The 59028-nt window shown below is 38.0% G+C and overlaps 1 protein-coding gene across 2 annotated transcripts; it reads left to right on the top strand.

Annotated features, from left to right (window-relative positions):
- The first annotated feature begins 5755 nt into the window (after positions 1-5755).
- Positions 5756-58335, top strand: LOC137393041 (dihydropyrimidine dehydrogenase [NADP(+)]-like). Of its 2 annotated transcripts, none has more exons than XM_068079428.1 (23): positions 5756-5855; positions 6393-6470; positions 9010-9120; positions 16045-16127; positions 17040-17127; positions 17316-17477; positions 19236-19429; positions 19613-19694; positions 36413-36608; positions 42200-42372; positions 43001-43211; positions 43454-43638; positions 43800-44015; positions 46136-46300; positions 46657-46809; positions 48626-48746; positions 51915-52079; positions 52746-52843; positions 52929-53102; positions 53497-53637; positions 54544-54627; positions 55651-55762; positions 56974-58335. In XM_068079428.1, exons 2-23 carry the CDS (start codon positions 6429-6431, stop codon positions 56988-56990), a joined length of 2973 nt encoding a protein of 990 aa, XP_067935529.1. In that variant the 5' UTR covers positions 5756-5855; positions 6393-6428; the 3' UTR covers positions 56991-58335. The 2 variants fall into 2 exon arrangements, with proteins under 2 accessions (XP_067935529.1, XP_067935528.1); XM_068079427.1 differs by having other exon boundaries at positions 56698-58335.
- Positions 58336-59028: the final 693 nt, after the last annotated feature.

The raw sequence follows: 59028 nt of genomic DNA, 5'->3' as shown, positions 1-59028 counted from the left end.
TGAAGTATTACTGTATACAAGTTTTACATATTTTCAATAAAATATGCAGTCTCAGATTCACAAACTATGGAAAAATTGAGCAGTTTTTAGTGCTAAGTCAATAGGAGTTAATAGATCAGCTGATTCGCTTTGCACATCACCATGACGTTGCGTCATGCTAATTATAGGCCTCACTTGTTTTGATTATTTGCATATCTAGGGTTTACTATATCTATGGCTTTCTCAGTCACAAAAATCAGCTTAACTTGAAAAACCTTTTGGCGTGCAAGATTTGTACATGAACAGGCATTATGAAAGTTTTATGTAAGGACATTTAAGGCTTGTTGGTGATGCCGCCTGCAGTCGAAAGCATTTTATGTGTTCGTTTTCAATTTTTTAGGTTCTGTGCGGTGTGTCATTATGCCCTGGACATGTTATGCAGTTGTGTCACTATAAAATGAAAAATGAGATGAGTCCAATTCTATTAAAATATAGTCTACCCTGAGAGTTGCAAATATTATAGTGTTCACTTTTCTTCTAATTTATTTCCATATGAAATCCTTGGATTAGGATATTCACAACCATTTAGTGCAAACGCGACACTAACTCTAACAAGACCTGCCGACATAGCACAATCGCCCGCAGATAAAACCAGACTAAAAAAACTAATCCTGCATGATTCCAAAGCTGTTCAACTGCAAAAAAGAGTTGTCTTTTCTTATAGTATTGTGCAGACAACTCTTGTTTTCTTTTTTGGTGTTTTTTGGTCTTTTTGGTTCTCTGTTTTCTTTTCAGAATTGCATTGTCATTATCAATATATTATCCTTGATGCTTCTCCAATATTTCCTAAATTGACTAAAAACTATGTTTTTCTAGATTTGAATAATTAAGGAAGTTGTCAGATCAATTTTCTTCTCATTTTACCGCTGTCATGTTTTAATTACCGCTACGGCTATTCTCTAGTGTGAAATTTGATTGTTTTTGCAAAATTCAAACAAGTTAAAAGCAATGCAGCTATAGAGATTTGTACAATACTCAGGTATCAAAAGTTACTTTGGATTCTAGAAATAGGTGCCTATCTAAACATTATACATTATTATCAATTATTAGTAGCACAGGTCAATAATAAACAATTTCCGATCTTTCTAATAATTTCGTAAAATTGTAAAATTTTGTAAAATTTTAGTCTAGTTTGACCCTGTCTATGTCATGCATCTTTTAGGTCATGAGACAGTCAACTCTAAAATTTAACATTGCATCAGCTACTTTTCCATATAAAAACATTACATGTATTAGAAACCAGTGTTAAACATGATTTTGGATGTGTTTTTCAAAACCTGAAAAGGTTGTGGACAAGAAGAACACAAGTACAGAGAAGAATGCTATCATTCATTGCATTGCAGCGTTGAGTGATTCTACATGAACTAACATAATCGAAGACCAAACTAAATACTATTTTATGGATGATAATCAAACTGATGTTTTTTCTGAGTGACATATAGTACAATCATATGGAAATGACAATTCGTTTAGTACTTTCATACCAGACCTAACCTGCTCTTAAAGGTTGACTTGCAACAAAATTCACATTACAGTTATTTGGTATCAAAAGATTCACCATGTCTTACTCTGTTGTGTTGTAGGTGCTAAATATGTGGAAATGTGATTACAAGCTCTTAAAAGCTCAAAAACAAAAAGCCGCCGTAAACTAGAAACTGTTTATTTCTCTGACGTAGTCATTACAGTTTGGTTATTGTCTTGTCACGTGATGTTCTCATGTGAATTGAAAGGCCAATAAAAAGCTCGATATGTAACTTATCGTAGCACTAGTTTATGACAAACACTTCGGGTTTTACTGAAGACCCCATATCAAATATAGATGCTCGCTACTTAACAATTTTGTTTCAGCTTGATCTAATCGTCAAGTCGTAATCTGATCATGTGACCCAATACTTCGCAAATAATTTTTGCAGCACTTTTCGATTATCACAAGTGACCAACAGGCTCGTCATGATTATCAGACAATGATATGTACTCCTTCGAGGTAAGGTTAAAAAATTAAACAAATTTTTACGGTAAGTTATAAGATATCAGTGCTAAAAGTGACAGCATTACAATGACAATAAAACAGACGCGTAAGAACAATAGACATGGTTTTATCGAATGCATGAAGTATATTTGTGAAAATATTTCGATGAATAAGGTTGCATGAAAGTGTAAACAGAAACCATCTCCCACAACTACGTCACATTTGAGCCGTTTTGGAAAGAGAATCCAAACTACGGGGTTCTCATGTGGCTGCGATTAACTGTTCGTTTTTTAGCTTTTAAGAGCTTGTAATCACATTCCCACATATTTTGCACCTACAACACAACAGAGTAAGACATGGTGAATCTTTTGATATCAATTAACTGTAATGTGAATTTTGTTGCAAGTCAACCTTTAACAGTGTTAATTAGTGTTATTTACTGATACAGATACTTTTTGAAAACATAGTTTGTACTTAGCTGTCAGCTACTGTCAGTTTCAATATATATCTATAGAAATATATATATATATATATATACATTTCTCAAAGTATGTCTGTGGATATGTGTGTCATTCAGGCTATAGATCTTAAAATTAAAGTTTCGCGTATCGATGAATTTGAACTCACGACGAGTGCATCGGCAAGATTCTTATCCGGACGCTCTACCACTGAGTTAGAATGCCATAGAATGCCATCATGTTTTCATATAACAGATACACCATGCGCGTGCTAATTATTTTAGCCTTGCGTCTACGAGTTACGATGCTCCTGTTAAGAATTATTTTGGGACCTAAGTATATGCAACGCGATGCTTATTCGTCTGTTTTGGTTAGGGCTAATTTATTCGCTAATTATTAAATTATTTGTGTACTGATTATATACAAGAGAACTTCGGTTCTCGAACGCTTCATTTTTTGACCAACTCGGTTTTCGATCAAAGATTCTGAGATTTGTTCATTAAATCTGAATTAGAACAGCTTCAGAAACAGCATGGAAACATTCATTAACAAACGGAGAAGTATTTTATGCTTCATAAATTCTATACAAAAACGGAGGAATCATCTGGAACGCCGTCTCCTCCACCAAAGAAATTTGTTAGGGAGATAACCCCTACAGTCGAGTTACACTAAATTGTTTTGGAGTAAGGTTCTTCTTTAAAAGCCAAACATGCGAAATGTTTACTTGTGTTTTTTTTCCCTCATCATAAATAGAAAACCTTTTAATAAAATTAAACACGATCTATATCTACACGGATTTATTTATAGTATGCGGTATACAGTATAGTTTATAGTGTAAAATGTTGAAAAACTATTTTTCCAAAGTTGTTTTTTGCCTTGGAACGGATTAAAATTTACATAAATTTATTTTAATGGGAAAAATTGTTTCAGATCTCGAACAACTCGGTTTTCAAACTTCCTTCTGGAACGGATTATGTTCGAGAACTGAGGTTCCACTGTACGTTAAAAAAAGATGTACCGTATGTCGCTGACAGTTTTAAAATTTTAAATATACAGTGGTTTGAAAACTTTTAGTTGTTTTATTTATTTTTAATTCCTGCTCAAAACTTTTTCCTCATGATATAAAGTTTGAAAAGTTACATATAAGAAGTTCTCTCATGATATGTAGTTTGAAAGTTAAAATTGCAAATGTTGTTATATGTTAAATACAAATAAATTTTCTGTCCAAAGACATTTTTATTACCCGGGCAATGCCGGGTAGCACAGCTAGTATATATATACATATGTGTACATATATATATACACTAGCTGTGTTACCCGGTGTTGCCCGAGTAATAAAAAAGTTTTTGGTAACAAAATTGATTTATGTTCAACATATAACAACATTTGCCATTCTAACTTTCAAACTGCATAAAATGAGAAAAGTTTTGATGGATAGCTTCTGATGGAACAGTAATTTTTTTATACACACACACACTTTTATGTAAGAATTGTTATTATTAGTTCAACGTATTCAGGATTTTTATTTTGTTTTCTCAGTTCGTATTAATTGTATCATTACCAAATGATCTTTTATTGTAATCATAACAAAACCAACTTAATTTAGCTATTACTTGCTAATTACTTCACATTTATATCTATACCCTTTTATAATTGTTTTATTTTTTTAAAATTTATTTGACCTGCTCAAAACATTTTTCTCATGATATGAAGTTTGAAAGTTAGAATGGCACATGTTGTTATATGTTAAATACAAATCAAATTTCTGTGCAAAGACCTTTTTATTACCAGTATCGTCGTGTTTAAAGTTTTGACAGACAGCTTCTGGTGGAACAGTAACCTTTTTATACACACACACTTCTATGCAAGAATTGTTATTATTAGTTAAACATATTTAGGATTTTTCTATTTAGTTTTCTCAGTTCGTATTAATTGTATCATTACTGAATCATATTTTACTGTAATCATAGCAAAACAGACTTAATTTAGCTATTACTTGCTAATTATTTCACATTTACATCTAAACCCTTTTTATGGCTATTTAATTTTTTTTAACTTAATTGATCTGCACAAAACATTTTCTTCATCATATGAAGTTTGAAAGTTACAGTTGTTTGACCAAGTTTGAACACCTTCACAGTTGTTTTTATTTTTTTCTCAATTTATTTCAACTACACAAAACGCTACAAAAACAACTACACAATCGGTACTGGTGCAAATGTAAAAATGATATATCAAAAATACTGTCTTTGTCTGACCGAACGGAGAGAGAGAATGTCGAAGCTCTTCTTATAAATGTCCTTGTGAGAAGAATTGGATCTGACCCCATATTTAGTAATTGAACCTTACGAAAAGAATTTCATAACAGGGACATCGTAACGTGTGGGCGCTTTGCTAAAATAATTAGCGTGTGGTTACGGTATATCAAACATGATAACACCTTAGATCGAAATTTCCTAACCGGGGCTTCGTAACGTGTAGGCGTAGTGCTACAATAATAGCTATAGCTGGACAATCAAAACGACGAATAAACGAATATCTATACGACCAATTTTGAGAAAAATAGATATATATAATAAAGATTGCAATATATATATATATATCATATATATATGATATATATATATATCATATATATATGATATATATATATATCATATATATATGATATATATATATATGATATATATATATATATATATATATATGATATATATATATATATATATATATATCATATATATATATATGTATATATATATCATATATATATATATATCATATATATTTACTTTATCAACAATTTGAAAATGCTCTATTAACTGGGGTAAGGGTGTTATAGCTTCAGTTGAGCTGTAAATTTAGTATTACACAAATGGGTTGCCAAGCAGATATACGCGTACATATTGGTGACACTTAATTTTATCAACAAACTTCAAAGTTTCGCATATTTGAGCTGATAGATCTACTTTCATCATTTAATTAAAATCTATCACAAACCTGCCAAACTCGAGTTTAGGAATATAGTTTAATTATTTAACGACTAGAAGGCATTCATCATGCATCATATAAACACTGGTGTTTTGTAGGCATTTTCATACAATCTTTGACTTTGGAAAGTTAGAATTGTCTTCTTTTTCAGTACATGCTCTTATATGATTGGACAATCATACACTAAATGGGTTGTTTTGACGAATAATAGCATAGCAGTTAAACTCCGCCCCTCATAAGCAGTCCAAGATGCATTTCATAAGTAGTTTGTAGTAAGTAAGTTCCCATCTCACGTCTTCAAGTAGCAGTTTTCTTTACTTTCCTTTGGTTTACTACATTCATATAATCATAACACACGACTCATCAATCATTTCTCACACAGGCATATATAGAGAGAGGTAATTAGAGTAGAATGTGTACTTGAGAGGTTTACTTGTTCATAGAAAGCTCTATATAGCTTTGAATATTGTCAAATGACATTAATGTAAACATGTGATTTTTATGACATCTTTAAATTATTTTCAAAATAGTTCTAGCGAAAATATAGCTTATTTTGGATTACGCTTATGTTATAAAATCTTTGGCTGTGAAGCCATGGATTTGATAACAGAATAGTTTGGTAACTCCAACTTATGTGGAGCAGTGACCACCTGAATATAGCTTCATTGTGTTGTGTGCCTCTTTTAGTGCAAATGATGTGCTTTGACCAATAGGGTAATTAACATAGAAACTGACAGGGCTTAACAGCTTAGCATGCCCGATATGTAGTCCTAGTTATGTCAGTAGAGTGTAGAAGTAGAGTAAATGTAGTGACATGTAGTGACAGGTAGCGGTGGTTGTGTAAAAGTCGGTAACAAGTAGATTTGCCCGCAACTGTACTACAGCTTTACACCCACCTACATGTATGTTCCTAACAGCTCAGTTTTGTATTGCAGAGCCAATGAGCTGTTTCCCTACACAGTGAAGCTGACATGCCTTCTGACTATATAAGCAAAGATGTGGAGGACATCGAGGTGAGTTTTAGGTTCCTTGCTAGCTCTACATGCTAGCAGTGCTGTAGTGCAAGAATGGTTGAGTGGATATGAAGCTTGGCACTTTTCTTTAGGCACTAATTGTTGAACAATGACAAGTGATTAATTAGAAAGAAATGAGGTAAAACACGGTAGTACAAACCTTTGTACACAAGTAGCATTGTGTGTCATTGTACAAATAGAATAAATAACATTAAGGGAATTTCCTGTGTGGCAGACTGAAAGGCAACAGGTCACTAGATTGGTGCCGAGGAGATGTCTTCGAGAGCTGCTCAGCTGCCTTCAGTCTCAGTAACTGCCCTGCACACGTCTCCGTGATGCGTGCAGGGCAGTTGCTTAGCCCAAATTCTCTCAATGAAGTTGACATTGTACAGCCTCACGCAGTCATGCATAGCCTCTAGGCTCCTATGGAATTGATAAGTTTATAACGCTATTGCACCGTGCCTGCTTTGTGTGTATGTGTACCAGCTGATCTGATGTTATGAACTGCCCTGTTCTACTGAATAGTAGCATATCAGACAACTGTTATTTGTTTAGGTTTAATACAACCTCAGGGTTTCTACACGACATCATCACCTATTAGGATAATCATCGGGTCACAAAATACTACAATGCTCATTCTATAAAAACTGATAAAGTGTGCACATCAGACAATGATGAAAGGGATCATAGCCTGTATTATTTTGGTGTGGTCTATTTAAACCATAACTGCCTCGTACAACTTTTATCATTATTTCTAGGTAAATCAGACACACTGATTCCGATTTTGTACTCAAATAAAGATTAGGCCACTAACCTTCAAAGTCATTTAGGCTTTTTTAAAGCGTTCCAATACCCGTCTCGAAAACAACACGATCGGCAGAAAAAGCTCCGCCCATAAATATGTGACGTATGCTAGCTTTTTAGGAACGGAAGTTGGGGATGTTTAGTCCGATTTAGAATGATAAAGATGGGTGTCTTAAAACCTGTTACTATCTAAATTCAGCCTGCAAAATAATCTCAGTCTTTTATGAAAGGTAAATAAATTATTTAAAATTGCTCATAGCTTGTTACAGGATGTTTAATAGGCTGAACACCGAGAAAGATGAGTTCAAAAAAAGCACGATTTTATCACAAGCTGGCGTTGTTATAGCGGTTTTTTTGAGCTCATTTTTAAATATGCAATGTTAAATAGCTTATCTACCTTTCAGAAAAGACTGAGATTATTTTGACAGGCTGAATTTAGGTAATGATGGGTTTTAAGACACCCATCTCTATTATTCTAAATCGGAATAAACATCCCCCATTTCCGTTCCTAAAAAGCTAGGCTATGTGACATATTTATGAGTGGAGGTTGTTGTGCCGATCATTTTGTTTTCAAGACCGATATTAAAACGCTGTAAAAGAGTCTTTATTACTCTGAAAGTTAGTGGACCAATCCTTATTTTGAGTACAAAATTGGAATCGGCGTGTCTGATTTACCTAGACAAAATGATAAAAGTTGTACATGGCAGTTATGGTTTAATGTGGGTGGAATGCCAGTCAATCAGGTCCCATCCATAGGAATGGTTGTGTACTTGCTGTTGAAGCCATGATATCAAATCTTGAATTTAAGTGATTCCATCAAAGGAAATCAATTAAACTCTCACACAATGTGAAAGCTTTTTAGTAATCAGGACTCATTTCTTTATGGAGCCATCTATGATGAGTTAAATAAATATAATTATTTATTCTAATTCATAATAAGTCATATGAGCGGTAGAGCAGGTGAAGGAGAACAGCTAATCTTTGTCATTATAGTTGGTATATGCTAAGCTAGCTAAAAATGTTACACTACGGACAATCGATTATTACCATATCACCTTTGTGTCCTATGAACTTGGCTCAGGCTAGCCTAGTATTTGTCTCAAAAAATCTTATTACGTGTCCACAAAAGTTTAGGGTGCATTGTTATGCCAGCAAATGTTTTTAAGAATGTTTTGCTAAGGAATTTATGTCTATTACTGCAGTTCATCAATGGGACAGTGCTGCCATATACTGAGAGTCTGCAAGCTCTAATATTGCCTTAATTTTTGTTTTGTTTTTATTAAACTGGTTACAATAATACAACAGCTACAGAAATACAAAATATCCCATATTTATCTGCTCTAAAGAAGTCATAACAGTCAATGTTTAAATTTTTTGCTACGCATGCCTATAGGAAGGATTGGATAAGGGAGCAGTTAAAACCGAGATAGGCAAGTGAGAAATCTGTTTTAAAATACGTTAAAGCATGAACCAGTCAGCTTGTGAGATTCTCATCTCACACCTCCTAGAATATTTCATTGTGATATTACTAGCAGAATCAACTTGTTTCATTGTCCTTCATCATCTATTTACTTGCAAACTACGTGTTTGTTCTGGTTTGCTGTACATAACAGTTGTTTCTATTTTCTAAGTGTATCTGCAGTTCCTCGTTGTATCAGAGTTGGTATTTCTGTAAGATATTACCATCAGCGCTTCAGTCTGTAGTCAATTATACCTGGTACGCTATTCCTTGCAGAACTTATTAGCTCTCAACCCTAAGGTCTTGAGTCATGCCACTCTTAAGCCCACTTCTGCCACCAAGATTTCTCGCAGGTACTGGAAAAGAAACCAAGATAAGTCATGCAGCGTAAGTCACTATGTAGTTTTAAAAAGTATTTTTTGTCAGCTCAAGATAATATACTAACAGATGCAGCCAAAGTTGTCAGACTTCCCAAAACCTCCAACCTCCGATGTAAAAAATCCTGAAGTGAGTTCAGGTTTACGGAGCTGAGGATAGATTGCTCCACCAACTTGGATGTGAACTTCTTGCAAATAATCAATTATATGACATAATTCTTGGATTTGTTTTTGTAGGTCTTTGAATGTTAGGTATTCATTAGCTTCTTACAATGCTTACAAATATAAATTGGGAGTAGATAATAAATACATTGAGCCATTAACTTATTGACTAAAGTGCTATTGATAGTTTAGATAGGTATTAGAGTTCTGTGAGGAAGCAATTCAATATTGAGGGGACTTGGGCTGCCTGCTGTTCTGATCCTATTAGCCCTGGAGAAGTGTCATGGATCCTTTGTCTCATAATTACTAGCGGATCAAACAAATGAGTTATACATGAATGTATCTAGGTGTAAAACCTGTATTTGAACTCCACCTTTATCTGAACGTCACCTCTATTTGAGTGCCACTATGGGACAAGTGTTGAAAAATAGAGCGCTACCCTTTAATTGAATGTCACGTCTATTAGAACGCTAATTCTATTTGAACGCCACCTCTATCTGACTGCCACTATTTGACATTCTTAATCTTTACAAACCCATAATAGCAATTGATCAGGAAAAAATGTCCTCAAAATTCGCTGAGAATAACTCGATTACATCAATAACAATTAATTCGTTCATTGTTTTTGTTTGCATCGAAGTCCATTTTCCAACTCCAAGTCTTGAGGTTTTTTCGTTCAAAACTTGGATTGCAACACCATAAAAATAATTAGTAACTGTATTAGGTTAATAACAGTAATGTTTAATGCAGTCTTAATACTTTGGCGTACGGGAAAAACGGTTTAGTAATTACAATGCTTTAGACGACTTGTGCTATGCGAGCATCCGGCGAAGAGTTTATCATTAATTTGCAATAGGTTTTTCAGATAGCAAAGCATAAAAGTTTTGCTCTGCTAAAAAATTGTTTGGACGCTAATATCGACTAGTTCAGCGGTGCAGATGAAAAGTTCAGGTCATCAAGTACTGTGGAAAGTATTGAACAGCAAGAAGATGATGAAATGGTTCCATACAAAAGCAACAATCAGAACACAATCTACTGAGCAAATGATGCAACTATTTTTGTTTCAAAAATGTTAATTTTTGTTTCTGCATGTATTATAATTACAGTTTGTTTATGTCACTTGTTCTTGAATATATATTTGTAGCATTGGATAGATTATTATTATTATTATAAAACTCATAAATTTGCAGATTTATTGCATACTAGCGAAATGCCTGGCGTTGCACAGGTATTAAAAATCAGCTTATAAACAGTGACAGGTAATGTAGTTACCTGTCACTTGCCATTAGCGCGGCACATTGCCACACATTGCCAATGGCTAATTTGTGCAAGCTAGTAGTTTAAATTTACTAATAAGAGCCGTGAGAGCAAGCATTAGTGATGTTGTGCTATAAAATAATGCTATACGTGTTTAACCTAAATAATCACTCATGTCTCCAAAAGGAACCATCAATCTTGCGTAGCTAAGTTGATAAGATATATGCTTGGCTTGTGGATTCTGCATTCCAATATTTTAATAGCTATAACTGGACAAACCGAAGTACACACAAACTTTGAGATTTATATACATATATTATTTGATAGCGTGATTGTGGTAATCTGAGCTCATTTTACAATAGATCGACACTTCTGTTCTAGTTTCGTTTTGGCTTCTGTTCTGCTCCCAGTTTTGGCTGCAAACATATCGATGAATAAAATAGCTTTTATACAACCTTGTTAATTATAGTAATTAAATAAAAATATGCCTTCAAATTTAAAATGAAATAAACACTTCAAAGCTTCAACAAATTGCAATGCAGGCTATAAGATCATCGTAGATTAATGGCAAGCAATAGATATCAACTGGTAAAGACATGTATCAGCTTCCTCATGCTTCCTCTTCCTCATCCTTCCTCCTTATTTAGAGATTTACGACAAGTTGGAGGTAAGTTAGCGAATTTCTTGCATCCAAAAGAGTTAATGTCGCACCGCCCGAATTACAGTTCAAAATATGAAGGACATTCAGAAGGCCTCTAGAAGGGTTAAATTTACCTTGAAAAATTTGTGTTTTAAAAGGTGTCTGAAAAATACAACGTCATTCTCTATTTGAACATCACCTCTGATAAAGGGCCACTCTAAGGGATGCGTTGAATTATAGAGCACTATAATTTGTTCAAATAAAGGTTTTACTGTATATATATAGTAAAGGAAACTGCCAGTTCCCTTTACTCTCCACAGGAATGCAAGAATGAACCCAATGAATGCAACCCTGACTTCGAACAAACAGATAGAAAGCACTCTTTTTTATAGTAACTAGAAATTCCCCTGTCATACAGCCCACGACCTGATAATGGAATAAGTGATAATGGAAAAAAGAAATGGCAGTGCTGGTTGTTGAAAAAGTAGTTGTCAAAAAGTATGTTTTACAACAATAAATCACACCTAATCACACAATCTATCTCCAACCTATGCTTTACAACAATAAAATAAATATTAATTAAAGCTGTAGGCCTAATCTACTGTAATGTATGTAATTTAACAACAACAACAATAAGAAATATGTTTATTATAACTCTGAAATGCAAGATTAGAAGTAAAATGGCAAGCTACTGTGTACTATACACAGTTTGAAAGTTGGTTGTGTTGAATGTAGAATGGTTTTGATAGCGATCTTTAACAGAAAGCAAGTATGAGCGTTCACGCATCTGGAAGTTTTCTGCAAAGTGGAGCAAAATAAAAAAATGTTCTCATTATAAAGGGGCATTGTAGTTCGGCCCTAGCTTGTGCATAAGTTGTAAAGAATTTCGGCTAACGTTTTAAATAATTTAATGAAGCCTTCAGTAATTGGACAAAAAGACATAGGCTGATAAACTGTGTACCACAATTTCGTACCTGTAAATCGGTTTACGGCTCAAACGGTCTACGTTTATTACAGAAACCTTCGGATAAATTCGATTAATTATTCTTATAATTATTATAATTAAATCTAACAAAAATATTAGAAACCTTAGCAAGTAAACAATGCCATAGACTGGTGAAATGAGCACGTTTTTCTCGTGAAATGCGCACTGCTAAATAGTTCTACTATCTGTCGCACGGCTTTATTGGCGTAACGTAGGCCGGTCTTAACTATTATTAAACCAAGCTTTTCAAGCATTTTGTGGCAATTTTTGGCCGAATTAATCTGTCTATTTATGTATAATCCGATCAGATGGGTAAGTTTTAAGATACTGTCGACACTTTTCAAAGACTTGGTAATATATTTTAATAGGTTTATATGTGTTTTGTATCGTTATTATACTTGAACGACTTTACAAAAAAATGGTTAAATTTGTTGATGAGAGTTTGATACAAGGGTTTGCGACGTTGTTGATGAATAATTTTCGTGAGTTGTGTGTACATGCATTTATCATAACAACTCTCAAACATTCGCTTCGCTCGTTTGGTCGTGGGATAATTTTTTTTGTATTTTATTTGAGACATGTACAAAATAATTTTCTTTTTCTTTACAGCATAGAACTTGGCCTAGCAAAAATTAAAACAATTGATGCAAATTGACAGTGAAGGTGTGCGCTATCCTTAGCTTGATGTAAAATTACTGTAATCATGGACCCTAAACCAAACGTAAATGTTAAGAAAAAGAAAGGTTGTAAATGCAAACCAATACTTGTAATACCACAGTTACTGTACAGTCATCAATTTAAAAAGGTAAGTTTAGTTTGTCTGTTATTTTGAAAGGTACAGGGATGAGTTTGAGAAGATCTTGAAGTGGATTAGGCTATTTACACGTATTTTACACTTTATATAACATCAAATCCCTAAAATTTAAATGTTCTCAGACAAGATTATTTATGTTGTAGGAGCGTCTACTGTATCCAGACTAAATGCAAATGAAAAATTCATTTGATTTCATACAGTAGTTTCCACATATTACATTTTATTGCACTGTTTATTATACAGTGATGGTATTGCCTTAAAGATTGACTTGCAACAAAGTTCACATTACAATTATTTGGTATCAATAAGATTCACCATGTCTTACTCTGTTGTGTTGTAGGTGCAAAATATGTGGAAAGGTGATTACAAGCTCTTAAAAGCTCAAAAACGAACAGTTAATCGCCGCCATCACAAAACCGCCGTATATTGGAATCAATTTATTTCTCTGACGTAGTCAAACGATTTGGTTATTGTTTTGACACGTGATGTTTTCACGTGAATTGAAAGGTCAATAAAAAGCTTAATATAAAATGTCTCATAGCACCACTTTATTAAAAACACTTCGGGTTTTACCGAAGAGCCATTACCAAATATAGATGCTTGCTAGTTTGCAGTTTTGTTTCGGCTTGATCTAATCGTCTAGTCGTTATCTGATCATGTGACCCTTACTTCCAGCCAAACAGCGCGAATAATTTCTGCAGCATTTTTCGACTATCACAGGTAACCAACAGGCTTGTCATGTTTATCAGAGGATGATATGCACTCCTTCGAGCTAAGGTTAAAAAATTAAACAAATTTTTACGGTAGGTTTGAAGATATCAGTGCTCAAAGTAACAGGATTACAATGAGGATGAAATAGACGCGTAATGACAATAGACATGGTTTTATTGAATGCGTGAAGTATATTTGTGAAAATATTTCGACGAATGAGGTTGCATGAACGTGTAAACAGAAGCCATCTTGTTCAGCTACGTCTCATTTGAGCCGTTTTGGAAAGGGATTCTAATCTAGGGCAGCTTCGTGATGGCGGCGATTATTTGTTCGTTTTTAAGCTTTTAAGAGCATTAAGCTTTGTAATCACATTTCCACATATTTTGCACCTACAACACAGCAGGGATTACGTGTTTGTCACAATTTCAATTTCCATAACATTTCCATAATTCATTTCCTTATTATTTCCATTTCCATAACATTTCCATAATTTATTTCCATATTATTTCCCTAACATTTCCATAATTTATTTCCATATTATTTCCATTTCCATAACATTTCCATTATTCATTTCCATAGTTTTTTCCATTTCCATAACATTTCCATAATTTATTTCCATATTATTTCCATTTCCATAAAATTTCCATAATTTATTTCCATATTGTTTCCATTTCCATAATATTTCCATAATTCATTTCCATATTATTTCCATTTCCATAACATTTCCATAATTCATTTCCATGTTTTTTCCATTTCCATAACATTTCCATAATTCATTTCCATATTATTTCCATTTCCATAACATTTCCATATTTCTAAAATAAAATTTCCATTTCCATAAAATTATGGAAATATTTATGTTTATGGAAATGGATATGGAAAAGTAAACATTTCCATAATATGTTTAGCGATCCCTGGTGTGTACATACGTGTGCGCGCTTGCGTGTCAAATGAGCATGTGTGCAATCGTCAACTCTTCCCGAACGTGTGATTAATTTATACATAAAATGAATATGATATTTGCTTGCTAATATACTTTATTTAGGGTCCAGGCAACATCAAAGCTGTATGCTACCATTGCCTATAACTAAGCCAGAGACGAATTGAGATAGTTTCTTTCAGACTCCCTTAATAGTTTCTGTAATACCACTGATGTTAGCTGTTTGTGTATTACCATTGTCTATTCATATAGCCTAGTCTATACAATATAACTCCCCTCTGTTTATATCTTGGATTACGTGTATGTTACAATTTCCATAATTCATTTCTATATTATTTCCATTTCCATAAAATTTCCATAATTCATTTCCATTTCCATAATTTCCATATTATTTCCATTTCCATACCCTTTCCATAATTTATTTCCATATTATTTCCATTTTCATAATTAATTTCCATATTATTTCCATTTCCATAATATTTCCATAATTCATTTCCATATTATTTCCATTTCCATAACATTTCCATAATTCATTTCCATATTTTTTCCATTTCCATAATATTTCCATAATTCATTTCTATATTATTTCCATTTCCATAACATTTCCATAATTCATTTCCATATTTTTTCCATTTCCATAATTCATTTCCATATTATTTCCATTTCCATAACATTTTCATATTTCTAAAATAAAATTTCCATATCCTTTTCCATAAAATTATGGAAATATTTATGTTTATGGAAATGGATATGGAAAAGTAAACATTTCCATAATATGTTTAGCGATCCCTGCAACACAGCAGAGTAAAACATGGTGAATCTTTTGATACCGAATAACTGTAATGTGAATTTTGTTGCAAATCAACCTTTAACTATTAATACAAGCCTTTAACCATTAATACAACCTTTAAGTATTAATACAATCATCTTCATAAAGTTCTAAGATTCATGCTAGGATGCTTGAAAGGTGAAGATGCTTAAAAACTGATCTACCTGCCTGTACCAGCTGTGTACATGCTATACCTGCTTGTACCAGCTGTGTACATGCTGTACCTACCTGCACCAGCTGTGTACATGATATACCTACCTGTACCAGCTGTGTACATGTTGTACCTGCCTGTACTAGCTGTGTACATGCTATACCTGCCTGTATGGGCTGTTTACATGATATACCTACCTGTACCAGCTGTGTACATGCTATACCTGCCTGTACCAGCTGTGTACATGCTGTACCTACCTGCACCAGCTGTGTACATTATATACCTACCTGTACCAGCTGTGTACATGTTGTACCTGCCTGTACTAGCTGTGTACATGCTATACCTGCCTGTACGGGCTGTTTACATGTTGTATCTAGTTGTACCAGCTACCATCTCTTTACACAGACCAACATAATAATGCCTCTCATTACCTTTCTTCCTGTAGACTTGCTCCCCAAAGAAGAATGACTTTGATGACATAAAGCACACAACTCTAAGCGAGCGAGGAGCACTTGCCGAAGCTATGAGGTATGACACAACTCTCAATACTCAGTTTTCTTATTTTTCCTCTTTAAAAATTGGGAGTAAAATAAACTTGATTAGCGGACCAGAGTATGAATGTTGCTTTGCCGTTTGAACACAAATAGAAATTGCATCAATAGGCCTACATTACTGCATAGCGAGATGATAAGCTCAGCCAAACATTTCTGTTTATGTCATGTTTTTTATAAGTGAACATTTATCAGAGATGGCAATTTGTTAATGAGCATATGTGACTAAGCAGCAGGGATCGCTAAACATTTTATGGAAATGTTTACTTTTCCATATCCATTTCCATAAACATAAATATTTCCATAATTTTATGGAAATGGATATGGAAATTTTATTTTAGAAATATGGAAATGTTATGGAAATGGAAATGAATTATGGAAATATTATGGAAATATTATGGAAATGGAAATTGTGACAAACACGTAATCCCTGCTAAGCAGTCATATGTATGCATATGAAGGAACAAGATTCATTGTGGTACATGTAAATGTTTAATAGAATACGAAGGTTACATAGATGTACCATCTACGAAGCTCAGCCTTGTATTTACAGATACATACACTATGTTTCTATAACTCGAATACTGCACATTTTCGGCCGTGGGCAAGTTGAGTTATTTTGCTATTTTTTTCTCATGAACATCGCGTGGATGCATGTTTAACGCCAGCGCTTTACCTAATTTTTAAAGTAATAGCCTAATTAATGACTGTAAATAGCTACGCAGTCTTGTCACACTAAGCTGTCTTGTTCCGCTAAGCTTAGCAGCAATCAAGCTTGGAGATTTATGCCGTTTCCAAGAAGTGGTTGAATTGTGGATTGGCTTAAATTTGCGCATCATTCGTGTCATGGAAACATAGTGACAGTTATGTTAACTGCTGACACTTGCAGGTGTTTGAAATGCGCTGATGCTCCCTGCCAGAAGAGCTGTCCGACCCAGTTAGATATTAAATCATTTATATCCAGCATAGCCAATCAGGTGAGAGATCAGATTTTTAACCCTTATAGATTCATGGTGATAGACAGTGTTGCAAGCAGAATAAAATACAGACTGTGCATTTAGTTAGAGCTAATCAAAAATGAGAAATTTTGATAACTACTATATGAACACTAAAGGTGTTCCAATGTGAAAACTAAAGGTACACATTGTCTTCCATTTCTTTGCAGAACTACTATGGCTCAGCAAAAGCAATATTCTCTGACAACCCGCTTGGCCTGACCTGTGGAATGGTATGTCCCACTAGTGACTTGTGTGTTGGAGGATGCAACTTGTATGCCTCTGAGGAAGGCCCAATCAACATAGGTGGTCTTCAACAGTTCTCTACTGAGGTTAGTGCTTATATGGCATGGTAGTCTTCGCGAGTCTCTTCGGATCTTAATGGTCATATGATATGGTGGTGTTCAGTAGTTCTCTACTGAGGTTAGTGCTTACATAACATGGTGGTCTTCAACAGATCTTTACTGTGGTTAGTGCTTATTTGACATGGTGGTCTTCAGTAGTTCTATAGTGTGGTTAGTGCTTATATAACATGGTGGTCTTAAACAGTTCTCTACTGAAGTTAGTGCTTATATAGCATGGTGGTCTTCAACAGATCTTTACTGTTGTTAGTGCTTACATGACAAGGTGGTCTTAAGTAGTTCTCTACTGAAGTTAGTGCTTATATAACAAGGTGGTCTTAAGTAGTTCTCTACTGAAGTTAGTGCTTATATAACATGGTGGTCTTAAGTAGTTCTCTACTGAGGTTAGTGCTTATATAATATGGTGGTCTTCAACAGTTCTCTACTGAAGTTAGTGCTTATATAGCATGGTGGTCTTCAACAGATTTCTACTGAAGTTAGTGCTTACATGACAAGGTGGTATTAAGCAGTTCTCTACTGAGGTTAGTGCTTATATAACATGGTGGTCTTAAGTAGTTCTCTACTGAAGTTAGTGCTTATATGACATGGTGGTCTTCAACAGTTCTCTACTGAGGTTAATGCTTACATGACATGGTGGTATTAAGCAGTTCTCTACTGAGGTTAGTGCTTATATAACATGGTGGTCTTCAACAGTTCTCTGCTGAGGTTAGTGCTTAAATAACACGGTGGTCTTCAGCAGTTCTCTACTGAGGTTAGTGCTTACATGACATGGTGGTCTTCAAAGTTCTCTACTGTGGTTAGTGCTTACATGACATGGTGGTCTTCAACAGTTTTCTACTGAAGTTAGTGCTTATATAATATAGTAGTCTTCAACAGATTTCTACTGAAGTTAGTGCATATATAACATGGTGGTCTTCCACAGTTCTCTACTGAGGTTAGTGCTTATATGACATGGTAGTCTTCAACAGTTCTCTACTGAGGTTAGTGCTTATATGACATGGTGGTCTTCAACAGTTTTCTACTGAAGTTAGTGCTTATATAATATAGTAGTCTTCAACAGATTTCTACTGAAGTTAGTGCTTATATAACATGGTGGTCTTCCACAGTTCTCTACTGAGGTTAGTGCTTATATAACATGGTGGTCTTCAGCAGTTCTCTACTGAGGTTAGTGCTTACATGACATGGTAGTCTTCGGCGGTTCTTTACTGAGGTTAGTGCTCACATAACATGGTGGTCTTCAACAGTTCTCTACTGAAGTTAGTGCTTACATGACATGGTGGTCTTTAACAGTTCTCTACTGTGTTTAGTGTTTATATAACATGGTGGTCTTCAACAGTTCTCTACTGAAGTTAGTGCTTATATAACATGGTGGTCTTCAACAGTTCTCTACTGAAGTTAGTGCTTATATAACATGGTGGTTTTCAGCAGTTCTCTACTAAGGTTAGTGCTTATATAACATGGTGGTCTTCAACAGTTTTTACAAAAGCTGGTGACTACCCAATTTTGTGATTATCGATAAACACGGTGTAAGTGGCTAGTTTTTTTTCAAAACACCTATAGGTCTTTTCAATATAAACCATTTCTCTCAAAATTTTTCCGAATTTGAAAGGAAATTAAAACACAACAACCTCATAGTTACACACTCACTTCTACCGTTCTGATTGCAACCAAGTTGCTGTATATTATTTCTTGATATCACATCTAATGACATACTATCTACTAATGCAGGTGTTTAAGAAGTTTGGCCTAAAGCAGATCCATGATCCTTCCTTAGACCTGAGCTCTTTACCTACTAGCTATCAGTCTAGTATTGCTTTGATTGGCTGCGGACCAGCTAGCATTAGCTGCGCCACCTTTCTCGCTCGACTTGGCTACTCTGATATTACAGTATTTGAGAAGGAAGAGCATGTTGGTGGACTGAGGTACATGAATTACGCTTTAATTGACAAAAATCCAGTATATAATATTGATAAGAAGCTAACATTATGTTAAATAGATATTGCAGTTCATATGGTTAGATATAAAAAATCCTTGAATAAAAGATTGTCATCCGCATGGCTGGGACAACATTAACAGGTGTTTTCAACTTTCACTTGTTTTTGCAGCACATCAGAAATACCGCAGTACAGAGTGCCCTATGATGCCGTCAGCTATGAGGTGGAACTTATGAAGGACCTTGGTGTGAAGGTAGCTGACAGCTAGTAGTTAGTTTAGTTACTTAATGCTAAGAATTAGTGTTGGGCACCAGTACTTTTTGGCCAATGAGTTTAGACTCGTCCCCTTCCGTTCGAGTTTTTCGAGTATCGGGTAGATGGTAATACTCGGCACGAGTACTTCTTGGCCAACGGGTTTTTTAGGTATCGGGTTTCTTGATAGAAGTTTTATGTCTAAAATTTCCAAACATTAGACATATTTTAAAATTTACAATGCAATTATAACTCTATTCAATTTATTTTTATTTTGTACTATTTTCTTATGACCGATATTTGCGCTCGCAGCCTTAACCCTTTGAAGTTTGAACCCGAACTGTCAGTTTTCAGGCATGGTGTAGGCCGTAGGGTGTGTCAGAATCTCTATTGGCCGGAATTCCGGCATTCACATAGTTTTATTTACAAAAGCCGTTTCTAAGTAACAGCGTAAATCAAACAAATTAATTTTTGCACAAGATATTAGACCAGAAATTTCACTTCCATTTGTAACAGTTTTCAAATATCTTTACCCACTTCCTTTATTTTAATAACAAATTTTATTTGAACGATATCGCGAAAAAATTTACACGACTCGTTTGTTGGTAGGTCATGAATGATTGTGATGCAAAAACAAAATTTTATAATACTTATTACAATTTTCCAGCATATTTTGAGTCATAAAATAATGATGAACATGTGCTCAATAGATGATGATATTGTAAATGTTTTTACGAGTTTTTTAAAATCGTACAAAATTTTATAGTTTTAGCCCGAATAATGGTAAAGTACTGTTTTTTTTCTGTTTGATAACATTTGCTGTGGGTTGGCCGACTTTTTTACTAGTGTTTTACCAAATATCGTTGTGCTATGAGCAGATTCTGATATATATAATAAAAGTTTAAAAACTTCGGATCGTTGGACAGATCGCCTAGGGTTACTGACACGCAATGACAAAAAAGTCCAGGGTTCAAAGGATTAACAGGCGGGTTATTAAACAGTGCTTAGAGAGCAGGGTGCAATAGACCGAGTTTTTATCCACTCTACTCGACAGATCCGTGTGGCAAAACGTGAACTTGCAAGTCAAAACCTGAACCCGCAAGATCGAAATGATCAAAATCTCTAATGCTCGATACTAGAGAGAAGATAAACCCGTGAGTTCAACGAGTTTTATTACATCTGCCCAGCACTACTAAGAATGACAAACCTTGAGTTGATGTGTTTCATACCTAAGAGTTTGCAACTTGTTTACGTTGTGTTGTCTCTTGACTGCTGATACAATGATGATTAGCTATAATTTGAAGCTTGACTGTGTGTTTATAACCATGGCAAGCTATATCTGTTGACATAGGTACTGCTGATCTGCCCACTACAACCCCTTCTTACGTTGAATTACGCAGGTTCTGCCACATAAGTACAGTAGCTCCTGCAACGGAAATAATCCATTCCAGTAATCTGTTTACATTATAAAGCATTAATGTTATACGAACAGTAAAATACATGTAAATGGCCTAATTCAGTCCAAGATCTTTTAAAACTCACCCTTTTGGCCATACAAAAAGGAAAAACTAGATCTAAATTTTTAATTTGTTGGCTGTACCGTAACTGCAATATTATTAGTTTGCATTGACAACTTTTCTCCTTTTTCTGATCAATTTCACTGGTTTTATAGACTGTGATTGCAGTAATTTTACAATAAGTTGATGGGAACACACATCTTCGACGTCCATTTACAACAATTCGCTTAATTTTTTTAAACAGCAAAGTCTATTCGGCAAAGTGAAACTAATAACAAAGATTGGACATTACGTTATATGGAATTATTTACCTAGTACAAAACAGAAACTTCACAAATTCTCTACGTTATCTGGAATTTATGTTAAGGATGTATATTGTGGAGGACTGGACAAATGTACTAGCTATGCTCTTATCCTTAGATATCAGTGTTCTTTATTAAAACCCTATGTGTGCTTTTCTATTATATCCTATTATATAACACTTCGTATCTAGGCCTGTCACACAGGCCTGCCGCAACACAATTAGGTGTTATGTAATCATTATGTAAGTGGGCGGAGAAAGACCCATATATAAGGAGGAGGCGCAAGCCACCTCATTGAGATAATTATTGCGAGCTCGATGCTGTTTGATGCTGTGTTACATGTATTCATGATTGTATATAATAAATAGACTAAATTCACTCACACGGACTGATCACGTTTATGCCTGCCTGGGTGGCTTAGACAGGACCATTCTACCAAAACTGATCTGGCTCCGGATAAGAACTGCCTGAGAGATACCTAAGGAAGGCTAGGGGTTGGGCTACGCTACAACTGGACCTGATCAGAGATGCGATAGCATTAAAGATCAGGCCCTACAGTAAGCTAGCCTGGGACCTAGACTAGCCAAGATAGGGACTCAGAGAGCAGGCTGTGTTAGTGTTCCAAGTGAGCCTGAGATTGGGCAACAGTCGCGGCCTGATCGGACCACTAGGTGTGTCAGGCAGGCCGACGAGGGGAAGGCCCAGAGTTCAGGCTGCACCGGCTTGTTAGGATAGTAAGGCTGGCTCAGCTACCGGGGCCAGGCTTTTACACTGGTGGCAGCAGTGGAATCTAACCAACCCACAAAGAAGACTAACAAGGCGCAATCATGGCCAGACGCGCTCGCAGCGCGGAACGACCGGGAGTCCCCCCAAGGGGTAGGACTAGATGGTCTACAGCGACTGAAGAATGCGCTGGAGAGAATGATTGTTAACCAAGAGGTGCAGAGAAATTAGGGACCCCCAGTACCCCAAGAGACATTCAAGGCTCCGGAATACGATGGGAACAGTGATGTGGAGGCCTTCATAAGGCAGTTCAATGATGTGGCTATCGCAAATGACTGGGGAGCCAGATTTGCCCTACTACACATTCGAGGAAGGCTGAGAGAGCAGGCCAAGGAATGTGGACATGGGCAGACACTGCAGGCGGTGTTTAACAGTCTCCGAGCAAGGTTCGGCATGACCCCCAAGGAAGCGAGATCTGAGCTACAAGGCCTGAGGAAGGAACCTCACACTACGCTATTTGAGCATGCTACTCAAATAGAAAGGCTCACGAGTATTGCGTTCGAGGAGCTATCCGATCGCATGAAAGAGGAGATGGTGGTGGACACTTTCTGTGGGTCGTTAGGTAAAATATACCTACAAAGACACCTCTTAGCAGTACCCACCCCCAACCTGGAGACCGCCGTGAGAGCGGGAAATGAGTACTTGCAGATACGGCCCGATATGACCACCCGGCAGAGCCACCCGATGAGATCCGGAATAAGGGCAGTTCAGCCGGAAGGGTTCGAGCAGGCCGCAGAAGAGCAGGCACTTGGAGAGCAAGCTGTAGTGGCCCAGACTGCCCCTGACCCACTAGGGGCACTCCTGACAACGATGGAAGACCTAAAGAAAGAGATGGCTGACCTGAAAACACAAATCGACCAGCCTTGGGGTTTTCCACAGCAGGTGACACGGGAGAAAGGAGTGATGAAGTGCTGGGGGTGTGATCAGGCAGGTCACTGGAGGAGGAACTGCCCCAAGACACAGACCAGTAGCCGCGCTGCTCAGAAACTGAACCAGGGAAACGCCTACCGCCCGCAGCAGTAGGGCGACCTGCTGGCTGCAATAGGGCGCCAAGAATTCATAACCGTAAAAAACTGAGGGAGACAGGCCGAAGGAAGGCAGAGGCTGGCTCCACCCCGAAAACTGGTGGGGATGGTTTACATCTATAACCCGTACCAGAGCTTAGAAGGTCTAGACAGAGACGAAGGAAATAAGGAGGTGGATCCTCGGAAGTCGCCACAGGCGGCCCGACAGGCCCAAAGGCATTATGTCCACCAAATCTAAAGGTGGGCTAGACTAAGAGAGACTTCGGAAAATGTCGGAAGTCCAGAGGGGAGTGCAACCAGAATGAACTACTCCAAGATATCTGGGCCGCAAAGGTCGGGACAGGGAGCCGATCCAGCACTGACTGGAGCGCTCGGGAGACCTAAGCGCAGATCGAGGAGGAGAGGGAATTTAGCCTCGGTTGAACATTTCCAGAAACAAGAACGATCTAGGTCGGGGGAAGAAGGCCCATCCGGCGCTGGTCCTTTCCAGAGATTTGGACAGGGTAGATCAGGAGCGAGAGCCAGCTCATCAGGAGCTGAGCTTCTCCAGAGATCCGTACCCTCCAGATCGGGAGTGGAAGAGGGCCCAGCCATGGTGGCGCACTTCCAGAGACCAAGGGGTCGCAGATCCAAGAATGGGGAGGGCTTGGATTGAGCCTACCACCCCAGGGATTGGTGTTAGAGGAGGGACGAGAGCCGAACCATGTCAGCCCCCTCCGAAGTGGAGACCCAGGCCAATGCCTGAGTCCGGTGTTGGGTCCGACAGGCCGGTACGGGGAGAGCGCAAGGCCAGCTACTCCCGAGGAAAGCCTGGCAGACCAGCTTGAAGAGAGTTCACTACCAGACAGGCCTCGGGGTCATCCACGAAAAAGATATTCCGAAGAGGCGTATAACGACGTCTGCGGAATGGAGGAGCTACCAAGGATTGGGGCCTTGGAAAAGCCCCATAAGTCCAGTTACTTCCTGCCAGGGAAGATGGAGAGACAAGACCTGCTTTTTCTCATAGACACCGGCTGTAACACGAACCTGTTGTCTAAGAAAGTATTTGACAGGATGCCGGAGAGGGTAAAAGCACAACTGGAGGAAAATGACCGGTATGGACTTATGGCGGACGGAAGTAAGCTCCAGTTCTACAGGCTAATCCGACTAACCGGGAGAATCCGCGATGTGCCGATTGAGGAGAATTTCATTGTGAGTCAGATAAGCGAGGATGCCATTCTGGGAATGCCCTTCCTGATCTCGCACCGATGCAACATGGAATTCGACCAACCAGTCATCTCCATCGGAGACAGAAAGCTCACCTGCACCAACAAGTACGGCAGGTTAATGGTGTCTAAAGTACATACCTGGAAGAAGGTCACCATTCTACCATTGTTTGAGATAAGGGTGGCGGGGAGAATCTCGGCCCAAAATTATGTACCCGTAGGTATAATAGAGGGCTCCGACCCGCACCTTCCCGTGGCACGTAGCCTGAATCAACCCGGAGACCAGGGTGATGTGGCCGTACAATGCCTGAACCCGGGTAATCCCCCCATAGAGTTGGCGGCCGGACACGTGATAGGCTCGTACACCGCCATCAGGGCAGGGGATGTGCAGGCTGAGCTCTGGTCGGAACGGGAAAACTTCGGCACCGAGGCGGCCGGAGTAGGGTGTGCGGCTGTACACGCCGGAAGAGTAGTGCCTGAGCATCTGGTCGAACTATACGATCAGGCTGTCCGAGGTTGTTCACACGACCAGGAGAGACAGAAACTAGCCACCCTGCTGGCTAAATACCAGAACGTATTCAGTAAATATGATGGTGACGTAGGGCGAACTAATCTGGTGAAACACAGTATACCACTGATAGAAGGAGCGAGACCCATTAGACAATCTCTTCATAGGTTGGGACCCTCAAGGAGGCAGAGGCAGACAGACAGGTGACCGAATTGTTAGAAAAGGGCCTGATCGAGCCTGCCAATGGGGAGTGGAGCTCTCCGGTGGTCATGGTACGAAAAAAAGATGGCGGATGGAGGTTCTGCATTGACTACAGGCAACTGAATGCCATAACACAACAGGACGCCTACCCGATCCCAAGAATCGACGAGAGCTTGGATGCCCTGGCAGGAAGTCGATTCTTTAGCACGCTAGACCTGACCAGTGGGTACTGGCAAGTGCCTTTGAACCAGGAGGCCTAGGAAAGATCTGCTTTCGCAACGCGGAGTGGACTATGAAAGTGGAGGGTGCTGCCATTCGGACTGACGTCGGCCCCGCCACTTTTCAGAGATTGATGGAGTCGGTACTGCAAGAACTCCACTGGAAAACTCTCTTGCTCTACCTGGATGACATCATCGTTATCGTACCCGACTTCGAGACTCACCTGGCTCGCTTGGAGGAAGTCTTCCAGAGACTGGCAACTGCCAGGCTGAAACTAAAACCCTCTAAGTCCGAGCTCCTCCAGGAAAAGGTGAGATACCTCGGCTATGTAGTGAGCCCGGAAGGAGTGTCAACGGACCCGGATAAGGTCAAGGTAGTGGCGGAATGGCGAGTTCCACGAAATGTGAAGGAACTACAAGCCTTCTTGGGAACCACCGGATATTATCGGCAATATCTAAAGGACTACGTCACTAACGCCAAGCCACTCACTGTCTTGACAGGAAAGGGGAAAACATGGCAGTGGGGCGACGTAGAGCAAGCAGCGTTCGAGGCACTTCGACGTAGCCTGATCACGGCACCCGTCTTAGAATATTCCAATCCTAAGAACAAGTAAATTCTAAACACCGACGCCAGCAATGTGGGGATGGGAGCTGTGTCGTCTCAGAACCAGAATGGTAGGGAGATGGTAGTAGCCTACTACAGTAAAACACAGCCCAGCAGAACAGAATTATTGCGTGACCCGTAAGAAACTCCTGGCGGTGGTAAAAGCCGTGAAGCACTACCGGCCTTACCTGTATGGGCAGCACTTCGTGCTCCGTACGGACCATGCCTCCCTGAAATGGCTGTGCCAAAAAAGGGAACCATCGGCTCAGGTGGCTCAGTGGCTGGAGATCCTGTCGGAGTTCAAATATCAATTGGAACACCGCCCGGGAATCAAACACGGAACCGCCGACGGACTGAGCCGGCAAGCCTGTCCAGAGGACTGCCGGCAGTGCACAAGGATAGAGGAAAGAGATGGGGGTCCGAGCAAACAAGCCATGCTGAAGGGAGAATCCAACACGGTGGCGGCCATCAAGCTACCCGGCTAGCGAAACTTTTGCCAGTTGGTGCAGAGCCAAGTGGAAGGAACCCAAACTGTGGCTAGAATGTACTGGGCCATACAAAACGACCAGGAATTACCGGAGGAAGTGTTAACCCTGGGGAGTAATGAGCTTCGGATTCTACACACAAGACGGGAAGCCATGAGGCTGTCGACTAACAGGTTCCTGAAAGTCAGGCTGGCCGCGAACGACCACTCTCGATGGTGTACCCTATGCCCCCGGGCAGACCGAAACCAGGTGATTTGGGAGACGCACAGATTGGCCCATGCAGGGGTACACAAGACGGCGAAAAGGATACTCTTAAACTGGTACTGGCCGTGGTTGAACGCAGACGTGCGACGCCTCGTCAAAACCTGTGAGGTTTGTCAGGTAGCAAAAGCCGGGGGAAACCACGCAGCAAAGAGTAGGCACCGGTTATATGCCGGACGACCTTGGCAGAAGTTGGCAGTCGACCTGGTAGGACTGATGCCAGAGACTGACCGGGGAAATAAGTGGATCCTAGGAATTAGTGATCACTTTTCCAGATTGCAAGATGCCATAGCGATTCTGGATGCAACTGCCCCGGTGGTAGCCATGACCCTGGATGAAAGGGTGTTCTGCTATTTTGGCCTACCCGAGGAGTTGCATTCTGATCAAGAGGCCCAGTTTGAGTCCAAGCTCATGAACGAGTTGTGTGGACTATGGAACGCCAACAAGACGCGGACCACCCCGTACCACCCCCAAGGGAATGGGATCGTGGAGAGAAACAACAGAAGCCTAGGAGACTCTTTGAGAGCCCTACTTCTCCGCCGAGGGCCGACCGAATGGGATCTGTTACTACCCCAAATCATGAGGGCCTTCCCAGGCACACCCCATTCCGCCACGGGAGAGACCGCCAATTTTATGATGATGGGTAGGGAACTCCGACTGCCTGACCAGCTCTCAGAACCAGCTGCCGCAGACAGCCAGGCCATACAGCCCTACGTCTTAGAATTGGCCAATCGACTGGAAGAGACGTACGAGATCCTTTGTGAATGACAAATGAAGTTCAGGATTGAGGATGACGAGGAGCCACCACTGTTTGAGGTAGGAGACCTGGTATTACTGGTGAACAAGAGGCGAAGAAAGGGAGAGAACCCCAAGCTGCAGCCCAAATATGTAGGGCCGTATACAATCACCAAATGTTATGCCAACAATACCTACCAAGTGGAGAGGCAGGGTCAGGTGTCCGTGCAGAACGAGGAACTCCTGAAGCTGTATTTTGCGTGCCTAGAGGCGGATGGTAGGGCTCCGGCCACCAGGGAGCCTGTTAGACGACCCAACATGCGGGGTGCTACCGGGAATAGGAAAAGGAGGAAGAGGGAATTGGTGAAGCTGCTGCCCACCCTAGAGTTCAGCAGAAGAGAACCTCTTCCCCAACCACCCCTACAGCACGGAGACATGGACCTTCTCCCCACCACGACTAATAGGGAGATGTTCCAGAGACGAGTGCTGGAGGCCCTGACGGAAGGAGAGGGTCCTCTTCTGGTGGACCAAGACACTGGGGGAGAGCACGACGACGCCCCTGACCCAACGGGTCCCCCGGAAATAGAACAGAACGACCCGGAACCCGAGTCCGATCCAATAGCCCAAGTTAAGCCTATCAGGCTAGGTTCGATAGGGGAAGAGATGGGGGGGACGTTGATACCAGGACCCCAGGTCCTCAGAGGACCCGAGCGGGTGGATCCGGCACCCTCCATTGACTCTAGACCGGTTCCGGCCGGGGGGGAGAGACTCAGGTGGAGCCGGAGTTATCCAGGACAGAGAGGCCCGTGGAAATATGGAGGAACAGAAGACCCCGACGAATGACAGGACCGCCCGTACGGTATGAGCAGGCAGTATGCCACCAGATTGATCCCGAGAGTGGAGGCCTGGGCAATTCACGGCTCTCTGAAGAGGCTAGGAGCGACATAGCGGCCAGAGAGAGATATGAGGCGCTAAGAACCTAGGTGGGAGAGATAGAGAAACTGCTCGAGGAAGCATTAGCCTCGACGAGGAAGGAAAAATACAATACCAAACTCTGAAGTACTCGATGGTGGAATTAGAAAAGGCGTTGACCACCAAAGACCAAACCGCAAGGGCGGTAGAAGAAGAACGAGAAGTCCTGGAAGAAGGAGCGAAGATCACGGAGGCCGTGGAGATCTCGGAAGTAAAGAGATTTTCCGGCCAGGCACGATCTGGCCCGAGGAATACCGGTGACAGAGCTGACCGGGGTCAAGGACGAGATTCCACCTGAAACTGGCCGCCATTACCCTCATTCAAATTTAGCGCTGCTCCTGGACAGTCCATTCACAACTTACTCCGAGATAGGCAACTGCTTCAGCCAGTCCGCAATTATCTCAGCCACATGGATAATAGAAGTGTAAACCACGAGGACAAAGAATTACAGCAATTGTTGGCCGAACTCGACGACATATTAGAAGAGACAGAGATACCAACTACGCACAAGAGACCAGGCCAAAGACACAGATCAGGCCTATCTCCTAAAAATAGGAGGACGGACAAGAAGATAGCACCAATTGCGTACAAAGAGACACAACCCAGCCAAGGCAGTACAACTAACGTACGGATTATACAGAAATTGGCCGAACCAAACGAAAAGAGGCAATCACGAAGCCTGACCCCGGAAAAATTGGAAGAAACAATACCACTTAAAGGAAAACGAGAGAGCAGGGCGCCCAAGGGTATGTGTGACCTAAATAAAGGTACACGTGAGACCACAGGCCAGAGCTCTCGGGTCGGGAGTGGAGTGGCACTACCTCCGGGTTAGCCTCCACTAAAGACCGAGGTTAGGCGCGGTCGAGATCTTCCGTCCAATACCGGGACAGACAAAAGTAATAGGGATACGGATAAGCCAAGTCCGGCCAAACAGAAGAGCTCGGCAAGGGATATATGGTATACCCCCGCGTCGTACCAAAAAATGGAGGCCGCCAAAGATCGAGAGAAGGGGGAATGTCGCCTGTGCAGTTTCAAAAATAAGGAGAGCCGGGTGGTTCGGCGACACATTCGACAACATTACTGGCGTTTTTGGTGTCGATGCCAGAAGAGTTCCTCTTCTTTCTTCACTATTTACAAACATCAGCGAAAAGAGAACAACCCAGAGAACCACCCGTGCGTGGTGTATCAAGTTGACAAGGAGTCTTTCCCGGAATTCTGTCAGCATGTCGGTTGGGAGAACCACCCCCTTTTGGCACCTGTCTGCCTGTCAATGATGGGAAGGGGTGGGTTGCGAACCGGAAAGTAGGCCAGAAGAGAAAGGAGCCTACGCAGCCGGAGAGGGCGGAAAGCCATGAACCGGAAATCGCTTTAACCAAAAGGGCAGGCCTCCCTAACCTGACGATCAAGATAGACAATTGTCAGGCAACGAAGGACAAAAAGGGACCGGGCAGATCCTTTCTCCAAGAATATACAATTAAAAAAAAGGCCAGACGGATGAGCGCCTGGCAAGAGGTAAGCCCCCCACTTGCGTCGACCCCAGAGAAAGATCCAGAGGAGACCAAAGAAGTGAAGCCAGTACTAGAGGTACACGCTAGCGCCGCTGACAAAGAGGGAATAAAGACAGACTCGGGCACCAAAACCCGCATTCCAGCCAGCAGAGGTACAAAGCCCCGCCACACGGACAAACGAGAGAGCTACCTCCACCGCCCCAAACAAGAAGAAAGAGAATACCAGCGATACCGCCGGCTGGCCCGGGCAAGTCAACAGGAGGTACAACGACTAAGGAGCTGCGCCCGCCAATACGAATAGGTTTCCTTCGACTCCACCTTCCTCAATTATTAACCCCGGGTTGAACATTTGGGGGGGGAGAGTGTGGAGGACTGAACAAATGTACTAGCTATGCTCTTATCCTTAGATATCAGTGTTCTTTATTAAAACCCTATGTGTGCTTTTCTATTATATCCTATTATATAACACTTTGTATCTAGGCCTGCCACACAGGCCTGCCGCAACACAATTAGGTGTTATGTAATCATTATGTAAGTGGGCGGAGAAAGACCCATATATAAGGAGGAGGCGCAAGCCACCTCATTGGGATAATTATTGCGAGCTCGATGCTGTTTGATGCTGTGTTACAGGTATTCATGATTATATATAATAAATAGACTAAATTCACTCACACGGACTGATCACGTTTATGCCTGCCTGGGTGGCTTAGACAGGACCATTCTACCAGAACTGATCTGGCTCCGAATAAGAACTGCCTGAGAGATACCTAAGGAAGGCTAGGGGTTGGGCTACGCTACAACTGGACCTGATCAGAGATGCGATAGCATTAGAGATCAGGCCCTACAGTAAGCTAGCCTGGGACCTAGACTAGCCAAGATAGGGACTCAGAGAGCAGGCTGTGTTAGTGTTCCAAGTAAGCCTGAGATTGAGCAACAGTCGTGGCCTGATCGGACCACTAGGTGTGTCAGGCAGGCCGACGAGGGGAAGGCCCAGAGTTCAGGCTGCACCGGCTTGTTAGAATAGTAAGGCTGGCTCAGCTACCGGGGCCAGGCCTTTACAATATATTATAGGAGGTATAGGTTATAGGAGGAATATGTTATAGGATGTATATATTATAGGATGTATATGTTATAGGAGCTATAGGTTACAGAAGGTCTATGTTATAGGGGGTATAGGTTACAGAAGGTATATGTTATAGGAGGTATAGGTTTCAGAAGATATATGTTATAGGAGGTATAGGTTATAGGAGGTATATTTATAGGAGGCATAGGATATAGGAGGTAAATTTTATAGGAGGTATATGTTATAGGAGGTGTATGTTATAGAAGGTATATGTTATAGAAGGTATATGTTATAGGAGGTATATGTTATAGGAGGTATATTTATTGGAGGCATAGGATATAGGAGGTATATTTTATAGGAAGTATATGTTATAGGATGTATATGTTATAGGAGGTATATGTTATAGGAGGTATATGGTATAGGAGGTATAGGTTATAGGAGGTATATGTGATAAGAGGTATAGGTTATAGGAGGTATATGTTATAGGAGGTATAAGCTATAGGAGGCATATGCTATAGGAGGTATATGTTTTAGGAGGTATATGTTATAGGAGGTATAATATACCTCCTATAACATATTATGTTGTAGGATGTATATGTTATAGGAGGTATATGTTATAGGAAGTATATGCTATAGTACTTCATTGGCAATAATTTCGTTTCAAAAATAGAAATGTATTTCAAATTAGGCAATACAACAATAACAAAACAAAAACAAACAAAAAATGAAAAAAGCAACAGTTAGCCATTAAAATTGAATAAATAGTTTGACAAATAGTGTTTAAAATGCCTTTCTCTGCTAAAAGAATGGATATTAGGTGGAAGATTATTAAAGCAGCTGGCAACGATATTTTCAAACTAATTGTTAGTGATTGTATGCAATTTGTTCCTATCACATAAGTTAAAATGAGTTGAGAACCTGCAACATTCATGTGGAAAACGAGGACACAAACCATGAAAAATTTTGCAACCTTGTGTTGAAGTAAAATAAACATTTAGCATAGTCAGAGTAAGAAGATGCAAAGATTTGGAAGGATCATTCGGTGGAATAATATACGCAGGAATATTATGTAGATTTGCAATGAGTCGAAATGCTTTTTTTTGCAACAAAAATAATCTTTTGTAACATATCTTGGAGCTAGATTATAACTAATATGAATACCATAAATAATATGGCAAAATATAAACTGATAATAAAATTCAATGGCAGATTTTGTGTGGCCTGCAAAACTGGAGCAGAGTCAACGACTTCGTGACCTCACTACAAATAGTGTGGACATGATTACTCCAAGAGAGTCGATCTGTCAAAACACTTTCTAACAACTGTGTCTCATGTCTACAAGTGATAGATTGACTGTTAAACTTAAGAGTAAAACTGTTTCGAAGGTTTTCATCAGTAGTATAAAGAAGAAAATGTGATTTTTGTAAATTGACAGTCATATGGTTTGAACTACACCAGTTGCTGATAATTTGTATGATGAGATTGCAGTTCGCCTCAAGAAGTTGCACATATTTCTGATAACTTACAAAAACTGTATCATCGGCATAGGCAAAGCCTCTTGGAATAAGATATTAAGAAGATCATTTATATATATTAAAAATAATACTGGAGCAATAAGAGAACTCTGTGGAACACCAACATCTAGTTCTTGTGTCAATGATTCCTTGTCATTCATGGTAACCTTTTGATGCGTTTTGTGAAAATAGGATTGAAGTATTTGCAATGAGTTACTTCTCAAACCAGCAAGTTCTAGTTTATGATATAATATTTTGTGATTGACACAGTCAAAAGCTTTGCTGAAATCCAAAGACATTAAGCAAATCTTTTCACCTCTGGCTGTTAGATCTAAAGTCTGAGATTAGTTTATGAACAGCATCAGCGCATGAGTGACTTTTCTGAAACCACACTGATAGGGATGTAAAATATCATTTTTGAACAAATGAGAGTAGATGTGGATATTTAAGTGCTTTTCAAAAACTCCAGATAAAATAGGGAGTACTGAAACTGGGCGGAAAATTGATGGGCTGTAACTCGATTGATGTAAATTGATGGAGTAACTCGTGCATGCTTCCATGCTGAAGGAAAACAGGCAACAATCAATATTTTGTTAAACATATCAGTGACAATAGGTACAACGAATGCAAGAGTTGCTTTTATCATTTTTACAGACATATTGTTTAAGCCTGATGTTTTTGAATTAAGTATGTTACTGATGTATTTTACAATATCATGAGGAGTAAATTTTGGAAACTCATTCAAAGTGGTCATTAGCTCAGTGTTTTGACAAGACAAATAAGGATTAGATGACAGTAAAACTGAACTTAAAAGTTTACTTGCAATAGATACAAAATGAGAGCTAAGTTCTGAAGTTAACAAACAAGGGTCACAGCTTTGAGGTTTCTTATCTTTCACATTTAAAGCTTGCCAAAGCTTAAGCATATCACCAAGTTTTGACTGTTTAACAAGTTCGTCGATACATTTTGTTTTTTTTCTTTTAATGAGATTGGTGACAAAATTGCGCTGCTTTTTGTAAGCAGTCCAATCTCCGCAGTTTTTCGGTTTATTTCTCAATTTCATATTTTGCTGTACCTCTTTGTCAAGCCAGATAAGTAAAGATTCTGACTTGACTCTTCCAGTTTTAAGAGGTGCTAACTTATTGACAGCGAAAGAAAACTTTTGACTAAATAGGTTAATTATGTCATTAGTGTTCTTTTTAATCAAAATATCATTCTAACTGATGGAGGAAAACTCATTTAAAATATTGCCAGGAACGAATCTGGAGTAATCTCTATAAGTGATTTTCCAAGGAAATGATTTATGTGCAACACCAATTTTTCTTACTGTAAATACTAATTATGATCACTCATAGACAATTTAAGTACTCCAGAAAACTTGGTGTGATGAGAAAAATTTGTATACACATGATCAATTATTGTCGATGAGTTTTTAGTTACTCTTGTGGGTTCGTCAATCGGCTGTTTTAAAGACAGCGGATTGCATAGTTTCTTTTTCCAATTGGAACTCTCTTTTGTGTTCAACAAATTGATATTGAAATCACCCAGTACCAAAATTTCTTCAGTGTTGCTGTAACACTCTTTCACGAAATCTGAAAATTTTGTTATCCAACCTACTGTTGAATTTGATGTCTATAAACAAAAGACACTATGTAAGGTCTCGAAATAACTGGAATGACTTTATGGAAAGACTATCAGCACCAATTTCGTTAATAGCAAATTCCAAACGCTTGAAATTAATGAAGTGGTGAATATAGCATAATAAGCCACCACCCTGGTTATACTTCCTATCATTTCTTATCATATTGTAACCAAGATTTTTAATGTAATCATCACCATGTCTAGCTCCAAAAAATGTCTCAGAAAAACAAATAACTTTAAATTTATACTTAAAAATCAAATACTTGACTTCATCCATTTTGGAAGGTAAACCTCTTATATTTAAATGGGCAATGGAAAATCCTTTAGAGAGATCCATCATTTAAGAGGCTCAGCATGACATAAACAATGAGTTGATGGTATACTTATTCCATGTGAGATGGAATTTTGTTAGAATAAGGAGGAGGAGAACTTAATCTTCAAAGACCTCAATCTTTTACCATCTTTGAACAATCATTCTATGGAAGCATCAGGGTCAGTATCTTTGATATCTTGATTTATTTTATTGTCATCTGCATCGAGTGGGACACCTTTAACAATAACTACATTCTCTTCAAAAGAATCTGGATCAATAGACAGTATGCAGGATGATCCATCAAACAGATCAGATTTCTAGCAATCTGTAACTCCTTTAGCGATGTGCCGGGATCGAAACTGAACCATAATCCTAGGATTGTTCGATTTGAAGTTGTAACGAGTAATGATTTCAATGATGGTTGACCCGTACTGACTGTTTATAGCTTTCCGTACCGTGTCTGGTTTAAATGAATTATGGAGAAAAAGGTTTGGTCGAATTGAAACCACAATGTTGTTGTTTCCAACAAAAGCAGTTTTCTGTTGTTCAGATTGAGCTGGTTGCTTGACAGCTGTTGCTCGAATACGCTGATCAAAATCCATTAAGGTAAGATTTGAAGTTGAAGGCATATTTTGTTTGTCGCATGATTTACTTTCTGGGTATGAACACACTGTAGCATTGGTTTACTGTTTCATAGGTGGTTGACTTTGGACATGAGGATCTTGTTTTGTTGTCTCAGCATAAGAACTCTGTTGTTCCTTGAGCTCATCAGATAATGATTTTTGCATAGCTAAAAGTTTGTTATCAAACTGATTTGATGACCCTAAGGATGAATACCTGATTAATTCATCCTTAAGATTTTCAGTGGAAATAGATGTTGATAGTAACTTGTCAGTTTTTATTTCCAAATCCGCAACTCTGGTGATTAAGAATTCTACTGTAGTACTCAATTTTGAGCAGTTTTTACATGTTTCTGTAGCCTTTTCGGAAGTAGTGTGTGAATCACTTGTTGAGGCTTCATGATTAATTGTAGACAGACACAAGGGTACTGATTGAATATATGATGAAGAATTAGATCAAGACAGTGTTGAAAGCTCATCAATGCACTTTGTTTTTTTTTGCACATTAAGAGCCTTCTCTTGATCTTCTGCGAAGGTGGTGAATATCTGTTCGTAGTTTGAAAAAAAGATGTCAAGATTTGTAAGCTTGTTCACAAGTATTCTATTCGTAGTGTTGTAAAAACTAACAGTATACAAGACTGAAACACTCCAGTGCACTCCTAGACCAGAATGGTCTATATTCTCCTTGATCGATTCCACTTTATTGGTTGATGATAGGCGAATCACGAAACTACATTTGAAAACCTCATAACCGGCAGCAGTACAATTTATTACTATCTGTGGGTTTTCAGGCTTACCCAGAATGTCATACCAAGGTAGGTAGTTTTAGTCCTTTCGGTATGATCTATTTTCTTGTAAAGAGATTTGATCCTGGACAAGATGTATGGCAGCTGATTGGATTTTATTACTTTATTTGTTTCTTCTTCAGAAATCTGACTGTCCAATTCGTCTATCTGCCCTTCTTTATTAGTGTCAGAAGATGGTTTTTTCCTTTTTTTTACTTATAACCCATTGCTGTTCAGAATGATTTCAAGTTATAAAATAGCAACAAAGAGAGAGAGCACAAATTTTGCAGCCTGTCGTGACGTTGCGCCCAGCACAACTCAGGTAGTCATTGTCAGTGTCAACTGTTGTCCGGTTGTCAGTGTCAACTCTTACAGCTAGTCAGTTTCATTCTAGTGCAGTAAGAAAATTATCTGCTAAGCAAGTCAACACCGTTTCATATAGTAAATGGATCTTTACAGGTTGTGTGTAACAAGCCATTTGGTGTTGGCCAACTTACTGTGCAGAGCCTCAAATATGAAGGGTATGGCGCGATTTTCCTGGGACTTGGATTACCCAACCCTAATGTTATTCCAATATTTAAAGGATTGACAGAAGCTATGGGTTTCTGGACTTCTAAAAGCTTCTTGCCACTAGTAGCAGCCGCTAGCAAACCAGGTTGGATAAATATTATTATTACAAACTGCTAACAATAACCTGCATTCAGTGTCACTATGTTGTGCCACCTGACTCGAGTTGTTCTGTGGGTGTTTTACAAAAAATACAGTTCTGCGCTAACCTTTTGGATCGCTTCGTGATAGCATTTGTTTGTTTTGCACTGAGATCTTACCATTGTAATGACTGTTGCTTGTTAACATGGAAAATATTGTATACTCGGGTTAGTGTATTTGTTTCATTTTCACTCTATGTTTGTTTTATCTTTTATGTTCTATATATATATATATATATATATATATATATATATATATATATATATATATATATATATATATATATATATATGTCTCAAGGTTTGTGTGGGTGTGTGCTTTGGTTTGTCTAGCTAAAGCTATTAAAATTTAGGGATGAAATATCTGTTTCATGCTGCATTGAATCTCAGAACCTTCCTTTCACCAGGCAAGTATCTTACTAATTCAGCTATGTGAGGTTGATGGATTTATTATGCAATATATGTCAATATGTGGGTGAAAATATACATACCATGCAGCGTTACGTTACGCAAGTCATTACAGTTTGCCCTCACGGCTCTTATTAGTAAGTTTACTAATAAGTTTATTAACTAGCTTACTCAAAGTAGCCAATGGCATTGTGCCAGACTAATGGCAAGTAGCAGGTAACTACATTACCTGTCACTGTTTATAAGCAGATTTTAATACTCGTGCAACCCCAGGCATTACGCTAGTGTTTTCTTAAAAAGAGCTTTTTATTTATATGCTTCTTATACTTTTATTTTCACAGTTACATTATACATGTAGGTTCTCCATATAAGTCAGATTTTTTTTTACAAAAACAATACCTTTAAGCGCACAGAAGGTTGACCAAATCAAATAGTAAATAAAAAAAGCTGTCATATGTATATATGAAAAGGTTTAGATAACACTAGCCGAATGCCTAGCATTGAGCTTGTAACGAAAAAGGTTTTGCGTAGAAAATTTACTTTTAATCAACATATATGACATTTACCATTCTAACTTTTAAATGAAGGTGGTTGTTTATTTTTGAGTGTGCTATATATACGTTTAAGCTTATGCTATATATACATGTTTAAAATTTTTGGGAAAGACTGGACGCGTATTTTTTTCTAGTATACTGGCAGTCTCGTGCGCTATTTAACATTTACAAGTGTAATAAGTATGTCCACAATTATTCCATAGTATGGCAAAGTGGGCCTGTGGCGTAGTGGTTAGCTCTTATCTGCAAAATCGTTGTTACTAAGTTCAATTCCAGTGCAAAACAATTTTTTTGTGCCTAAAGTATTTTATTGCTAAAAATGAACGTAAGACAGGCCAACAAACCAACACTTAGATTTATATACTCTACAGGATGAAATAATTCGATGGATTTAATAATTCGCGTACTGTCAATTCCGCGAATTATTAAAATCCGCGAATAATTTGTTTTACTTTTTAACACTAGGGAGAATAACTATTACCTCAAATTAAAAACCAACTGCTAGGCAGAGTTAGTAGACATAGCTGAGCTCCAAACTCTTTTAAAATCATTGCTGGGGCTTTGAGTTAAGCCCATTGTCAATGCATCACATTTCTTTACAAAGTTATTCAAGGTTGTCACAAGTTATTCGGAAATTGGCACGGCGTCATCATTGCAAAAATCTCTCCTGGAGTTCTTTACGTTGAAAAAAATCATAACTTACCACAAGTTGTTGGTTCACCAAAAGCCTCCAAATCGATGAATATTCATGAAAACCTCTGGATTCAGTCAAAGATTTATAGCTTAGCATGATCGACATAAATTTCCTAGCTAAATAAAAACCCAAACACGTAGTATACGCACGTGAAGGTTTTACTCTATTGCTAGCTGCTTTGACGGATTAATTTATTCGCGAATGTGTTCATCCACGAACAGTTTAGTCCGCGAATATGCATGAACAGACAGTTCTCGTGAAATTTAACTCCGCAAATAATTTCATCCTTATTTCATCCGTATAGATATATGAGCTGAATGTCTGACACTGCACGGGCAATAAAGAAGTTTTTAGGAACTTATGAACTTGGATGAGTTTATGGATCTGAATAAATGAATTGTATGAATTTGAGTAATTTAAGCTACTCTAAATTTTTACTACAATAAGAGCTGTGTCTGTCCTTCCGTCTGTCTGTCCTTCCGTGTGGGCATTAAGAAAAAAGATCTCACCATACAGGAATCAAACCTTTACATTCGACGGACACACAGATGTGAACCCAAGAGCACTACCACTAAACCAGCTTGGAATAATTGTACTTATAGTCGTACTTATACGATCTTCAAGCCCCGCTAGATTATTAGTGTGCTTAGATAGCCTGATAGACTAGCCTGGTTCCCATACACTATGTTTCCATGACTCAGATAATTCGCATGATTCACATAATTTGAATGATTCGCAAGTTGAGTTACTTTGCAATCGAGCGTTCCAATGAACACCTGCCGATGCAGATTTAACGCCAGCACTTGACCTCATAGGTCAAGTATTAGCTTAATTCATGACTCTATAAATAGCTATGCAGTCTTGTCACGCTAAGCTTAGCAGCAATCGTTCGGAATGTTGGCGCATTGAGACCGCTGAAATCGAAATAAAAACGATTGAAGCGTGAAAATGTTTTTAATGTAATAGCCATCGATATTCTAATGCGCATTAATCGCAAGTGCCATTTCCATGATTCGCAAGCACGATAGACTCGATAAAGTTTTGCATATCGCAAAACTCACTTAGCTTGCGGATTTATGCCGTTTCCATGACGCGGATAACTTGCGGATTGGCTCAAATTTGCGAATTATGCGCGTCATGGAAACGCAGTGATATTGAGTATTGCAGTAAAACGCTTGCGACGCGAGGCCGCTTCTGTTCACATAAAACTGCATTGCTAATAACCATATAAAAATTTTCGCTTGCTATGCCGCTTCGATAGTGCTGACCTTCACTTGTACACTGCATTTCGGGAAGGTTTTTCCTGCAGCCCTTCGAGAAATCTGAACAGCGCTAAACTCTTGCGTTGCCACCGTTGCTAAACTCTTGCGTATTTTACCTCTGATAGCCTGCGGTGCTGTCACTAGCTCTTTGCGGAGTATATGGGAACCAGGCTATAAGCGTCATTATTCCATACCATTGCAAAAAAGATGTGCTGTAGTGGATAGCATGCTTGTCAGCAGAATTGTTGTTTCTGAATTGAATGCCCGTGTGAAGTGGTTTTTTCATACATAAATTTTAATCACTACAACTGGACATATGAACGAAACGCCAACTAATAAAACTGGACATATGAACGAAACGCCAACTAATAAAACTGGACATATGGACGAAACGCCAACTAATAAAACTGGACATATGAACGAAACGCCAACTAATAAAACTGGACATATGAACGAAACGCCAACTAATAAAACTGGACATATGAACGAAACGCCAACTAATAAAACTGGACATATGAACGAAACGCCAACTAATAAAACTGGACATATGAACGAAACGCCAACTAATAAAACTGGACATATGAACGAAACGCCAACTAATAAAACTGGACATATGAATGAAACGCCAACTAATAAAACTGGACATATGAACGAAACGCCAACTAATAAAACTGGACATATGGACGAAACGCCAACTAATAAAACTGGACATATGGACGAAACGCCAACTAATAACAAACAAACACGCAGATTTACATATATAGATGAACAATCGACGAGATTGTTCATCTGCTTTTCTGATTGCTTACATCAGTAGCCTAATCTGCTTCTACTCTATTGTTTTTGTATAAAAGAATGCTCATGTCTACCATATATCCAAATATTTGATTGCCATGGCGGTGTATTTTACAACCCTTCTATCGTAGTGGTATTTTATTAGATGTGACATTCAAATAGAGGGTGGCACTGTATTTTTCAAAAGCTCGTCAAAATTTTAAGATGCTAAATGTAACTTTTTTACGGATGAAGTGAACGCCACCCGTAACGTCACCTGTAATGTCGAATATTTTGTACTCCCATTTACTCGGAATGATATTAATCTTTTTGGGTGCGATAAATATGCTATAACTTACTACCTCCAACTTGTCATAGATCTCTAAATATAACAAACTGTATATGGAATGTATGGAACTGTATATGTATATATACTGGATAACTATATATGGCAAACTGAGAAATAACTTTATCAGCTGATATCTTTTGCTTGCAATTAACCTACGATGATCTATAGTCTGCGCTGCTGTCTAGAACTTTCAATTTTTTATTTCATTCTAAATTTGATGGCATATTTTATTGTATAACTATATTTAGCAATTTGGCATAAAAGCTCATTGCACTCATTGATACATTTGCTACAGTTTGCAGCCAAAACTGGCTTTTTATGTGCAATAGAAGAGTAATTATGATCGTCGATTCATTAAAAGCAGAGTATAGATAACCGTGATGATGCCTGCAAATTTATAAGTTATATAATGATAATCTATCAAATGCTACAAACATACGTATAATCGAGAACAAGTAAAATAAGCAAACCATAATTGCAATGCATGCAGCAACAAAAATTAACATGTTGGAAACAAAAAATATTTGCATCACTCGCTTAGCAGGTTGCATTCTGATTGTTGCTTTTATATCGAATCATGTTATCTTATTCCGGCTGCTCAATAATTTTCAACCTTTGAGTGTCTACTGACCTCAACTCTTCTTCTGCACTGCTGAACTAGTCGATGTAAGTGTCCAAACAATTTCTGTAGGGGAGCAAAACTTTTACATGTTGATATTAGAAAAACTTTTAGTGACAATAACAACTTTTTAGACGAATGCGCGCTTAGCACAACTTATAGTTTGAAATAGTATAGATTTATAGTAGGTAAGGTAGTATAGATTCCATTGTAAAAGTAAACCGTTTTTCAAATACGTCGAAGTATCATGACCGCGTTAAACAAGGAACTACTATTAGCCTAATACAGTTATTAACTATTTCTATGGCATTGGTTTCAAAGTTTTAAAGAACAAACTGTAAGCTTTGGAGTTCAACAACGCACTTTGATACGAACAGGAACCATGAAAGAATAAATTGTTATTGATGTAACAGGTCAATTAAGAGGTGGCACCCTGTTTTTCAATCCTTTTTCTATAGTGGCGGTCAAATAAAGGTGGTGTTCAAATAGAGGCTTCACAATAAACTACTTTGAGAAATGCTACACGATAATTTTCATGTCTTCATGGTGAGTGTAAGTGAATTATATATAGGCACATACTGCTAACAAATTCAGTCATGGGAAGATAACATCTGCCAACACAGTTCTATAGAAACAGTCAAGTTTGCCTAATAGCATCTTAGGTTATTGTTTAGTTCTGGTGTGTTCCTTTGAGAGAGTATTTTATGCCATAAGACTGTTGCATATGCCTATAATACTGACCATGAAGACAGCTTAGGATAGTAGAAGTCAATGTAACTATCTGATTTACTGTCAGTGCTTCATTCACCGTGTGATAGAAATATGTTGTAAATATTATACAGCTTGATGAAAATTGATGGTCTGCTGCTGTTCATTTAGGTATGTGTTCTTGCAAGTCTACTTTACCTGACTTAACTGGGTGTCGGGTGGTGGTACTAGGAGCCGGTGACACCGCTTTTGACTGCGCTACTTCTGCTCTCAGATGCGGAGCCAAACGGGTATATGTTGTGTTCCGGAAAGGATTTACCAACATCAGAGCTGTGCCTGAAGAGGTGAGTGCCCTGCTAGCTTTAGACTGTTTAAATTTTTTATAAAAGGTATAAAAACTACTATTAAAAATACATGCACATTACATAGAAATGGCACCAACGAAAATGGTTTTAAAATGGCTTATTTACATGTACATTTACAAAACTAAATCAATAAAGTATTTATTGTTTTGTCTTGCAAATAATTAAAAATATATTTTTTTAACAATGTTTTATGTATACCTTGCTAGGGTTTTAATTATAATTAGTATTGATGAAATGTTTTGACAGTATCATCGATTGATTATTAATTATCATCTTTGACAACATTATATTCACACAATTTTTTTATTATTTAACACTGAATGATTTACAAAGTTTTGAGAAATTGTGTTGTGTTGAAAGACAATTAATAAACAATTAACAATTATCTGTAAAATTACTTAAAACCTCATTATTAACTTTTATTGTGTGATGTCAAGGTGAAGAGGATTTCTAAAACTCATAAAATTGTATAACTACTAGTAAATGCACCTTCATTATATATTATCTGTTTGTAGTTTATAGGGTTGTACATCGCCTATGAAACTTTCCAACACCTTGTATCTTCAATAGAATAGCTTGTAATAGCAGATTGTGGTGTGATGTATAGATGGAATTGGCTAAAGAGGAGAAGTGTGAATTCCTGCCATTCCATTCACCCAAAGCTATCAATGTCAAAGATGAATCAATCAGATCTATCACCTTCCTGCGGACGGAACAGGATGATGACGGCAATTGGGTGGAGGATGAAGAGCAACCAGTTACTATAAAGGCTGATACAGTCATCTCTGCCTTTGGTTCAGGATTAACTGATGAATCAGGTTGGGACAACGCCTATAATGTTCAATATAGATATAGCAGGTTCAGTGCTTTTTGTAGAGCAGCCATGAATTTAAGGCTTTTATTGTGGCAGCAACCATTATGTCAGTCCTTAGTGAACTTAGTGGCAGAGTGGAACAAAGTCTAATAATATGTGATTTCATATCGCTATGATGAGATGTTCTCTGTCCAAGCAATATAACCATATTCTATGAAAACTGCATTGAAAACTCACTTATTATAGTGAAAGAAGCAATGAAGCCTGTCAGGCTCAATCGCTGGGGTCTGCCAGAAGTGAATGATGTCACCATGCAAACCTCAGAAAGTGATGTGTTTTGTGGTGGAGATTTGGCTGGAGTCGCACAAACTACTGTTGAATCAGTAAATGATGGAAAGCAAGCTAGTTGGAATATCCACAAATACCTCCAGGTAAGGACTTAGCAGCTGTTGCAACTCAAGGTATAAAAATATTGAATTATATTGAGCTCATGTTTATATTTAATTTTGTGTGAAGTGAAGAAAACTCCTATTTTAAATATTTGAAGCAGATCGGACTGCCATCCGCATTTAGCTTCTTAGCTTACATTTAGTTAAAGCATGGCTTCGAAGTCACCGGGGAACCTCGACTTCCAAAGTTCTTCACGGAAGTAGACAAGATAGACATCGGTGTAGAAGTCTGTGGACTAAAATTTGAGAATCCGTTTGGTTTGGCCAGTGCAACCCCTACCACAAGCAGTGCCATGATTCGACGAGCCTTTGAAGCTGGCTGGGGGTTCTCTTTAACCAAAACATTCGGACTGGACAAGGTGAGGGTAACTTAACTCTAATTAATATGGTGAATCATATTATTGTAACGAGGTGAAAGCCGTTTGATTTTAACAAGACCAAGGTCGCTTTATTGTAAAAAAGGTGAAGGTCACTTACTTAAAAAAATTGAGAGTCAATTTACTTAAATCAATCGCCAGCTGTATTACACGCAGCCTCCTAGGTTTTCTGTCACCATAGAGGCACTCTCTTTAGTCCTCTCATCAGTGTCTACAAAAAATGTGAGTGTGATTCTGTTGGCGAGGAAAAATGAAAAATGCCAAAGATGACTAGCCATGATATAACATAATAGTGTTGAAGTTGTGAATAGTGCACAACAGAAATGGGCACTTGCGTGAGTGAGATTACTTGAGAAATGGCACGCTTGCTTGAGTAAGCATCACGGTTCAACTCACTAATGATTTTTTACATAGTGTAGAATTGAATAGACCCAGCGCTTCCTACCAAAAATAATTGAACCAGCTCTGTACTGTCCCCATAGACCAATTGACTTGATTCTCCATTTTCAATAAGCAAAATGACTCGAGTCAATATGCACCAATGCTTCCCTCTATTAGTGCTACCTCTGATTATAACGGCGTTGACAGAAATTCTTTTACGGGTGGTGACGTCCTAAGTAAACCAATTTATTAGTTTCACGCCGAAGTGAAGACGTCAGTGCAGCCCAACATTGCCAGACGCATGCATTTCCACAAAAACTTGATATCACTTCATATATTTTATTGATCGAGGATATGAACTGCGCACTAATATAGTATAGCTCTATGGTTTGCTCTATGATATGCGCTACGCACTAATATAGTATAGCTCTATGGTTAGCTCTATGATATGTACTAAGCACTAATATAGTATAGCTCTATAGTTTGCTCTATGATATGTACTACGCACTGATATAGTGTGGCTCTATGGTTAGCTCTATGATATGTACTACGCACTAATATAGTATAGCTCTATGGTTTGCTCTATGATATGCGCTACGCACTAATATAGTATAGCTCTATGGTTAGCTCTATGATATGTACTAAGCACTAATATAGTATAGCTCTATAGTTTGCTCCATGATATGTACTACGCACTGATATAGTATAGCTCTATAGTTAGCTCTATGATATGTACTAAGCACTAATATAGTATAGCTCTATAGTTTGCTCCATGATATGTACTACGCACTGATATAGTGTGGCTCTATGGTTAGCTCTATGATATGTACTACGCACTAATATAGTATAGCTCTATGGTTTGCTCTATGATATGTACTACGCACTGATATAGTGTAGCCCTATGGTTAGCTCTATGATTTGCACTACGCACTAATATAGTATAGCTCTATGGTTTGCTCTATGATATGTACTACGCACTAATATAGTATAGCTCTATGGTTTGCCTGTGCGCGGACAATAAGCTTATTCATGTCGTTTTTATTGTGGTACAATTAGATGTATTTAACCATATATTTCACTAGTCCTTATTCAAGGTATGTTTATTTTTATGCTTCTATGGTTATGTTTATATTTATTGTGTTGCATAATTTATGAATACCTGCTTTAACCCTTTCGCTACGGAAAGCCTTTATAATAACTCGCATATATCAGCCATTTTGCTGGAAAGCTTCATAACCACTCGCCTTTGTACCCAAACAAAAACATTAATTGCGGATCAGAGTTAACAGATCTATCCGGAAATTTGCTCCAATAAATTTGGGATATTTGGTTATCATTTTGCCAAAAAGCAACCAATTAGTTTTTCTTTTACTCAGAAATCACAGCATCATATCACAGTTTCCAATCTTAAATGGCGACCTAAACGTTTTTCTGCGAGTAAAATTTTTCAACATTGGACCTAGGATATTTCTAATAACAGTATTTTTATATTAGGGGACGTGTGTCTGCGTATTGGTCAAACTGCATAAACAATAGCATTTTTCTTTTGCAGCTGGTTTCAATAAACTGCAAAAAATATTTAACACTCCTTCTGTTTGTCAAATGTACTGCGCAAATTTTTTTGTGTGTTGTTAAATTAGTGATCGTGGTTTGTTGTTATTTTGACATATTGCCATATGGCAATGTTTAGAGTTATGACAATGTAGAGCTCACTATTTTAGGATCTAATTCCTAATGTTTCACCAAGAATTGTAAGAGGCAGCACTCATGGTCCAAGCTATGGACCACACCAGCAGTCATACCTCAACATTGAGTTGCTGAGTGAGAAAACAGCTGCTTACTGGCTGAAAAGCATCCAAGAGCTAAAGAAAGATTTCCCTACAAAAGTATTTAGCTTTTACTTGCATACTTACAACTTATGGATTGTTGTCAACAATATGGTTAGAGGGTGTGTTATAGTTCAGATATTGAAATGTAGCGAAGGTATCTTTTGTATTCATTAAAACATGAATACTAGTAGCAGTAACAACAGAGATAGCTGCAGCGCAAGCAGCAGTAGTAGTATTACTGAGAGTGTCGGTAGTAGTACAAACAGTACTAGTTGTAGTATCGATAACAAGACTTACAGTAGTAGTAGTAGTAGTAGTAGTAGTAGCAGTAGTGTAATTGCTTAGGATTTACTGATAAATCGTGTCACACACTTGATATAACTACATGTTGTAGTTAAACTCTTGTTAAACAGGTAGTGATAGCGTCGATTGTATGTGCATATGATGAAGCAGATTGGAGGAAGCTAGCCAAAATGGCGGAAGATGCAGGATCTGATGCTCTGGAGCTAAACCTATCCTGCCCTCATGGAATGGGAGAAAGAGGAATTGGACTAGCTTGTGGCCAGGTCAGTGAGGATTCTTTTTTTACCACATTCTACCTTTTAGGCTTGCACTAATCTAAGTTAATCGATGATACAGTACATTATTTTTCTTTCTGCTCTGTTATTGTCAGAATACGTTTACGCTACAATAAATTTTTTTTTTATTTCCTCTGTGCTTTGACGGTCAATATCAATAAGAGCTTACCTACGGCTAAGGTTGGATTTAATTCTCACTAAATTAATATTGAAAACCTAGTTGTACACTGGAAGTAGTATTCGAGCTCATCTAAAGTCACTTTCTATTTCTCGCCAACTGGTCATTAAATCAGTGTTTTATATGCATATCTACTATAGCAAGATAGCCCATATAAGTGAGGTTTGCTAGACAGAGTCCTGAGTTGTGTATTGTATAGTCATATAGTGTTCAGGGACTTGAGTTATGTATTATACAGTCATATAGGGTTTAGAGACTAGAGTTGTGTATTGTACAGTCATATAGGGTTTAGAGACTTGAGTTGCGTATTGTATAGTCATATAGTGTTCAGGGACTTGAGTTATGTATTATACAGTCATATAAGGTTTAGAGACTTGAGTTGTGTATTGTACAGTCATATAGGGTTTAGAGACTTGAGTTGTGTATTGTACAGTCATATAGGGTTTAGAGACTAGAGTTGTGTATTATACAGTCATATAAGGTTTAGAGACTAGAGTTGTATATTGTAAAGTCATATAGGGTTTAGAGACTAGAGTTGTGTATTGTACAGTCATATAGGGTTTAGAGACTTGAGTTGTGTATTGTACAGTCATATAGGGTTTAGAGACTAGAGTTGTGTATTGTACAGTCATATAGGGTTTAGAGACTTGAGTTGTGTATTGTATAGTCATATAGTGTTCAGGGACTTGAGTTATGTATTATACAGTCATATAGGGTTTAGAGACTAGAGTTGTGTATTATTCAGTCATATAGGGTTTAGAGACTACAGTTGTATACTGTACAGCCATATAGGGTTTAGAGACTACAGTTGTATACTGTACAGCCATATAGGCTATAGAGTCGTGAGTTGTGTATTGTACAGTCATATAGGGTTTAGAGACTAGAGTTATGCATTGTATAGTCATATAGTGTTTAAGGACTAGAGTTGTGTATTGTACAGTCATATAGGGTTTAGAGACTAGAGTTATGCATTGTATAGTCATATAGTGTTTAAGGACTAGAGTTGTGTATTGTACAGTCATATAGGGTTTAGAGACTAGAGTTATGCATTGTATAGTCATATAGTGTTTAGGGACTAGAGTTGTGTATTGTACAGTCATATAGGGTTTAGGGACTAAAGTTGTACACTGTACAGCCATATAGGATTTAGAGTCGTGAGTTGTGTATTGCAGAGTCATATAAGGTTTAGGGACTCGAGTTGTGTATATATATATATATATATATATATATATATATATATATTGTTGATTTATATTATTAGATTCATTTCATATATTATTGAGTTGAATAAAACCTGTGAGTTTTTAAGATTGTGTACTTAGAAAAACTACGTGTAATTAGACAGTGACAAACTACATATACAGATGTAATACTCATAGGCATGTCAGATCATTAGCAACTAAAGTTTAGACAAATCGGCGCAATGTTCTGTCTTTTGAAAGCACTTCTTCAGATATCTGTTAGCAGACAATTAAAGTGAAATATAGGTTGTGTTCGCACTGCGATTGTAAGCTTCAATCACATAGGTCCAATATTCACATGTGGTAACTGCTTGGGGATAGAGTCATGAATAATCTTCTTTGATAGACTAAACCTCGGTGACACTTGTCATACTGTGTTTGCTAGAAAGCGCATGTGGTGAGGGATATCTGCTCTTCGGTGAAGGCGGCTGTGAAAATACCCGTGTTTGCCAAGCTGACTGCTGATGTTAAGGATATCAGGAAGATAGCACAAGCAGCAAAAGAAGGTACACGATGTACCATATGAAACATTACATCTCCTTGCATTTTTTATGTTACAGCAAACAGGTGCATGTTCAAAAATATTTTTTAATATTTTCAGGTATTAGTTGTTATTTTACTTTATTCTCAAAATTATAAAAAAAGGAGTTTTGTTTAACATAAATGTTAGGTCCGTTATATACGTGTAAAGTTTTTTTTTAACGTTACTGCCAGCAACGCTGTCTGACACCAATCATGATATGATGTTTGCAGTAAGTTGTGCTAAATGACAATGGATAGTACTGGAATATATTTTGAATAGTCTAGAATAGGTTTATAAAGGTGTTGTTGTGGTCAGTTGAGTCCAGTCTATAATAGGTTTATAAAGGTGTTGTTGATGTCAGTTGAGTCCAGTCTAGAATAGGTTTATAAAGGTGTTGTTGTGGTCAGTTGAGTTCAGTCTAGAATAGGTTTATAAAGGTGTTGTTGTGGTCAGTTGAGTTAGTCTAGATTAGGTTTATAAAGGTGTTGTTGTGGTCAGTTGAGTTCAGTCTAAAGTAGGCTTATGAAGGTGTTGTTGTGATCAGTTGAGTTCAGTCTATAGTAGGTTTATAAAGGTGTTGTTGTGGTCAGTTGAGTTGAGTCTAGAATAGGCGTATAAAAGTGTTGCTGTGATCAGTTGAGTTCAGTCTATAGTAGGTTTATAAAGGTGTTGTTTATGTCAGTTGAGTCCAGTCTATAATAGGTTTATAAAGGTGTTGTTGTGGTCAGTTGAATTCAGTCTAGAATAGGTTTATGAAGGTGTTGTTGTGATCAGTTGAGTCTAGTCTATAATAGGTTTATAAAGGTGTTGTTGTGGTCAGTTGAGTTCAGTCTAGAATAGGTTTATAAAGGTGTTGTTGTGGTCAGTTGAGTTCAGTCTATAATAGGTTTATAAAGGTGTTGTTGTGATCAGTTGAATCCACTCTAGAATAGATTTATAAAGGTGTTGTTGTGGTCAGTTGAGTTCAGTCTAGAATAGGCTTATAAAGGTGTTGTTGTAGTCAGTTGACTTCCGTTTAAAACAGAATTCTAAATGTGTTGTTTTAGTTAGTAGCCTAAAGGTAAAAATTTAAAAAATGCTTGCAATATTATTACTACTGAAACACTGCCTTTATATTAAAGATAAGTTCTGTTTCTTTACTTTTTGTAACTGTTTATGTGCCGTTTCCGAGTTTTTGCCAACCTGCGGTGGCTCAGAATCTATAAAACTTTAACAATTGGCGAATGAGAATATCTACAAACTTGATATATTCAAGGTAGAAACATACCTATTTAGTTTGCATATAGAGCAGTTTTAAACAGTTAGATTGAATATTTAACTAATAGTGATAAATGAGATGGACAACAGCAAAATAATATGCGATTGATTGCGATGTTTGAAACAATTACTAAATATTGTACAAGAAGCTGCTCAGTCTTTCATGGCACACTGGCTAATTCCCCTTTTCAGGCTCAGAGTATCAGAGTAGAGTGCTTTAGTGGCTTTAGTGTATATTTGCATATAACAAGCACTGTCGCAGCCAGAGACTACTCTGCCATCTCAGAAAAAGTGCCAGCCTTTTGTATGGTTGGCCTATGACAACAACAAGTATTACATAAGATAGAATGGTCAAACTCGTGGTGGCAATTACATAAGTTGTAGTATAATTATAGTTTAGTTATAATATAGTTATAATTATAGTTAATTATAAGTATAGTTTAGTTTTGAAGTAGCTAAATATAGATATATCTATATTTAGCTACTTCTTATATCATTTTTGTGTGTATTGAATAATGGCTTACTACAACTTCTGTAATTGCCATCACGAGTTGCATACATGACAGCTACTGCTGCCGAAGATCACTAAAATAAAATGTTTTAAAAAGTTAGCTGATAACGTCTGTGTGCTACGGCCACCACAATATTTATAGACTTTGAAAACTCCATGATAACTCCCTTAACCTGAGTTCCATCACACTATAAACCTCTATACATCTATAAAATATTAAAAGGAAATGTTATATTTCTTGGGAATTGCTGATCTAACCAATAGAAAAAACGATGTCGTGCAAAAGACAATGAACCGAAACTTTTCATTTCCATAACCAAGACTTACTTTTTCGGTGTTTTCTGTTTAGCATTGTTACATTTAGTGTTAAATTTACATTACTTTTTGTTTACATTCAAAACCTTTTTCAGTCGGAGCACTCATTGTCATTCATTCTAGAGGCTTCTGCTATTGATAACTATATTTCGGACGATATAAATTTATTTGTTAGTCAATCTTCAGATTTTCAAGTTTTAATGGGTATACTGAGATCTTAATTTAAGTGGAGGAGTGGGTATACTGAGATCTTAATTTAAGTGGAGAGGTGGGTATACTGAGATCTTAATTTAAGTGGAAGGGTGGGTATACTGAGATCTTAATTTATATGGAAAAGTGGGAATACTGAGATTTTAATTTAAGTGGAGAGGTGGGTATACAGAAATCCTACTTGAAGCTTACTGGAGAAATATTGAGCATGTCTGGCGAATTGAATTCATTTAAATTCACATTCCCATTAAATTCATTTTCAGCCAGTTGTATTTTTATTTCAAAAACACACTTTTTTGTACTAGGCATCACCTGGTTTGATATGAGGTCATCCAAGTCAGGTAATATTGGTCATATTCTGTTATTAATAAGTTTCTAATAATATATTATTGGTTTGGGATAGCTAGAACAAGTAGTAACAGGGTAAGAGCAAAAACAAAAGGTTACATTTGTGAGTGAAAAAATGACACTAAAAATGGCACTAGCACACTTGGCGTAACGAGTAATGCGGCATTCAAAGAGTACAATAACATTTAATGACACATGGTAGGATGATGTAGTAAGGCTTTTAAAAACCTTAACAATAGTATGATATATATCCGTATTTACAAACAAAAAATCTGTGACATTTAACCAGCCTATGTACATGTAGTAGCACTCAAGGGACTACGAACTGATGCATTACATAGCTAAGACCAGTGCAGAGGTAAGCACTAGTAATTATCTGTTCTCAATACCATGGTTAACTACTGCACTTATGTAAGCAATAGTTGTTTGGCTGCAGTCTGAAGATGGAAAACTAATTTCAGCCAGCAGAAGCAAGTGGACTGCAGTTATGATTACATGCATCGATTATAGGGGGCGCTGATGGTGTAACCGCTGTAAATACTGTCCCGGGGCTCATGAGCATAAATGTAGATGGTGCTGCATGGCCAAATATTGGACCCAAGAAGCAAACTACTTATGGTGGAATTTCAGGAAATGCGATCCGACCGATAGCAATGCGAGCTGTCACAGCCATAGGTAAGTTTTTATGTTTTGTTTTGTGTTATACTAGCAGAATACCTGGCATTGCACAGGCATCAAAAATCAGCATATAAACAACGATAGATAATGTAGTTGCCTGCCACTTGCCAGTAACCTGGCACATTGCCAATGGCTAACTTAGGTAAGCTTACTAGTAAGAACTAACTAATTGCTCTCACCGGAGAGCAAGTAGTTGTTCTCTCAGGAGCAGCAAGCACCCTGCTCTCATGAGAGAGCGAGCATAATATTATGTTACGCTGTAACGGAGAGAGGTTGCGTATTTTTACCCACATAGTGATATATATCGCCCAATGAATCCATCAATCTCGTTGAGCTAAATTGGTAAGGTGTTTGCCTGGTGAACAGGAAGTTCTGAGATCAAGTCTTCTGCGAAATGGATTTTTCATTCCAAAATTTTCATAGCTATATCTGGACAAACCGAAGTACAGAAGAACGGAAAACCAAAATTTAAGATTTATATAATAGATTATTACACAGTGTGCACGTAAGAGCTAGGTTATGTTGAAAGCTCCTGCTTGCGTGGCATAGGAGACATCAAAGGTTTTGTGTTGGTTATCTGCAGCTATTGACACAGGTACACATGTAAATCAGACGGTCCTTGACATGCAACTTAAATAGAGCTACAATAACATACACTTGTAGGTGGAGTGTTACCTGGTTTTCCTATCCTTGCTACTGGTGGTATTGATTCTGCTATCTCAGGTTTACAGTTCCTTATGGGTGGAGCCTCACTTCTTCAGGTTTGTTCACAGCTTTGCTCTTTTACCTGCAATCGCTTCATTATTCGAAAATGGCTGGAAGCGACACTGTCAGCTCTGTTTCTAGGTGTGTAGTGCTGTGCATAACCAGGACTATACATTAGTTGAGGACTACATCACAGGACTAAAGTGTCTTCTGTATATGAAGTCTGTAAAAGAGCTGGAAGAATGGAATGGACAGAGTGAGCCAACTCCAAAACATCAGCTTGGCAAGGCGGTCACTCAGCTTCCCACTGAGTCTGTGAGTAGCATGGTGTCAGATCAGGGCTAGTAACTTATAATCTCGGGTAGGCAAATTTATATACATATCCATTTGTATATACAAGTACAGGTGCTGCCTGCAAATATATATATATATTATCAATAAGAATAATATAAACAGATGGTCAGCGGTAGATAAGCAAGTGAGAAAATGGGAGTCGTCAGCATGATTAAGAAATACTGTGCAAGCAATTATACTCAAGACATTTTACTTTTGTCAGCAATAAAATGAAGAATGATGAGTGGTGCGTAAATGGGTTAGGTGATAATTGTAGCGTATGAGGAAGTGAGTACTCGGTAATAAATAAAATTATTAAAAGTAAAATATTTCTGATATAGCACAAGTTAGACATCATGGGTGTATGTTCCTGTAGACACTTCCCAATTTTGGTGACTTCCGTCGGAAGAAAGAGGCACTAAAGGCACAGATGAAAGAAAAGATAGATCTACTGGACTCCTCTAAGGCTCCTAAGAGACCACTATTCACCCCTCTTATTGCTACACCAAAGATTCGCGTAAGTCCGTAAACTGGCAGCAGCAATAATCACTTGGCTAATTATAATATTTAAACCATAACTGCCATGAACAGCTTTCATAGTATGTTCATGGTAGATCAGTCTTGCTGGTTCTGATTTTGTACTCAAAATAAAGATTGGTCCACTAACTTTCAAAGTCATTTTTGTTTTTGAAAGCTTTTTTACAGTGATTCAACATCTGTATCACAATCGACACAACATGCCCACCCATAAATATGTGACGTAACCTAACTTTTTAGGAACAGAAGTTGGAGATGTTTAGTACGATCTAGAATTATAGAGATGGGTGTTTTGATAAAACCCAGTATTCTCTGAATTTAGCCTTCAAAATAACCTCAGTCTTTTCTGACAGGTAGATAAGCTATTTAACATTGCGTGTAGCTTGTTACATGTTGTTTAATAGGCTGAACGCCGAGAGAAATGAGCTCAACAAAGCTAGCTTGTGATAAAATCTCGCTTTTTTGAGCTCATTTTTCTCGGCGTTCAGCCTATTAAACAACCTGTAACAAGCTATATGCAATGTTGAATAGCTTATCTACCTTTCAGAAAAGACTGAGGTTATTTTGAAGGCTGAATTCAGAGAATAATGGGTTTCATTAAGACACCCATCTCTATAATTCTAGATTGGACTAACATCTCCAACTTCTGTCCCTAAAAAGTTAGGTTACGTCACATATTCATGGGCGAGACTTGTGTCGATTGCAACACCGATATTGAATCGCTGTAAAAAAGCTTTCAAAAACAGAAATGACTTTGAAAGTTACTGGACCAATCTTTATTTTGAGTACAAAATTGAAATCAGCGTGTCTGATTTACGATGAACAAACAGTGAAAGCTGTTCATGGCAGTTATGGTTTAAATTAAACTATCTATTTCATACGGCAGGACATGGTGGGCAGTGCATTGGACAGGATAACCTCATATTCAGAGCTAGATAACACAGCACAAGTCGTGGCACTCATTGATCAGGTATCATACTAGCGAATATTTCTAGGAGTTGTCAATCACTGACATAGGAGTTTTTTGATACTGAGTAGATTGACCAGATGTATAAATCGTTGTAGCAACCAGACCTTTTTTCAGATGACTGGCACCTTGTGCAATAAGTATTACATGAGTGAGTTCATTTTCAGCCGAGCAACTTATCTACATCTGCTTGCTCATTCAACTCCTTGTCTTACTAACTTAACCCTTTCGCTGCCAAAGACGCATTTATGCGTTTTCTGGGGTCGAGTGCCACAGACGCATAATTGCGACTTTCCCAGCAATTGCGTTGTAACTTCATTTTATTATTTGTTGACAACATAACCCACGGTCTTTAGGACTTTCAAGATAATGACAACGTTGTTCAAAAATATCTTTATAAAATTTGCCTAAAATAACGAAGCAATTTTATACTTTTGTTTGAGAACTACTAACTTAAAAACGAACAATTTTTGTGTGAGTTCATTAACTACCACGCGCGAGTCAGACAACAGGTAATTACTTATGCTGATGACGTTATAGGCAATTCAGACTTAGATTTTCGTGATTATACAAATAATTAAAGTAGCAGCAGTGGCTCTGATAGTGGTGAAAGTAATAGTTTTGTAAAAGTAAGAAACATTGTGGAGGATCGTCTTAGCTTCGTAGCGATCGCTTCACATAGCTTTATCATCGCACAAAGTATAGATACATTGAACTCTTTGCATAGCAGTGTTAGTTAAAGTGTTGGCAAAATAAAATATGTTAGAAAAATGTTCTAGATAGAGTTTGAAATTGAAAAAATATGGTATATATATCATGAAGCAATATCGGCAATTTTCGGTAAAATGGCTGGCACTAGGCCGATAGCTAATTTCGTACATGGTTGGCAGCGAAAGGGTTAAATTGTCTGCTCAATAATGTTCTTGGTATTGTCGAGAGTCACAGGCAGACTGTCGCACTTGAATGTCTAAGTTCATGCTCAGATATGCATGACAAAAGTTTGTCAACTCCGCCCATACTTTTCAGGACATGTGTATCAACTGTGGCAAGTGCTACATGACTTGCAATGACTCTGGATACCAGGCTATCAAATTTGACCCTGACACTCACCTTCCGGTTGTCACTAGGGATTGCACAGGTATGATTGTATCATTCCCTTATCTTTTTATTCCCATTTTACTTGGTGTCTTGTCAGTTGCACCATCTATGTTCACAGACTCGCCACTCTTTATAGTTTTTAGCGAGTGGATTTTTATACAGTGGATCCCGGTATACCTGTTGGCAGTAAGGCCACCGGCATGTTGGCACCAGTGTTGGCATCGTTTATGGCGAACATGTCGTATAGAGGGATATAGAAACCCATAGTAATTATCTAATGCAAACACTCCGTGGTAAAAACATCAAAATTCTATATACATACAGTACATAATAAAAATTAATAACTAAATAGTATATTACCTTTAGTAACCATAGTTACCGACCATAACTTTAGTGTATTAAGTGGTTATGAACTTATGATCTGCAATAAATGTCACATTAATATACGCAGTACATACAATATGAAGCTCTTGTCTTTGAGGTCGACATATAACACAAACTTGGAATTTAACTTAAGTGATTTTAGCTTACTAAACACGAACAGAAATTAAAAGCCATTTTTTACTATGTATTTTGCTAAACTAAACTTTAATTTTGTCATCGTCTAAATCCTTATTACTTGTTTCCGATTTCGTTTTTGCTATAACTTATAACGAATAACTCTGATCTGAGAGAGCGAGATCGAGCATCGTACCTCTCTCAGGTGTTGTGGGAAGGATTTCGGTGAATAGCATATTAGCATCTTCATTATTCCAGCGGATTCAGCACACCGACCACCAAATTTGAATTCCGAGATATTCTTGTCGATGTTGTATGGCGAAAAAAAATTTCGCATAGAGGGCGAAAAAAAATCGTGTTCCACATCGCAAAGCAAAAAAACTGTAAAACAGGGGCGTTGTAACCCGGGGTTGCACTGTACTGATTTTTAGCACATTCTATTGGAGAATATTCTAACTGCATCACCATTTATTGTAGGCTGCTCGCTCTGTCTGTCTGTGTGTCCCATTATTGACTGCATTACCATGGTGAAGAAAGAAGGCGAACATCTCATAAAACGAGGAATACCTCTGGCCAACTAGTTTCTATCCATGATCTTATATGCCATCACACCAATATTTATCAAATTATGATCATTGTTAAATGAGAATTGAAATCCTTGAACATACTGCCATAACAATAGTCACGGAATGAATTTAGTTTCTACTCAATTATTAATTATCATGATTCATACAGTATCTTATGTCCCTGTAGCCCAAACAAGTCAATAATTGATGGATTCTTAGCACACACCTTAACACACAATGCGTGATTGATACTTCATCATCACATCTGGACAGCGTCTTGCCTGCCTGGTTGCAACTATGAAAAACTGGTTTCTCACAATAAGTTCACAAGTTGTGACATCTTTGAGCAGTGACAGCTGAACTAGCAATGTCCTCTACTGCTACTACTTATGCAAGACCAGCACTACATTTGAAGAAACTGCAGATAACTGAACAAAGCTACATTCACAAACATTTATGAAAATAACTTTTTGTTTTTAAATAAAGCTCAACTTGAAGAAAAGTCATGCTAGACTGAGTAAGAACAGGCGATACAGGGCATTTGGTGGTGGAAGGCTACAAGCCATGCCAGCTCTTTCTCTAAATGGACATAGAAGAGCCTGGCGGAAAAGGAGAGTGCACATATATTACCTTACAAAATTGTGGCGTAAGGAGAGATATGAAACGCAGTGTGCATCTTCCATATGAGTAAAACGTTTGTTCAGTGTGGCTATCCGCCAAAAAGGGAATGCTGCTATTGAGTTCCATCATTCAGACTTTGGGCTTTCAAACAATGCCCCTTACTATCCTGATGAGACTGAGGCTATTTATATGTACGCTGCAGGCTATGAATATCCTGATGTAAGTTCCAATAAGATATCCACTTGTGAGCTAGGAGGCGTATGGAGAACAGAACGAAACGGAGTAAATGACTGCAAGCCAACCAAGTGCGTTCCTCCTCCGATCTATGATTTTACTACTTCCAATACAACAGGTGATGAATATTACACAATTGGAAAAGTTATTTCATACACCTGCGTGATGGTTACTGGTTCAGCGCCTATGAAGCATCATTGCAATACAAATACCTGACATGCCAGAGTGACAAGCAGTGGCAAGGAGATGTCAGCCACTGTTCTCTCAAGTAGTGCATTCGACCAGTCACACCTAATTGTGTCACCAAAAACCTTTCTCAATGACGTTAGAATGCATTAAGCCTACAAACTCTCTAGTGTATAATACCCTTGTCATATCGACATACAAAAGGCATGCATTATCCGGATACATCCACCGAAAAACAATGCGTTGCTTTGAAACGCAAAAGTGGGACACTCTAATCAAAGTCTGTTGTGAAAGTAAGTTGTCAAGGGTGGTCTAAAATTGCTCATGCAAGGTGCTTTCCACAGTTTATCAGTGCCGAAATTAATAAGTTCTGTCGAATTCACTGGTCGGTAGAAGCAATTTAAAGGGTACGGGTAAGACTTCTTATAGCAGTTAGCTAACGTGTCCGGCTATAGAATGTATTGTACAAACACATGTATATAAATATATGTAAATATACCTATATTGAAGCGTGTTGATGATAGGATTAATTCAAATGCCATTATCAATACAATAATATTATGTATGCTATTAGCATTTTTCGTCTCTTCAACATACAGCAATCGCATAGATTTATCTTACAATACAATTTTGCAATCCTTCATATATGTGGCTGAAAGCTGTTAGCATTTACTGATAGTTGGTAACCTTCTAATACCTCCTAAACAAACAATAAAAAGCTGTTAACACACATAATTTTTTACTTTCAAGTAATGCTACCAATGTCGCTCAAAATTGTTTACTAGATATTAGTAAGCTTTCTTTTTGCAATCAAAATATAACACACTACTATTAGCCAAAAAGCTAAGTTAGCAATACTATGCTTACTAAATGCCAGTAAATGATAGCTAAAAAAGCTACGAGAGCTGTATTAAATTTACCCGAAAAAGTTTAAACTGCAACTGTTGACGATGAACTTCAAATATGAGTCTATACCAAACAGGATTGCAGCTGCACTTAGCTTGTTTCATGTTGGCTCAAAAACACCTCCAACATCTTGAAGCCTCCGATCATTTTTTAGAGGCGAAGCTAAAGTTTTTAGTGACGTAAAAAGCTTACTTATGTTAATTGCTTACTCACCAGTATTCCAGACTGGATAAAAAGTTCTATCAAAAGCTGCTGTACGTATATATACGATCATCTACATTCCAAAACTTGCAAA

This window comes from Watersipora subatra, chromosome 4 (assembly GCF_963576615.1).
Source record: "Watersipora subatra chromosome 4, tzWatSuba1.1, whole genome shotgun sequence".
NCBI classification, from domain to species: Eukaryota; Metazoa; Bryozoa; class Gymnolaemata; order Cheilostomatida; family Watersiporidae; genus Watersipora; species Watersipora subatra.
This window is presented reverse-complemented; position numbering and strand designations above follow the sequence as displayed.

What these genes read in the sequence shown, in the direction of transcription:
- LOC137393041 (XM_068079427.1), top strand. Translation starts at nt 6,429, where the DNA reads ATGCCTTCTGACTATATAAGCAAAGATGTGGAGGACATCGAG. An exon ending in ACCAAGATAAGTCATGCAGC is followed by an intron (nt 9,121 to 16,044) that starts GTAAGTCACTAT and finishes TTCTTCCTGTAG; the next exon opens with ACTTGCTCCCCAAAGAAGAA. An exon ending in TCAGAGCTGTGCCTGAAGAG is followed by an intron (nt 42,373 to 43,000) that starts GTGAGTGCCCTG and finishes TGTGATGTATAG; the next exon opens with ATGGAATTGGCTAAAGAGGA.